This window comes from Oncorhynchus kisutch, linkage group LG3, assembly GCF_002021735.2.
Source record: "Oncorhynchus kisutch isolate 150728-3 linkage group LG3, Okis_V2, whole genome shotgun sequence".
In the NCBI taxonomy this organism is placed as follows: domain Eukaryota; kingdom Metazoa; phylum Chordata; class Actinopteri; order Salmoniformes; family Salmonidae; genus Oncorhynchus; species Oncorhynchus kisutch.
The window spans coordinates 39,902,773-39,973,891 of record NC_034176.2 but is presented as its reverse complement, the minus strand read 5'-3'; the positions used below and the strand labels follow the sequence as shown (position 1 = coordinate 39,973,891).

Genomic DNA, 71,119 nt, shown 5'->3' with positions numbered 1-71,119 from the left:
GTGGAAGACAATTTTATCTGATCTCTCTGACCCTACTGTAAACTCTTTGTATATAAAGTTCAGTTGTAGGTAGTCAATATATCTTGTTTGATTTGTTGTGGATTATAAATGAAACTGCAAGGCTTGAGAGAACTGGGATGTGATGTCAGTACTGGAAAGTAGGTGGTCCTGTGTTTCTCAATTGGTAGATCATGATGTAGGGTTTGATTATCCACAGTTCATGCACTCATCTTATGGTAGCAAGGTATGTATGCACTAGTGTAAGTTGATTTTGATCAATTGTCTGCTAAATGGCATACATATGAAATATTTCTCTGCATGACAAGGTGTAATTTATTTAATGGCTTTGTATTTTATATATACACCCAACACATGACACTACAAACCTTTTAAACAATTCTTTATTTTTATTAAATGACGGAAAGAATATCGCACAGCTCACAAGATGGTTGCAGGTCTCAGGAGTAGATGTCCCTTTGCAAGAAGTGTGTGTTATATTGTCTAGATGTTAAAAACACTGAATAAAACCCATGTATGAAAATTGCCTGGCTCACTTCTTGGTCGAGTTCCTGCCAGACGTCAAAACACTGGGATTGGTGTTTAACTATAAGCAAAACGCATGATATAGCTATCCATCTATGCCGACTGAACAGTTGACATGGCATGCAACCATTGGTTGATGCACAGGTGTTGCACTGCATCTAGTTGGGCAGGAACTCAAACTTTTCAGTTAAGCATCATTCAGGGAGGGTTATGATTTGCAATGAGAGAACAGCCATATTGTTTTATTCAGAACTTCATTAAAAACAAGAAAATAATTCAGATATTTAATTAGTAACTTCAAATGGAGAACTTTTTTGTTTTTTTTACAAGTTAATGAAATCATTGGAGTGAAGTTGTTACAAATGGAATGCAAGGTACTGCAACACCACCAAGCTCAGACGGTGGATCTCCACATTGTGATGATAGTCCCATCGAATGAGCCTCCCCGGTCTATACCGTTCCCTCAGCGCTGTAAGGCCTCCATGTAGGGCCTACATCCCTCCTACACTGGACAAGAGTAATAGGTTGGGGACCTGCGCTGGGCTGGGTTGAAGAGACGAGGGGTGGGGGTGTGGCAAGTAAAGAGAGCATAGCTGTGTACTGTAGCTACTCTTCTCTCCTGATCCCGCTCTCCGGCTCAGTCTTTCTTGGTCCTCTTGGCTTTGGCGATGTTCTCCTGGCGTTTCTGCTTTTTCTTCTGCTCGCGGTCGCGCGCCTCAATCATTTTGGCCAGTTTCCACGACAACAGGGCGCTTGCGATGAAGAGGGGTGTGAGCGCCAGGATAACCGTCGTCAGAAAGCCGTACGGGTCCTTAGCCGCCCACTCCACCACGTACTCCGCCCACGCCCGCACGTCAATCATCCTGATCGCCAAAAGCAACTCCAATCTGAAATATGGGAATAACGAAAAATGTCATTATTAACAAATTAGATGCTTGGGGCAAAACTTAACCACGATATCTACATTCGGATTATCCAATCCAAAACTAAACAATTATGGGAAGAAATAATGTCAGAGAAATTAATGTTTAGGCCTATATCTTGTAACATATACACTGAGTGGACAAAACATTAAGAACACCTGCTCTTTCCATGACAGACTGACCAGGTGAAAGCTCTGATTGCTTATTGATGGCACTTGGTAAATCCACTTCAATTCAGTGTAGATGGGGAAGACACAGGTTAAATTAAGATTTTTAAGCCTTGAGACATGGATTGTGTATGTGTGCCATTCAGAAGGTAAATTGGCAAGACAAAAGATTTAAGTGCCTTTGAATGGGATATAGTTGTACGTGACAGGCGCACCGGTTGTGTCAAGAACTGCAACACTGCTGGGTTTTTCCCTTGTTTATGAAGAATGGTCCACCACCCAAAGGACCTCCAGCTAACTTGACACAACTGTGGGACGCATTGGAGTAAACATGGGCCAGCCTCCCTGTGGAACGCTTTCAACCTTGTAGAGTCCAAGGCCTGACAAATTGAGGCTAAACTGATTGGCAAAAGGGGGGTGCAACTCAATATTAGGACGGTGTTCCTTTTTTTGTATACTGAGTATATTTTCCAAAGGCACTATGCCAAAAGGTACCACTGTCCCACAAACTGTTGTCCTGCTGAACATTTAACAGCTAACTCTGTAACATTTCTACTCAACAACAGGTGCTGCTACTCTAACATAGAAGTAGCCCAGTCTCCATTGATACAGCCACCCACAGCTTCAGATTTCAAATCTAACCAATTCACATTGGATATATTGTATGCTGGACTTTATACCTACCGGTATACAAGAGGAAAATCAAATGTGCACTACAGTCAAGCTGCCCCTGTAATTTTACAGTCTCAACCACAGACACTACATGACCAAAAGTATGTGGACATCTGGTCGTCAAACACCTCATTCCAAAATCATGGGCATTAATATGGAGTTGGTCCTCCCTTTGCTGCTATAACGACCTCCACACTTGCTGGAACATTCCTGCGGGAACTTGCTTCCATTCAACCGCAGGAGAATTAGTGAGGATGGGCACTGATGTTGGGGGATTAGGTTTAGTTTGCAGTCGGTGATCCAATTAATCCCAAAGGTGTTCGGTAGTGTTGAGGTCAGGCTTCTGTGCAGGCAAGTCAAGATCTTCCACACCGATCTAGACAAACCATTTCTGCATGGACCTCGCTTTGTGCACGGGAATTGTCATGCTGAAACAGGAAAGAGCCTTCCCCAAACTGTTGCCACCAAGTTGGAAGCACAGAATTGTCTATAATGTCATTGTAGCGTTAAGATTTCCCTTCACTGGAACTAGCCCGAACCGTGAAAAACAGCCCCAGACCATTATTCCTCCTCCACCAAACTTTACAGTTCAACGATGCAGTCGGGCAGGTAGTGTTCTCCTGGCATTCGCCAAACCCATATTTGTCGGTCAGAGCATAATTCATCACTCCAGAGAATGCATTTCCACTGCACCAGAGTCCAATGGCGGCGAGCTTTACACAACTCCAGCCGAAGCTTGGCATCGCGCGTGGTGATCTTAGGCTTGTGCTCGGCCATGGAAACCTATTTCATGAAGCTCCTAACTAACAATTATTGTGGTGACGTTGCTTTCAGAAGCAGTTTGGAACTCGGTAAACATCTTCTTTTTTTCTTTTTTTTCTCTTTTTTTTCCCTTTATTTAACTAGGCAAGTCAGTTAAGAACAAATTCTTATTTTCAATGACGGCCTAGGAACAGTGGGTTAACTGCCTGTTCAAGGGCAGAACGACAGATTTTGTACCTTGTCAGCTCGGGGATTTGAACTTGCAACCTTTCGGTTACTAGTCCAATGCTCTAACCACTAGGCTACACTGCCGCCCCGGATTTCTGGTAAGAAGAGGGGCGGGGGCGTATGCTTTATGGTTAACGGGACGTGGTGTGGCCAAAACAACATACAGGAACTCAAGTCCTTCTGTTCACCTGATTTAGAATTCCTCACAATCAAATGTAGACCGCATTATCTACCAAGGGAATTCTCTTCGACTATAATCACAGCCGTATATATTCCCCGCCAAGCAGACACATCGATGGCTCTGAACAAACTTTATTTGACTCTTTGCAAACTGGAATCCATATATCCGGAGGCTGCATTCATTGTAGCTGGGGATTTTAACAAGGCTAATCTGAAAACAAGACTCCCTAAATTGTATCAGCATATCGATTGCGCAACCAGGGCGGGAAAAACCTTGGATCATTGCTATTCCAACTTCCGCGACGCATATAAGGCGACTCCATTTTGTTGATCCCTGCCTATAGACAGAAACTAAAACAAGAAGCTCCCGCGCTGAGGTCTGTTCAACGCTGGTCTGACCAATCTGATTCCACACTCCAAGACTGCTTCCATCACGTGGACTGGGATATGTTCCGTATTGCGTCAGACGACAACATTGACGAATACGCTGATTCGGTGTGCGAGTTCATTAGAACGTGCGTTGAAGATGTCGTTCCCATAGCAACAATTAAAACATTCCCAAACCAGAAACCGTGGATTGATGGCAGCATTCGCGTGAAACTGAAAGCGCGAACCACTGCTTTTAATCAGGGCAAGGTGACTGGAAACATGACCGAATACAAACAGTGTAACTATTCCCTCCGCAAGGCAATCAAACAAGCTAAGCGTCAGTATAGAGACAAAGTAGAATCTCAATTCAACGACACCCTAGACCCACTCCAATTTGCTTACAGCCCAAATAGGTCCACAGATGATGCAATCTCAACCACACTGCACACTGCCCTAACCCATCTGGACAAGAGGAATACCTATGTGAGAATGCTGTTCATCGACTACAGCTCGGCATTTAACACCATTGTGCCCTCCAAGCTCATCATTAAGATCGAGACCCTGGGTCTCGACCCCGCCCTGTGCAACTGGGTACTGGACTTCCTGACACTCAACGTCAACAAAACTAAGGAGATGATTGTGGACTTCAGGAAACAGCAGAGCGAACACCCCCCTATCCACATCGATGGAACAGTAGTGGAGAGGGTAGTAAGTTTTAAGTTCCTCGGCGTACACATCACAGACAAACTGAATTGGTCCACCCACACAGACAGCATCATGAAGAAGGCGCAGCAGCGCCTCTTCAACCTCAGGAGGCTGAAGAAATTCGGCTTGTCACCAAAAGCACTCACAAACTTCTACAGATGCACAATCGAGAGCATCCTGTCGGGCTGTATCACCGCCTGGTACGGCAACTGCTCCGCCCACAACCGTAAGGCTCTCCAGAGGGTAGTGAGGTCTGCACAACGCATCACCGGGGGCAAACTACCTGCCCTCCAGGACACCTACACCACCCGATGTCACAGGAAGGCCATAAAGATCATCAAGGACAGCAACCACCCGAGCCACTGCCTGTTCACCCCGCTATCATCCAGAAGGCGAGGTCAGTACAGGTGCATCAAAGCTGGGACCGAGAGACTGAAAAACAGCTTCTATCTCAAGGCCATCAGACTGTTAAACAGCCACCACTAACATTGAGTGGCTGCTGCCAACACACTGACTCAACTCCAGCCACTAACATTGAGTGGCTGCTGCCAACACACTGACTCAACTCCAGCCACTTTAATAATGGGAATTGATGTAAAATATATCACTAGCCACTTTAAACAATGCTACCTAATATAATGTTTACATACCCTACATTATTCATCTCATATGTATACGTATATACTGTACTCTATATCATCTACTGCATCCTTATGTAATACATGTATCACTAGCCACTTTAACTATGCCACTTTGTTTACATACTCATCTCATATGTATATACTGCACTCAATACCATCTACTGTATCTTGCCTATGCCGCTCTGTACCATCACTCATTCATATATCTTTATGTACATATTCTTTAGCCCCTTACACTTGTGTCTATAAGGTAGTCGTTTTGGAATTGTTAGCTATATTACTTGTTGGTTATTACTGCATTGTCGGAACTAGAAGCACAAGCATTTCGCTACACTCGCACTAACATCTGCTAACCATGTGTATGTGACAAATAACATTTGATTTGATTTGATTGTTGAGATTTTTACGCACTTCAGCACTCGGCAGTCCCATTCTGTGAGCTTGTGTGGCCTACCACTTTGCGGTTGAGCCGTTATTGCTCCTAGATATTTCCACTTAACAATAACAACACTTACAGTTGACCGGGGTAACTCTAACAGGGTAGACATTTGACAAACTGACTTGTTGGAAAGGTGGCATGCTATGATGGTGCCACATTGAAAGTCACTGAGCTCTTCAGTAAGGTCATTCTACTGTCAATGTTTGTCTATATGGAGATTGCATGGCTGTGTGCTCGATGTTATACACCTGTCAGCGACGTGTGGCTGAATTGGCCGAATCCACTCATTTGAAGGGGTGTCCACATATACTTTTGTATATATAGTGCGTTACTCCACTAGCTAACTTATGTCACAGTCCAGCTAGCTAGTAGCCAATTCAGACGCTAAATAGGGGTAGGGTTCCAACACGGCCATATTTCCATGTTACTGCGCATGTTTATGGAACACAGATGGATGACAGCATTGACTAACGTTACCTGTGCAGATTAGCTATCTGCGTCTCCGTACACATGTGTGTAAACGGAAGGCACAGACGTGTTGTCACTGAAAAATACCGTCTGCAACTGTGTTAAACAATACGTGTATATCTTGCATTTGTGAACTTATTTTGATGTGATATGAAAGTAGATAGCTTTATGGTTCTAGAACCGTACCGCAATTGAGAATCCATTCCCGTTAAGATGGTGTATTTGATTGTCAGAGCCAATTCGCCTTTTAACATAAAATAAGGTCCTAACGTTAGGCAATAGGTAGCCCAATAATGGATTAAATGCGCCTATTTAGCATATCAAACAGTCAACTAGATACTCTAAAAGTTGGTGACGTGTAGTTAGCTAACGCTAGCTAGTATTCTTTACCATGACAATGATGTTTAAAGGGAGGTTTTAGTACTCGAGCAGCAAAAGACAGATTGCCTGTTTTACAACCAACATTAGCTAATTTAGCAAGCTACATAAAACTGTTAGCTTCATTACGTTAGCTTCTGTAAACAATTAAGATAGCTCCTTTATTTACATTGTAAAACCACTTCATTGCCCTAGCAACTTTGATCTAGTTTAGCAGTAAGCACAGAGATAACAGTTCACATCGTATAATTAAATTAAACATACTCAACTAAGAGAAGTTTTTATTTTTATCCCACGCTGATCTGGCACCAGGAAGTGGGTTCTCACAATTGGTTATGACGTGACACCCTAGCATATAGGGAACTGTAGTTTTATCGCGATAGAACATCTACGTTTTCAGGCACACTAGGGGTGCGTTTGTAAATTCAAGTTGAAGTGCCAGAGTGTACTTTGGGCGTTCGTAAAATCAGAGTTGTTGGAACGTTGTTGGAACGCTGTTGGAACGTTCAGAGCGCTCTAGCCGAGGAGTAGGGTTGAGCTGAGCCTTCTAGCTTCACCAGCAGTTAAAAACCCAGCTAACGTTGGCTAGCTTGCTAGCTGATTCCAGACTCACACGAGAAAAAACCTCACTCTGACCATGTTCCTCACCCTAGGCTGGTTTAATGTTATCCAGAGCGTTGGTGACTGTAACTGTTCTGATGGCAACAATTTAATTACGTTTTTTTGCCGACGTTTACTGGCACCAGTCATATTCAACGGGTGTCGCCCATTTGTAAATTACACAGTTATTCTGCTTTACTGTACACTCAAACGAGAGCTCTGAAAACGGAGTAGATAGCCAAAGTGAATTTACGAACGCACCCGTAAACACCGTAATGGGCGTTCTCTGCATTCTAGCGGTGTGTTTGAACTGCGCATGTGCTAGGACCAGCCGAGCGAGATTCTCTTTTTAGTATGAGTGAAGTTCGGGAAAATTGATTAGAACGTTATGCGTCTTTTATAAGTAGTTTTCATATACAAGATTTATGTCCTAACTCAGAATCAAATATGCTTCCCAAAAATAACATGTTCGCTGTGGTAGAACATTTATTTTGACTGGCGATTTTCTGCATTTATCAGGTAGCCTATTTTCAGATGTGTCCATGTAAACAGCATTATCAGGGAAATCGTTCTTCCTGCAAAGCATGTAAACGTTTTAATTGAACTCTTATATTAATCTGACTATCAACAATAATCGCATTATTGTGTGCATGTAGTGAGTCGAGAGCCATCCATAAAAAAACGGTAAATTCAAGAACATTCTTTGCCAGTGTGACGGGATATGATCTACCCATTTTGGACCATGTTTAACAAAGGACCCTAATCAATTGTGAACAGGTAGACATGCATAAAATCACCCCTAGACCTTTTCAGGTGAGCGCTGTGTGGCTTCATTCTGAATGTCTTGTGCTGTGTCACAAGTGTGTTTCTTCAGAGGAAATCATTTTGGGACCATGCTGTTTTGACAATTGTTATGTTCAAAGTGCTCAAAAGGGTAGGCCTATGTTACTTCATCTGCATCAATGTTTGTTTATTTGAGTTAAAACTGAAGAAGGCAGTGTTAAATGTCCTTTGATGGTCAAAATAAGCAACCAGTTTTCTGACCCTGAGTGACAAGAAAAACAAGAATAATTTGACAAAGGAGCTGCAGGCTGTTTGAACTTCCTGTGAGGAAGTATTGAAACCAAATCGGGTTTGGTCACATCTGCTCCATTCATATGGCACAGATCACTTTCAGAGCAGTTCAAAGGCCCCTGCACACAGGGGAAGGAGAGGGGTCAGACTGAAACACATGCAGGACATCCAGACAGGCAAATGCACATACCAAGCAGAGGGCTTGCAGTTGGGATTTTGTATGCTAATTTAAACTGGGCAAGGTTTTTCTTTCCTGTTCAGTGAATGAGTCCATGACTTTCCATCTGTTCTTGTTAAGGCAAATATGTTTGTTTTTTTAAATCACAGCATTCAACAGACCATATAGGCTTACAGTATACTACAGTATATCAAATTATTATTTGCCTACTTGGAAGGTGCACCTTTCTGGACCTAAACTTAATTTCCATTACAAATGATGTAATGGGCTTGTAATAGGTTTACAGAATATGCCCTATTTAAACAGTTTTGTTTATTCCATAATTTTGGTGCTTGTAATAGAGCTTTGCTGAAATGGTTGCTATGAACTGAATATACTGGATAAAAAAAGCTAGCAGATTGTAACGGGCTAATGTGATGCTCCACTAACCGTTACAAGTTAGTTATTGTTTGGCGTAGCACAGAGAATTTTCAACCAACTTTAACTTGGCGATACATCCTCAATTCCCAACTTGGAAGACAACCAATGTCTAAATATCAATGTCTAGTTGCACGGGGGTTTGTTTGAATCTAGAAAATTCTCTGCGGTTAAGTGTTTTTTTGCTCCATGAATTAATCTAATAATGTGTACGCTGCCATCTTGTCTTTCAAATCTACTCTCATTGATCGAGACAGGTGAGTGTTCATCATGACATGCTGCACTTTGGGGTGGACTCTCTCCATCAATGAGAGAAGATTTGAAATAGACAAGATGGTGGCAAACACATTGTTGGATTACTTAATGGAGATTTTTACATTTTCGTTTAATAATGGAGCATTTTTCTAAATAAAATGAACCCCCTGCAACTTGACATAGACATTTAGAACACATTGGTTGCCTTCCAAGTCGGATATTGAGAAGGTATTGACAAGTTAAAGTTGGTCAAAAATGTGCTGTGCTACGCCAAACAGTGCCTAACAACACCTATCAGCCAGCTGGAACAGATTAATGGTCTGTCTAGGTAATATTTTTAATAGCTATATATAAATATAATATTTATCATTCCATTTCTACATAGTCTAGGCATATTGGCTAGTTATAAAGTAATGTAGGGAACAGCAGGACAGGGAAGTGAACTTGGGTCTCAGGTGTGAAAGGCAAATACCTTACACATCGTGCCAATAGCATTAACTCAATTAGTAGGAATTGTAATATGGCCCATATAGGAGCTCTGGAGTGGTGCAACAGTCTAAGGCACTGCATCTCAGTGCTAGAGGTGTCACTACAGACCCTGGTTCGATTCCAGGCTGTATCAGCATTGCTTGCTCTTCGGGGTTTTAGACTGGGTTTCTGTATAGCACTTTGTGACATCGGGTGATGTAAAAAGGGCTTTATGAATACATTTGATTGATTGATATTTCAACCGGCTGTGATTGGGAGTCCCATAGGGTTTGCCGGGGTAGGTCGTGTTAGGGTTTGGCTGGGGTAGGCACGTCATTGTAAGAATTTGTTCTTAACTGAATATAAATATAGCGAGGATCGCTACATTGCCCACTCCAAACGGGAAAGCACATCCCCGTGCTTTGACTACTCAGCCCCCTTACATGTCCGGTGGCCACATCCCACTTCTGACACCAACGTAGTGAACGGTGGAGCAGAGAAGCGAACCCTGTTCACATCGCGCCAATAGGGTTAACCCACTTGGTGGGAACTGTATAGCGAGGATCGTATTCAAACCCTTTAATAAACATGGACATTCATAAAAAGTGTTGAATTTAAGGCACTTTTTCGAGCATGCAAGTGGATTGTGTGTGTGTAAGCTTGATGAGGTCAAGAGAGAGGCTATTGATAATAGAATAAGCCTTTATTTATAAAATTACTAGAGAATTCACTCATCCATATCCTCAGGTTCCTTTCAAGCCCTTTCCTTCGCCTACGGTTGAGAGCCCTCTGAATATACGCAGACGAGAGAGCCTGCGGTTGGTTGAAGTCTTCAATTCGGACCCAGTTTAAAATTCGGTTTTATTTCAACTCTTGCTTCTTTTACCCTATAAAACCACACATGGATTAGACCCCGCCTTTAAACTCAAACGCAAACAAACTTAAAAGTCTCTTCGGCTGCAAAGGCCCCGCCCTCTCGCTCCGGAATGGCTTCACAAAGGATTTGCCGACGTTCGGGAATTCCGCCTTCAGTTCCTTTTTTAGCGCCACTCGTGCGCTGGAATCTGTCCAGGATCACACCCATCTCTGTTAATTTGACAACACAAAGGACTTCACTGAACCCGAAGACACCGCCTACTATTCCAAATAAGGGTCGTCTCTCCATGTACGGAAAACAATCGGCTGGAGAGTGTCTTTTTCTCTTCCTTATCCCGTTTATATGATCCGAGAGGAACTGCGCTACAAGTTACAGCGGTGCGATCATGGCGGAGCGAGTCCAGCAGCCCCCGGCCAAGCGGCTCTGCTGCCGGCCCGGCTACAACCCGGCATGCAGGCAGGGGCAGCGGGCTGGAGGAGTACTTTGTGGCGGTCCGGGGTCCGCTCCAGGGGGATTGGGAAAAACACACAACCCCGAATCGCTGCTCGACATCGCGGCTCGGAGAGTCGCAGAGAAGTGGCCATTCCAAAGGGTGGAAGAACGGTTCGAACGGATTCCAGAACCCGTCCAGAGAAGGATCGTGTACTGGTCGTTTCCGAGGAGCGAAAAGGAGATCTGCATGTATTCTTCGTTCAACTCAGGGGGAGATGAGAGTGGAACTAGCGGGGAAAACAATGACGAGACCCAGCTGCCTTTCCTACGGGGTGTCACTCTGCTGGAGGGCGGTTGGGTGGACAACGTACTGCAAGTCGGTGAGTAGCTTTCGCTAGGCTACTGGGAAATATGATGCTGGCCGGGGAGTAGCTAACACAGTTCCAAGCTAACCCACATTGCTTGGAATTTCAAGGGAACCATGTTTAGTCAAAAGACTAGTGTTATTTAAATTCTCACAGACTAAGTCATTTGCCATTTTCTACCCACACTCATCCCATGCGATTCTATATTTTCCAGTAAGGGGGTAGGGTAACCTACAGAAAACAACCCAGCTACCCTACCCCCTTGTTTTTGCCCAGTGCGCATATAAAATTGCTCTGAGCCATTCCCAATTGAAAGCTTAGCACTTTGTTCCTATTTTCGTGATCGTTTGTGTCTTTTCAGCTTGCTGTCCCCCTCCAATGGGTAACCAGACAAAAGCCCCCTTTTTCACCACTGGCTAAATAGAAGATATTTAGAAAGGTTGGGAGGGACGGGGATTTAAAGCCACAGCGCTTCTATTTTGTTTGCTAAACACCATGTAAGCTTTTGCTCTGCTACGTTTTCAGCATTCGTGAGATAATATTTTTTTTTTCAAACACGAGAAAGGCTATGATATGGTACGCGCTAATGTATGCCAACAACGCACAATCATGCGCCCTGTTCAATAATGCATTATTATTTGTGGGATATCCAAGTATAAATAAATACAGACATTTAGACTGCTATTGGCCTAACTGCTTCCCTTTGCCAGAGCCATAAGATTTCCCTGCATTCGTCAGTGCAATAAACTCAGCTGTCACTCTTTGCCTCCCCACCCTTGGAAACACTTCAGCATTTTAATCCCATTACCCTCCCCAGTTCATCTGAATTTATAATGCAATCTGCAAACATGATTTTATGCATGATCTTTCCTCAGCCTCCTCCCCTTGTTCTTTCCCTTCAGAAGGATCTGTGTTACTATTGTAAGCAGCCCCAAAGAGCATCACTCCACCAGCTCCTATCTGTTTACCAGATTCCTCAGCATTAGGGCTTGTTTATGTTCTGCTGTTTGGCTTCTCTGGGAGACATAGATTGTCAGTTCTTGCAAATGAGTGTTAGCTCGGATTTGGTGAGGTGTGTGTGTGTGTGTGTGTGAGAGAGAGCGAGAGAGAGAGAAGAATAGAATGAAAAAAGGGAGAGTGTGTGTGTGTGTGTGTGAGAGGAATAGAAAGAGGGGGAGTGTGTGTTGCCGGTCTCATTCTGCATGCTAACAGGAAGAGTGAGGATGACCGGTGAGCCCACAGCAGGAGTTGCCTGTTGTGCTGATTGACATTTTCACCCCAGATTTTTTTTTTGCTGTGAAAAATAAAGCCAAGGCAAGAATATGATAAATAAATGATGCCATCTTCTCCAGGAGACAGGCTGTCACTGGAGGAACGGCTTAAAAGCAGGGTGACGTGGGGTGGAGCGGGCTGTCAACCGCATCACAAACCACAGCATGTAGGGACACATCAAACACAGGGGAATTTGTCCTTAAGTGTGTCTGTGTGTGTGTGTACTGTTGGGTGATGAGGATGAAAGACAGTACAGGAACAGAGAGAGAGAAGGCAGAGGTTATTGTGTGTATAGGGAAAAGCTAATATACTTGAATGAATCTGCGTCTGTACTTCTCCCCCTCTCTCCTCCCCCTCTCCGTCTCTCCCTGGTGAACAGCTATAAAACTCTCCATATTTACTACCCTAAGGCCAACTAGCAGCCCCCCTGGTCTCCTGTGATTATTTATCTGTTTCTCAAAGACATTAATCACACATTATTTTATACCCCCCCCCCCCCCCCCCCCCTACATCGATGCTGGGTTTGAGGGAATTGAACAGAGGGGGGTGCTGTAGAAGGAGGAGGGGTAGGAGAGATTGTGGAAAAAGATGCAAAGATGGGGAGAGAGAGAGAGAGAGGCAGGGAAGGATAAACAGTAGATCCAGTATGTAGCATAATGAAACGCTCCCCCTCTCCCTGACATTCCCCACTCTGGGAACACTGATGCTCCAGAGGAATATTCTGCAACATTACATACATGGGCATTATACCGAGGTAATTTCTACATCAATAACGTATGTAATTAGCGTAATAACAATGTACAGGCTAGAACATCGCCTAGTTAGGGCTATTGCTCTTTGTTAATACTGTTTCCCAAGAAAATACGAACAAGTGAGCACTAACATAATTGGTAAGGATACTAGTTTCTCAACAGCCCCAGGATTCTAGGGTAGTGATGTATTCTATCATTGTGATGTGTACCTGTGGACTTATTACCAGTCACTGTGTGGTCTGCTTGGTCAATAGCTACAGGCTTGACAATGCCAAACGAGCACGCTGAATTCACCTGAACTATTGAACTGAATTCCACACAATGTGCTCATTCTGATCAGTGCCACAGGGAACAACACATGGCACCTTGTGTGGACTATGGCTAGCTATTGTTCTGTGTCTGATTTGAGCTGAGAGTGCAGTTTAGGGATGGCCAACATAGCATGACAAAAGCATGTCGGGACGGTGCTTTTCCATTACTCTCATCCAGGTCATATTTTGCTCTGCTCTGCCTGAAGTATCACTGAGGGAAATATCACGCCTGCATGAGGGTCAATGTCATCCTTTCTTGGTCCGCTTATGATTTTGTGTGTGTGTGTGTGTGAGAGAGAGAGAAAAGGGTTAACCTCTTTACGTCCTGGTGAGTCTTGATTAGGGCTATGCACTGGCCCCTCTTCCATTACCTGCTGGCATGTTAGCCAGAAAAAGGCGTTTTGTACTGCTTTATAACTGGGTACACATTATGAGCTATGGAGATGATTGTCATCATGTTGCAATTATCTTGGCATCAAGCTGTTTACTCCATGCTTTCTCTGTGTGTGTGTGTCCCCTAGTAAACCATGTCTTAAGCACTTATATGCCAATGATGAGTGTGCAAGCAGTACTGTCATCATTACATATTTCCTCCTATCTTTTAGGCCTTCATATCGCTCATATCGTGCCCAGGTGGTAAGGGCCCAAGCCAACAACGCATCCTCAAAACAGGGCCCCACAGGGGTGTGTGCTTAGTCCCCTCCTGTACTCCCTGTTCACCCACGACTGTGTGGCCGCGCACGACTCCAACACCATTAAGTTTGCTGACAACATGACGGTGGTTGGCCTGTTCACCGACAACGATGAGACCGCCTATAGGGAAGAGGTCAGTGTGACGCCAAGACGACAACCTTTTCCTTAACGTCAGAAAGACAAAGGAGCTGATCGTGGCGTAGAGGAAACGGGGGGCCGAACACACCCCCATCCATATTGACAGGGCTGTAGTGAAGCGGATCAAGAGCTTCAAGTTCCTTGGTGTCCACATCGCTAAGGACCTATCATAGTTCAAACACAATTTTGAAGAAGGCCCTCAAAAAGCTCTACAGCTGCACCATTGAGAGAATCTTGACTGGCTGCATCACTGCTTGGTATGGCAACTGCTTGGCATCCGACCGCAAAGGGGCTTAGTACGGCCCGGTACATCACTGGGGCCGAGCTCCCTGCCATCCAGGATCTCTATACCAGGCGGTGTCAGAGGAAGCCCCTAAAGATTGTCAAAGACTCCAGCCACTCCAGCTACCGCGTGGCAAGTCTGGACCCCCACCTGCCCCCTTTGCACTAACTCTTGAATCACCTTGGGGTAAATGAGGGAGAGGACTAGCCTCCTTAGCAGGGGATCAAACAACGTGTGTGTGTGTGTGTGTGTGTGCATACTCGCTTGCACTTGAGAGGATAGGTTGGTGTACGTGTTTGTACGATATTTTAAATGTCTATGACTTAGAGACGGTGTCATTGAGCATGTGTGTATTGAACAAATGCACAACACCCACACACACACACACACACCTGTTGTTTACAAAGCATGTGACATAACATTTTATTAGATTTTCTCTGCTTCAGTGCTTCAGTAAAAGCCACTTAAAGAATTTACCAGGGCTATCCGGGGCCTTTTCAGGGGCCTGCTTTGACATTTTAAGCATTTTGTTCACAGAAGTGCAGAATTTAATATCGGGAACTTAAATATCGGGAACTTAAATCTTGCATGAGCATGTTGTCTTTGAGTCTCGCTGTGGCTCCATTTGCGCATTAAGCAACCAGAAGCCTTTTTAAAAATATATTTGTATTTATGTTGAATTTGGTTTTGTTGGGGGGGGGGGGTTAGAGGAGCCTTTATTTACTTATAGTTTGCTCCTTTATTTTTACCAGGTTAGTTATCTGAGCACACATATTTTATTTTAAAACAGTAGCGACATGGCCAAGGGGTAGTTTACATTTATCTCCTTTTCCAACTCTTAAAGCACACTCAGAAGGCTTTTAGACATTGTTTCTCTCATTTATTTTACTGTGTGAAATAGAAAAGAAACTCAAGCACATAATCTTTCAGACTTAAGGCCTACTCTGGTGTTATTTTTACCTTAACCCAGTAACCAGGTTAGCTTGTTGTTATTGAATTGGGCCCTGAGTCTCCCTTCTCCTCCTTGCCATGTGACTGACCCTGGGATCCTATCGTCATGGAAACATGGCTGGGCCTGGGGTAGTGTAAACAACTGACTTTCCAAAGGGAACAGTAGCACCATCCAAGGGTAAGGAGTGTTTGGTGGGGAAACAGTGTTCCCTCTCCTCTATTCTCTCTTTCTTCATAATTAATTCCTCTTTGCAGCAATGGGCTGCTGCAGAAATAAGCATTAATCTCTCCAAGCCACTGCTGACTGTGGGAGGAAAGTCATCCTGTGTGTGCGCCTCTATACCGTGTGTGTGTACTAACCATGTTATACACGTTATCATTATGACCATGGAACAGTGCTTCTCTGTGGTGTGTGTAGTCAACAGCTGTTTGTTCCTTCACACCTTCAGTCGCTAAAGAGCTTTGAATCAGCCCAGAGGCAAAAACTGAAAGCTGCGTGTATGTGTGTCTGAAAGAGTTCTCTGTATTTTCAGCTCCACCACAGCACCTGATGAACAGGCTCCCCGCCCCCATAGCACCTGGATCCCGGTTTGTGTGTACATGTCCTCCCCTGTCCAGGTCCTCAGTCATTTAAGCCTGGAGCAGAGAGGTGGATGGTTAGCCTACCTGCTGTCGTTACTGATTGAGAACAAACATCTCTATCTGCCCAAAACAAACATGGTGAGCGACCAGTCACCACTGGGGGGAATGGGCGGTTTGACTGTTGCTTCCTGTCCCTAACTGAACCAAGACTGGTTTGTGTTGTTTACGGCTCAACAGTTACTGTTGTGTTTGGATAGGGAAATTCTAATCTGAAATAATTTCTAAAGATAAATTGTAGATACAGTATAGCCTACTCTAGTCATTTGTGTGTGTGTGAACTTGGATATAGTTCAGGCACTGTAATGATAAGAGGGTGGATGGCATTCCCGCCAATCAGCATTCTCACCCTATCTTGTTTCCATTCTCTCATACACACACTTGTCTCATAGCCTTGGGGCGCCAGGCAAGTTATATATTTTTTTTTTTCTTTCTCTCTGGTGCCCACACAATAAGCAATACCAGACGAGGATGAGGGTTTTACCTGGCTATGAGGCAACGCACGCACTCACACTTCGGGTGAAGGTGTTCACTCAACGGCTCCGCCCTCCTCAGTGACAACGAGGTTCAGAATAGTCAGAGAGCCGCATGATTGTTTTCCAATAAACACAACTTCACTAGCAGAAAGACCTTGTATGTGGATATCGAGGAAGCTGTTTCTAACTGTTCGCGTTGGAGAGATGTCAGCGCTGTCTGTCACTCACGCTGATTGGAGAGAGAAGGTGCGTGATCGTAATTTTCCAGATACACATTACACACATCAGAAAACGTGTTTTTAAATAGTGTAGCAAAACCCTCTACAGGTATCTGGCTGAGGACACATAAACGCCCCCAGAGTAACACAAAGCACAATATGACACTGAGTAAAAAAGCACAAGTTTATATGACACCACTGAGTATGTAGGCAGGTCTACTGTATATCGCAGTAGCATATATGATATGATTTTCGTCCAAACAGTGTGGTCTACAAAACTATTATGACCACTCCGTTTTGCTCTACGACCCTCACAAGTGTCACGGGACTCATATGAAGGTCAACAATACAAACGAATGGAAGTATGGAGGTAGTTTTATGCTAACAAAAATAAGGGGTTAAATGTGTTTCCAAAAAGGGGGGAAAAAGGCACGTTAACCTTATTTCTTGTGATTTTTTTTTTTTTTTTTTACCAATTTATGAATGTTATTCAATGTGTTTTCTATGAGCTAAAGAAGTAAAGGCCAAATTCAATATTTTATCAATTTATTTTTATACCTAATGAGGTCCTAAAATTCCAAATCAAATGGCTAAATGATCCATGGTATGACCATCCTTAAAACAATTCCATATGTTATCTTAGTAACAACTGCTTTTAGAGGTTAAGCTCAACTTGTATCTGGAACCTTTGTGTATGTCCCCAAATGCCACCCTGTTCCACTAGGACTCGGGTCAAAGTGGTGTACTATATGGGAATAGAGTGCCATTTGAGACAGTCTTTGTGTCTGTGTGAGGAGCCTGTGGCTATTCAGAGGCTACTGCTGTAGTTGAGTTGGGTGGTATGTCAGGTATGCATGCACTGCTATGTGGAAGTGGAAGTGAATGGCTCTTCAGGCATGAGGGGGATGAGAGCTGTTTTTAAAGGACCAATGGAATTTAGTTTGGCCCTCAAGTTTCTTTCCATCTTAGATTCTCTTTCACTCTCACCATTTATCTCTCTCTTTGTCTGTTCTCAAGCTCTTCCCTACTATCATATCCTTCTACATTTTTTAAGGTCCAATGCAGCCATTTAAAAAAAAATCTCAATATCAAATAATTTCTGGGTAACCATTAAGTACCTTACTGTGGTCGTTTTCAATTAAATGTGTGAAATATAAACTGAAATAGCTTCTTAGCAAAGACCAATTTCTCAATATTAATGCGTTTTTAGTTTTATCATAATTTCACAGTATTATTCAAATGTAGAAATACACATAAAACACAGGATTTTTTTTTCTTTTTTTTTTACTGCACTGGGCCTCTTAAATTTGTCCCATTTTCAACTAATTGAACACCTGATTTACTTAACAAAAGGTACCTCACAATAGGTGGTCCAGGTATCCTCATGACATGACACAAGTGAGGTGGTGGCCTTTCCTCTTTTGTTCTCTAGTGCGCCTCTATTGTTTCTCAGTCAAGTAGGAGCCCAATGACATAAAGTGGCATTCAGACCAACTCCCTGAGTGCCCTACTCCTTGAAGTTTGCAGTTGTCAAAAAAAAAAAACTATTTTCTCAAAACATATTTTTTTTTTACCCTTTAGTGTGTGTGCTTTACTGTATTTATACTCAATAGGAGAAGTAGAAAAAACACTGGAGGACATCCTTTTTAAGCATGGTAATAGAAGCTCATATCTTATTTACACTTGTCCATCTAGATAGGCCCACAGTGTTTCTATACTACTTCCTGTGTCCGTAAGGCTCCCACAGGAAACTCTACTCCCTGCTCTAGTACCATGAGCCAGACATGACCTGAGGCTCTATGCTCTCTGAACCACACCACTCCTATCCGAAGCAGCATTCAGCGGTGGGGAGTGCGAACACCAGTGGCCATATTTGGTGTACGTTACCATTTGGAATGCTGGCTTAGCAGAATTGATGCAGTGTTCTAGATTTGTGCCTGTGTCTGTCTGACGTGGCCCATTCTGTCCTGCCTGTTTCCCCGGGCAGCCCAACCCACCCAGGCCCTCCCAGCCCAACCCACCGAGGCTCATAGAAATAGAATGGTCAGAAAGTCATTAAATTTCTATGCTCAGGCCCTCCTTGCAGTCTCAGCAGGGCCCTTGGAGACATGGGTATTCCAGGTAGAGATGGGTAATGGCCCACTCTCTGACATAGTCAGTCTATTGGACTGGATGGCAGACACACCTATAAAAACAAAATAAAGCAAAGAGAGAGTGGGGGAGAGAGAGAGGGGCGGTCGGATCGATAGAGCAGGGACACGTCTCCTAATAAAGATGTATTCCTTTTTTCCCTCCCTCCCTCCATCCGCCGGGAAGGGAAGGAAAGAATGTGATTAGCAGCCTGGTTTTCCCAGGGTGCCCCCCCCCCCCCCCCCCGCGTGTGTGTGTGTGTGTACTATGCAGTTCACATGTCTCTGTGTATTATGTGGACCTGTGTGTGTGTGTGTGTGTGCGTGCGCACATCTCTTTCTTTCTCTCTCAATTCACAGGGCTTTATTGGCATGGGAAACATGTTTACATTGAAATAAACACTTTTCCTGAGGCAATCAGAAATGAACAGTAAACATACTCAAAGTTTCAATAGAATAGAGACATTTCAAATGTTATATTATGGCTATGTTCAGTAATGTAGCAATGTGCAAATATAAACTCAACATGTTTCATGAACTGAAATAAAAGATCCCTGAAATGTTCCATATGCACAAAGCTTATTGCTCTAAAATGTTGTTCACAAATTTCTTTACATCCCTGTTAGTTAGCATTTCTCCTTTGCCAAGGTAATCCATCCCCCTTACAGATGTGGCATATCAAGAAGCTGATTAAACAGCATGATCATTACACAGGTGCACCTTGGGCAGGGGACAATACAAGGCCACTCTAAAATGTGCAGTTTGGTGACTCAACACAATGCCACAGATGTCTCAAGTTTTAAGGGAGCATGCAATTGGCATGCTGATTGCAGGAATGTCCATCAGAGCTGTTACCAGAGAATTGAATGTTAATTTCTCTGCCATAAGCTGCTTTAGAGAATTTGGCAGTATGTCCAACCAGCCTCACAACTGCAGACCATGTGTAACCACGCCAGTCCATGACTGTGGGTTCGCACAACCAAAGAATTTCTGCACTAACTGTCAGAAACCGTCTCCGGGCAGCTCATCTGTGTGTCCACCAGGGTCTTGACCTGACCGCAGTTTCAGCTTTGTAACCTTCTTCAGCGGTCAAGTGCTCGCCTTTGATGTTAGCTGGCATGCTGGAGAAGTGTGCTTTTCACAGATGAATCCTGGTTTCAACTGTACTGGGCAGATGGCAGACAGCGTGTATGGCGTTCTGTGAGCGGGAGGTTTACTGATGTCAACGTTGTGAACAGAGTGCCCCATGGCGACAGCGGGGTTATGGTATAGGCAGGCATAAGCTACAGACAACTGAATACAATTTGCATTTTATTGACGGCAATTTGAATGCACAGAGATACCTTGACGAGATCCTGAGGCCCATTTGTCGTGCCATTCATTTTCAGCATGATATTACACAGCCCCATTTTTCAAAGATATACCCTATTCCTGGAAGCTGACAAACTCCCAGTTCTTCCATGGCCTGCATACTCACCAGATGTCACCAATTGAGCATGTTTGGGATGCTTTGGATCTATGTGTACGACAGCGTGTTCCAGTTCCCACCAGACAGCTCTGTGCATTGAAAATGTCAATACTTTGCACAAATACAAGTAGTGATGAAGTCGATCTCTCCTCTACTTTGAGCCAGGAGAGATTGACATGCATATTATTAATGTTAGCTCTCTTTTTGCTGCCTTTTTCTGGGTCAATTGTAATTTACGTAAGTCCTTCTTTGTGGCACCAGTGACCACACGACTGGAAAGTAGTCCAGCTGTGTCAACTAGGGCATGTAGGAAGTGCCTTGTTGATAGCGTTTTTAAGAAGGCAGAGGTACTCTTTGTTATCGACAGACCTCTCCCCATCTTAGCTACTGTTGCATCAATATATTTTTACCATTAGAGTTTGCAATCCAGAGTTATCCCAAGCATTTTAGTCTCCTCAACTCTCTCAATTTCCAAATGTTTCATTACAAGATTTAGAGGTTGAGTGAATGATTTGTCCCAAATACAATGCTTTTAGTTTTAGTCCTAAATATTTCTAACTTATCTCTTCCCACCCATTCTAAAGCTGACATCAGCTTGTTAAAGTGTTGCAGTGATTTCACTTGCTGTGGTAGCACCTGGACTACTTACCAGGCGTGTTGAGCCATTAGCATACATACACAGGCTTTACTCAGAGCCAGGTCATTCGTAAAGATTTTTTTTAAAGTAATGGGCCTGGATAGTTGCCCTGGGGAATGCCTGACTCTACCAGGATTATGTTGTAGAGGCTTCAATTAAAGAACACCCTGTTCTGTTACAGGTAACTCTCGATCCACAATGTAGCAGGGGATGTAAAGCCATTACACAAGTTTGTCCAGCAGCAGATTATGATCGATAATGTCAAAAGCTGCACTGAAGTCTAACAAAGCAGCTCCCACATTCTTAAAAAAAAATCTGTTTCTCTCAGCTATTCGTCAGTCATTTGTGCCGTACATGTCGAATGCCCTTTCCTATAAGCATTCTGAAAATCAGTTTTAATTTGTTTACTGTGAAATAGTATTGTATCTAGTCAAAAAAGAAATCTCTCCAAACGTTTACTAAGGGTTGGTAACACCCTGGGCTATTTGAGCCAGTAAAGGGTGCGTTGCTATTCTTGGGTAGCGGAATGATGTTTGCTACCTTCCGTGTCTGAGGGCACACACTCATGTAGGCTTAGATTGAAGAGATGGCGATATCGTCAACGATCATCATCAGTCATTTTCCATCCACGTTGACAAGTAGACTGTAATTTTGCTGTTATCTGATAGGGGTGTCAGTGGGCTGACTGTGAACGCTCTGAGTACCTCTGGGTTGAGGTCAGTGATAAAGTAATCTGCAGCGCTACTGCCAAGAGATGAGCTGTACATATATTTTTTTTATTGTTTCGTTGTAGGGGGCATAATGGGGAGGGAATGCTGTCACCTCTAGGTAGGTGTTTTTCCCCCTTTGTACTGAGAGTGTCAAGTTCTTGTCCAGTTCTGACGTTCAGGTCGCCACAGACTAGTGCATGTCCCTGAGCCTGCAAGTGGTTGATCTCCCTGTCTATGATAGGGAAGCTGTCATCGTTAAAGTATGGGGATTCTCTCTCGCTCTCTCGCTTTCTCTCTCTCGCTCTCTCTCGCTCTCCCTCTCTCACTGTTCCTCTCAAACTCTCATTCCGTCCCGTGACATTGGTCTTCAGCAGGGATGGGTTTTCAGCGCTGTGAGTATTGGGGCGTGTGTTTTGGGTCATGACTACAGGCCATGGGTGATGAATAGCTTGACTGTTGCAGAGCCACAACTGGAAGGGAGGGAGTGAGAGAATACAGCATGGATGGGGAAGAGAGGGGAGGGTTCGATGGATAGAGAGAGAGACTCTTCAGTGACTATAGAGGATAAAAGCAGTCTCCATTGTCCTGGAGGCAGGCAGCAGCAGCAGCTGTGTCTCCCCTGTGTTTGTGTCAGCTAATATTTAGTTAATCTCTGGTCTGGGACCTGCGGGACCGACCGGAGCTCCTGGTCCTCCATCCATCTTCCACTGATCTATATTCCACAATGTATCCCTCTGCCGTTAACCCGCAGAGAGGCGACAGCTAGTCTTACTGGTGACTGACGCATCACGAAAAATACATTACAGACCAAAGTCCCGCTCTCTGTTCCCCTCAAAACACTCATTCCGTCCCGTCACATGGGTCTTCAGCAGGGATGGGTTTTCAGCTCTGTGTGAGTATTAGGGTGTGTGATTGGGGTCATGACTACAGGCCATGGGTGATGAATAGCTTGACTGTTGCAGAGCCACAACTGGTAGGGAGGGAGTGAATACAGAAGGGAGGGAGGGTTGGATGGATGGAGAGATGTAGGAGTGGTGAAAGAGGAAGGGAAGAGCTGTTGCAAACCCAGCAAACCCAGTTTAAACCTCTTTGGCATCGGTGTCCCGCTAGTGTTCCACTACGACAACATCCGGTGAAATTGCAATATTGTAATAGTAAACATTCATGAAAATGCAAGTGTCTTACATCGTTTAAAAGCTTAACTTCTTGTTAATGTAACTGTGTTGTCAGATTTCAAAAATGCTTTACGGCGAAAGCATACCATGCGATTATCTGAGAACAGCGCCCCATATCAAAAGACTTTGTCAAACCAGCACAGGCGTCACAAAATCCCAAATAGCAATAAAATAAATGACTTACCTTTTGAAGATCTTCCTCCTGTTTGCAATCCCAAGGGTCCCAGCTACACAATGAATGGTTGTTTTGTTCGATAAAGTCCCTCGTTATATCCAAAAAAGTATGTTTAGTTGGCGCCATTGATTTCATTAATCCACCCGTTCAACATGCATACAAACAAATCCAAAAAGTTATCGGTAAAGTTCGTCCAAACAAGTCAAACGATGTTTCTCATTAATCCTCAGGTACTCTAATATCTAAATAAACTATAAAATGTAAGACAGAGAATAGTATGTTCAATAGGGAAGATGAATAACGAAGACCGCGTACCTCATTCAGCGCGCAACAAGACTACCTTTCTAATGTGGGACACCTTGGAAAAACTACAACTACTTGTTCATTTTTCAAAAAACAAGCCTGAAACCCTTTCTAAAGACTGTTCACATCTAGTGGAATCCATAGGAACTGCAATCTGGGTACTATCTATTTGTTTTTCCCATAGGCTATCATTGAAATGGCCTGTGACCTCAAAATAAGAAATGTTGGGCCTCCCGGGTGGCGCAGTGGTTAAGGGCGCTGTACTGCAGTGCCAGCTGTGCCACCAGAGACTTTTGGTTCGCACCCCCCGAGCCTTAAGAGGTTCCCACCCTCTGTCTGTCTGTGCTGAGTGCTGTGTTTTTTTCTCTCTCTCTCATAGGCTTCTAATGGGTTTTCCACTGTCCTGCTTCCAAACCTCCATTTCTTCTCTCTACCCATATCCCTTCTCTCCATCTTCTCTGTTCCCTCTCCTTTCTCTCTCTATCCTGCCTCTCCCTCCAGCAGCGGCCAGGAGAACAGCTGACTATATCTGGAGCTTGTGGCCCTGGTTCAGACTCAGCCTCCTCCCCTGGCCCCTAGCCCTGGCCCCTAGCCCTGGCTCCAGCCCCAGCTCTGGTCCTGCCCCAGCTGAGCTCTGGATCTAGCGCTGGCTCTCTCTGGCCCCCACTTTTAGCCCTGGCCTTCAACCACACTCTAGCTTTCACAGACACATGCACCCTGCACGTACACATGCGCATATACATGCACACTCGTATGAACAGACACACCACCTCACCACAGCCTTTGCTCTGTCCAAGCCCTGGCTCTTTCTCTCTGGCTGGCTGCTATCTCTATCCCTGGCCCTGCCTCAGCTACAGCCTCCCTTTGTCTGGCTCCCAGCCCATGTTCCTGCTCCAGCCCTAGCCCTACCCTATGGAGGCCCCTACAGAGGCCTTTTTGGGGGGTTTTCATCTCCAGTTAGTTCTGGTCCTAGCTCCATATTTGTGTACTATATAGTTCTGAAACAACAAACCCTCTCTGGGCTGTTTAGTCTAAACCTCTGACTGAGCTCATATGGGATGGTTTGATTGGGCATTGCTGATGGATAGTTAGTTTCATCCAAACCCACTCCCCACTGGGCACAAACTTGTTGAATCAACATTGTTTCAACGTATTATGACATAGAATCTACGTGGGAAATACATTGGATTTGAAAAGAGTCATCAACGTGAACTGTTGTTTTGAAGGTGAAAATGTATCTGCAGGTTTATGTCATCATGGTAAACAATGTTCAATGCAGACAAAACTTTTTATCTAAAATATGTTGAATTTGTCGTTTGAAACAAAGTCAGATCTTCAATGTTTATTTCCACTATCAGAAAAAATAAAACTATAGGCTGGGCAGCACCTCCTACTGGAGAGTTTGATCTACAGCTACCCATTAGGTCTCCCATCCAGGGTTTTAACCAAGCCCAGCCCTACTTAGCTTTGATATAACCGAGCAAATGAAATGTAACCATGCTTAAGTCATATCATTCATGATACTATTTAGTTGAGCTAGGACAATAAACCTAAAATTACTGATCTCACATTGCCTTCCTCTTACCAAAGCATTTTACATATGTTTTGCATTTTTGCAGGTTTTGCTACACTTTGTTCTAAAACCAATTATTTGGTCAACAGTAATGGCTAATGCATTGTGGATTCCTTCTATAAAACTATCTCCCTGTCTGTTTCGCTGTTGGCTGCTGTTTGAGTGAGCCACTCTCACTCCCTATCCCCACTGTACACACGTAGGAGGGAGAGATGCATTCTGAGAAGCACAAGCATGACCGTTGCTCAAATGTAATTGTGGTTCAAAAAAATGTTTTCAAAGCAACTACTGTTGTTCTAGATACAGAGGAAGAGTCGCAGCTTTCTGTAAGTATATACTTGATTTCAAACCTCTTTAATATTGAGTTCATGGCCCACTTTAAAACCGGAGTAGGCTATAGTATAGTTTTAATGCGCCCGCGGGGTGTAGCGCGAACAAGTCTACATCAAGTAGCCTAGGCCTAGTGCTGGAAACTTTTTGTAGGACATTATCCTACATTTACTGTTCGATTAGGCAATTAACCTACATTGCTATAGAGCAACAATATCACATTTAGAGGTAGCAATCTCTCTTACTGTTTAGGTCAATATGCACAAAGATGTCGGCAAATTCTCTAAAGTGCCAAATAGAAATCTGATCATTCTGGATCCCATTTTGACAGGTTGCACATCAAAATATAAATTCTGCATTCCCTGGATATGTTAGATGAAATAGGCTACCGTCTCCGTTGTCTAATTTGGCACTTATTTGGCACGTCACGTGCGCGATCGTTGCAAAATAAATTTAGAAATCTATATTATTAAATTATTGCACCCACACTGCTTCCGTGCGCCAATGACTGTCTGCGTTGCCAAGGGCTAAAATAGAATTCAGTTTTATTTCTGATGCAGATTGTCCTACCTCTACCATCTCCTCATTGGTTTATAGAAGCTGGTACCCACGTGCCATCTCCTCATTGGTTATACCCATGTGGGTAACTGACGACGAACGAGGTCAGTGGTGGTAATGCACCTAATTTATGGAAGTTGCCAATCGCAATATAAAGTCAAGAGAAGAAAAGGCCTGGAAGGATGAGAGATGATGACTAGAAATGATTCGGTTGACCGTTTTATGTGTGGATTAATTGGTGGAGTAGAGGACCTTGTGCATTTCAGGTAAAATAACAACTCAATGTTTATATCCCAGGACAATTTAGCTAGCAAGTGCTAGCTAGCTAAATTGCCATAAATGTTTATTGCTTTTCAACCTGTCCCCAAATTAATATAATTGTTTCAGAGTTTGTTTTGATGTTTGAATCTGTGTGTCGTGATCGTGTTTGGTGTGGGGGGACACAATACATTTATGCATGATGGCGCACGTGCGCAGCCGGTTTGGGTTCCGTGTAACTGTCCATTAAACATTTTTCTATCATTATATTTATTTTTATTGAGAAAAATGGTTACATTTATCACAATATGACTTTTTGGCCATATCGCTTAGCTCTAGCACCTCCCCAAAAATGTATTCATGGAGACATGAATACAACATATTCATTATAGGAATTAGCCAGGTAAATTCGGTCAACTCTTGAGTTTGACTCTGGATAACCAGTACCACAAAAGTGGCTCACCTTTTTAGCCAGGTACAATTCTACGCTACATCACTGGGGCCGAACTCTCTGCCATCCAGGATGTCTATACCAGGCGGTGTCAGAGGAAGGCCCTTTATGCGCTAACTCTATTTGACTCTGTGCATACACACTGGACTCTACTCACACATACTTACACTCCAACGCACACACTCACTCTCACACAACACGTACACCCACATAACATGTAGACACGGGCACATTCGCCACACACACACACACACACTTACACACTGTATCACATGCGCTGCTGCTACTGTCTTATCTATTCTGTTGCATAGTCACTTTACACCTAACTATACTGTATGTACATTATCTACCTCAATTTCCTCTTACCCCTGCACATCGACTGAGTACCGATACCCCATGTGTATATCCAAGCTATCATTGCTCATTGTGTATTTATTCCTTGTGCTACTACACCTGTTGTTTATGAAGCAGGTGACAATTCAAATTTGATTTGATTTCGTCCTTCACAACTAACCTGCACCGGTGCAGGCCAACTCGGGGCTAACTAGATTTATTCAGAATGAAGTGTCTGAGCCACGAGTTGAGGACCAATGAAATCAGATACCCCTCTTCTCGCAAATGTTGTCGTCATCCCCTTCATTTGAGGAAGAGGAATGATTTTAAATATTTTATTAACCAAATGTTTTTTTTGGTGTGTGAATTTCTTTTTGTTAATACCTATCACATTACAAATTTTTCTGATGTTGAAATTTACGAGAGGCAAACTGACAGCTGCAAACAACCATAGACATATAATCCATAGATGGCAGTTACCATTCAAGTCAAGACTTGCAGGCATTGCTTGCGTACCCATGATTTTAACAGTCAAATTGCCAGGTTTAGAAGTTTAAAAACCCTTCTATGGGTTATTTGTCTATGGCCACAACGCAACAAGAGGTTCCACATATAGAAGGATCGATAGAATGCGAAAAAGGTGGTCGTGCATTGATAAGCAAACCAAAGACGGCATTGATAATGAGTAATAAAATAAAGATGGAAATTCTAAAAGCCTATTTCACATCATAGCTTGCTGAATTTACAATAACTTTTCTTTCATTTTGATTTCGGCATAAATTAAAATGTGGCGCTAACTCGCCATGGATTGATGTTTCGGGAATTGTCTCTATGAGTTCAGCTTTCAACTAGCCATGTGAGACATGCATGCTCAGTTACAAGCCTGCTAGAGTTAGCGACAGGCGGACGACGTGCAATATCCACCGTCATAGTACAGATTTAAGCCTGGCCTGGAATGTGAAGCTAACTGAAGCAGGCTAGCTTTATAAAAGCCTGAGTAGATATAGCTTGCTTCGTAGGATGTGTACATCACGCTAGCCTACATAAACAGGAAATAGGCTCTTGCCTTATGAGCCGTTCTGGCTGGTACAAGACTTGTTTCCAGAGAAGCAGGGTTGAAACCAGATTTGTTGCTTTCTGTAATTGTCACTCAGCTGTATGGTAAATCATGCTTTATGGGCTCAGCTCTGCCTGTCTCTTCACCATAACCAATATAGACAGCAGTCCCCCAAACCCCCGCCCGACCCTACACACAGCCTGGGCACACACTAACACAGAGAGAGAATAAAACATGTGACATATGATTGATTGGGGGGGGGGACGCACACGCACACGCTCTCTGAAAAATAAAACGTGACATATGATTGGCGTTGGGGGAGGTAGGGAAACACAATGGGCAGGAGAAGTGGGCCTTCTCGCGTCCCGAGGCAAGCCAGACCAGTTTGATGGTTGCCCAGGGGGGAGTGCCTTTTGTCCCCCATCCCTGTCTGTCAGACTGGAGGAGCTGGAGGATGCTGTGATGAGGCCGAGCCAGGCCTCTGGTGCGTCACATAACAGTGGGAGACGTGAACCACGTCAGACACCTGTCAGTGTTTCTCTGTGTGTTTGACAGACGACTGTAAGTCTAGTCTAGGGCAGGGGGACACATCAGACAGTACTGACACGAGAAAGTTGAGAGGGACACATAGCTGTAGCATGCTGTGGGGCACTCGCACACATGCAATCACATGACTGTGACACTCGCACACAACTACTACTACCCTTTGTGTAAAATAGGCCGAGACAACCCATTGAGAATCAGCAGTGAGGTGACAGAGGATGGTTCCAGTACAGCAACATTGATAATTAGGCCAACCCCGGCTTGGTTCTCAATACAATCTTTGCTGTCGTGGTCGTTTTTGGAGAACTTTCAAAGTTTCCTTTGGAGCCCCACTTTTCTTTGAGCTGTTTAAACCAGGCGCTGACAGCGCTGTTGATGAAAGTGAATCAAACCTGTTGGGGACTTCAAAGTCTTCTCTGCTTTGCCATTTATTAACTAGAACAGAACAACCTCACATACCATATATGGATTCTTCAAAATGCCTGCCTCTGGGGGAAACAGAAGGATGATGAAGAAGACAACAGCCAAACAGCAAGGGGGGGGGGGGGGGGGGGTTATACCTAAAAGCGTTGTAACTGAAACTGACTGCTTTTCAAGAGCGTTTCAAATCAAAACAAATCTGTGATGCATGCAGAGTGTTTGATCAGATATATTTGTGGAGAAGAAATTGTTTTGGCTGAAGATTGATGTGAAGAAGATGCCTTTCGTGTGTTTGTGTGTGTGTTTGTGTGTGTGTGTGCGCACGCTAGTGTGTTTCTGCATTGTATTGGCCTGTAGCAGTAATTAGCTATCTAACCAATATGATGAACTCCGCTCAAGTCAGCTGTTTGGTTCTGCTCCCATAACCACATTAGTCCAGAGACTCCTCTCACCTGTCCCCTCTTCCCACTCTGGCTGTCTGTCCAGAACAGCACGGCATTTAGACAAAATATCATTGACCTAATTCAAGGATGGATGCCGTCTTGATCAGCAGAGGGGTCTCTGAACCCCCATTATCATTGCGACGGTCATTGGTTGTACCCCCCCCCCCCCCCCCCCCCCATTCACCACCCAACCCCCGCCCTGCTTAACCAGTGTACCATCTCAAATTGAGCTAATGACGATCTCCGACCACAGGCACGTAACAAAAGATTAAACATTGCATTAATATGATTAGTCAGAGTTAGCATTTTTACAGATGTTGTAATGGGCCTGATTCAAGCAGTTAATAACAGCCGTTTGAATTAATGTTTACGCGCCTGCTTCTGCCTACCACCGCTCAGTCAGATACTTAGATACTTGTATGCTTGTATGCTCAGTCAGATGATATGTAACGCAGGACACGCTAGATAATATCTAGTAATATCATCCACCATGGGTAGTTAACTAGTGATTATGATTGATTGTTTTTTATAAGATAATTTTAATGCTAGCTAGCAACTTACCTTGGCTTACTGCATTTGCGTAACAGGCAGTCTCCTTGTGGAGTGCAATGAGAGAGAGGCAGGTCTTTATTGCGTTGGACTAGTTAACCGTAAGGTTGCAAGATTGAATCCCCCGAGCTGACACCATAATTTGCAAATAAATTCATTAAAAGTCCTACAATGTGATTTTCTGGATTTTTTTTCTAATTTTGTCTGTCATAGTTGAAGTGTACCTATGATGAAAATTAAGTGGGAGAACTTGCACAATTGGTGGCTGACTAAACACTTTTTTGCCCCACTGTATAATACATCAATAAAATCAATTTAGTGTTGGAGAAAGTACAAGTGTAATATTTGCCATGTAAAAAAGCTAACGTTTAAGTTCCTTGCTCAGAACATGAGAACATATGAAAGCTGGTTCCTTTTAACATGAGTCTTCAATATTCCCAGGTAAGAAGTTTTAGATTGTAGTTATTATAGGACTATTTCTCTCTACATCATTTGTATTTCATATACCTCTGACTATTGGAAGTTCTTATAGCCACTATTGTATTGCCAGCCTAATCTTGGGAGTTGATAGGCTTGAAGTCATAAACAGTGCAATACTTGAAGCACAGCGAAGAGCTGCTGGCAAATGCAGGAAAGTGCTGTTCGAATGAATGCTTACGAGCCTGCTGCTGCCTACCATGCTCAGTCAGACTGCTCTATAAAATATCCAATCATAGACTTAATTATAATATAATAACACACAGAAATATGAGCCTTATGTCATTAATATGGTCAAATCCGGAAACTATCATTTCGAAAACAAAATGTTTATTCTTTCAGTGAAATACGGAACCGTTCGTATTTTATCTAACGGGTGGCATCCCTAAGTCTAAATATTCCTGTTACATTGCACAACCGTCAATGTTATGTCATAATTATGTACAATTCTGGCAAATTAATTATGGTATGTGTTAGGAAGAAATGGTCTTCACACAGTTCGCAACGAGCCAGGCGGCCCAAACTGCTGCATATACCCTGCTCTGCTTGCACAGAACGCAAGAGAAGTGACACAATTTCCATAGTTAAAATAAATTCATAGCAGACAATATAACTAAATATGCAGGTTAAAAAATATATACTTGTGTATTGATTTTAAAGAAAGGCATTGATATTTATGGTTAGGTACACATTGGTGCAACGACAGTGCTTTTTTTCGCGAATGCGCTTGTTAAATCATCACCCGTTTGGTGAAGTAGGCTGTGATTTGATGATAAATTAACAGGCACTGCATCGATTATATGCAACACAGGACAAGCTAGATAAACTAGTAATATCATCAACCATGTGTAGTTAACTAGTGATTATGTTAAGATTTATTGTTTTTTTTCTAAGTTTAATGCTAGCTAGCAACTTACCTTGGCTCCTTGCTGCACTTGTGTAACAGGTAGTCAGCCTGCCACACAGTCTCCTCGTGGAGTGCAATGTAATCGGCCATAATCGACGTCCAAAAATGCCGATTACGGATTGTTACGGAAACTTGAAATCGGCCCTAATTAATCGGCCATTCCGATTAATCGGTCGACCTTTGGTGTACACACACACTACCATTCAAAAGTTTTGAGTCACTTAGAAATGTCCTTGTTTTTGAAAGAAAGGCACATTTTATGTCAATTTTAAAATAACATCAGATTGATCAGAAATACAGTGTAGACATTGTTGTAAATTACTATTGTAGCTGGAAACACGCAACTTTCTTCTGAAACTCGTCAGTCTATTCTTGTTCTGAGAAATGAAGGCTATTCCAACTCTGTGTTGAAGCTATACCATGAAGTCCAAGGAACTGTCTGTAGATCTCTGAGATATAACTGTGATGAGTCATATATCTGGGGAAGGGTAAAACAGTGGTCTCCATAAATAAAATATGGAACTACCCAGACTTTGCCTAGAGCTGGCCATCAGATCCAACTGAGCAACTGGGTAAGAAGGACTTTGGTCAGGGAGGTGACCATGAACTCAATGACCAATTTGACAAAACGACAAGAGTTCCATGGCTGAGATGGAAGAACCGTCCAGGAGGACAACAGTCTCGACAGCGCTTCACCAATCTGAGCTTTATGGTAGAGTGGCCAGACGGAAGCAACTCCTGAGAAAAAGGCACATGACAGCACGCCTGGAGTTTCCAAAAGGCATGTGAAAGACTCTTGAGAGCATAAGGCAAAAGATTTTGTGGTCTGATGAGACACAAATGGAACTCTTTTGGCCGGAATGCAAAGCGCTTATGTTTGGAGAAAACCAGGCACAGCTCATCACCCGTCTAACACCATCCATACCGTGAAGCATGTGTTGTGTCTGCCTACCTGGTGATGTCAGATACCACTCACTGTGTGTGGGGGTCACTTACACACAGTTACATAGGTCTGCTCGCCATGCTGAACACACACACACACAACAGACAGCGTTGTCATGGCACCTCGCATGTCAACAAAGAGCTGTGGGGGGATATTCCTTTCTGTCTAGTAGCGGGCAATTCTTCTCAATCATCCGTCAGTAAAGGGTAGCTATTTACAAGTAATGAGAGCCATTTCAGGGAAATAGGATTCTGAAAGGGTTTTGATAATATCAGCTGTCTGCGTTTTTTAGCTGGAGAGACCGAAACCAAAAGTGGCTGCAGGCCCATTCAGAGTGCTCGGTTCCCTATTCTAGTAACCGCTCTTAGGCAAGTTGTTGACGCGTTCAGTAGGCCCACTCTTTGCCTTCTCCATGTGTGTGTGTGTGTGTTTGTTTGAGGAAAGAAAAGTGCCCCTGCATATAATGTCAGATGCTTACAGCGTTGAAAGACAATGTTAGCTATGCATTTTATAGCCTATCCATTTAGGGAATATCCTTAACCTCAACGTCAATATTTACAGGAATTGCCTACAGGCAGGAGAATCGACCACCTCTTAAGATCAGTATTATCTCCTCTCTCGCTCTCTCATCCTCTTCATCTCTCTATTCCCTCTCTCCTCCTCAGTATCTGTCGATAGCAGCACTGGGCTGGTGAGATGTTTGACTTTTTCCCCTTTCTTTGTTTTGATATTTGTGTGTGACGGCTGAGGCTTTGACACAGACTCAGCGGAGGGCTGAGAGATGCTAGATGACGTGTGTCAAGTGATATTAAACGTGAGAGCCCTCCATTCCTCCCCTCTCGTTCCTGGCTTTGTCCACTGTGGTTAGTGTGAAGAATGACACGTCTCGTCTCTGTTTTGGGGTAAAAAAAATGGCATGTCTAATGTATTACCCCTCCAATCGTGCTGGGCAGCATGACCCGGGCTCACTCTGTCCTACATAGACAAAGGCAGCTTCAGGAAGGACAAAGTCAAGCTCAAATAACACCCTATCCCCAACATATTCCCTATATAGTGGTGTTGGTCGAAAGTAGTGCACTTTATATGGAATTTGGTGCCAATTGATAGACAAGGCCCAGTGTATGTCTATGTGAAGTAGCCTAAGTGCAAAGGTAAGACGGCGTAGTGATATGTGTCTAGTACCATATGTGCAGTAACATGCTTTTGCGATTTCATATGGGAGCTAATCAGGGCCTGCGGCAGTGAGGAACTATTAGGACACGTTAGCTAATCTAATTGCTAATGAATTCGTCTGTAAGCTGTTGTGGTTCCGTTCACTCTCTGCAGCCTTTGTCCATTCAATGAGGAATTTAATAATAATAATATAATAGTTTGGTGGGTGTAAATATGTTGTCCTGATTCACACATGTACAAGTGTGTATTATACACGTGTGAAACAGCCATTATCAATTAGGGTTAAAGGGATAGTTCACCCAAATTACAAAATGACACATTGGTTTCCCTGTAATCAGTTTATGGACAAGCTATGACCGCAATCCTTGCTTTGGTTTAGTTTCCCTGGCACTGTTTCCACATGGTAATGTTTTAACATTTGTGGCACAAATCTCATTCAAGTCATTTGACCGATTTATTAGCATTTCATATCTGAAATCTGAAAGTATCTAAAATGGATTGTAAAGCTGAACAAAAGTCACTTATAGATGTTTTGAACAAATCTAATATATATGACTTGATGGGATTTGTGCCATGAATGCTAAAACGTTATCATGTGGAAACCGTGCTAGGGAAACTACACCAAGGCATGGATTGCTGTCATACTTTGGCCATATACTGCTTCTAGGGTAACGAAACAATGTCATTTTGTAATTTGAGTGAACTATCCCTTTAAGTGCCTTGCTCAAAGGCACATCGACAGATTTTTCACCTTGTCGGCTCAAGGATTCGAGCTAGCGACCTTTCAGTTACTGGCCCAACGCTCTAACCGCTAGGCTACCTGCCTACGGGCTACATGCCCCTCAACGGCTACCTGCCTATGGGCTACCTGTCTATGGGCTACTACTTGAAACCAGGCCATTCACGAATGGATAGTAAATGTGGACTATATCCTAAATGACACTGTTGCAAAAAAGATTTGAGTAGTGTAGAAGTGCGAGAGCTATGCTTATTGATCTGGGCTCTCAGGATAGTAGGCAGTACACTGTGAATGCAAAATGCCAAACAATGAAATATTGGTGTATGGGGGTTAGCTCTTCCAAGCTGTCGTTTTCCTAGGTGTTTAATTTTTCTCTCTGTGTGATGGGACCAGGGAGGTGTGTGTGTGTTTGTTCCACAGCATCCCCACTACTTCTCTCACCCATACATTCAGGATTGCTAGTTGTTAAATTGGCATGTATGGGTGTGTAGGCTTTTAGTCATCGTTATCTTGGACTGTGGGCAGCGTGTGTGTGTTCATTTGGGCTGTGTATGTGTGTGGTTAGGGTGGGGGCTGAGGTTTTAGTAAATCTGGATGTCAATAGTTGATGGTAAACGACCCAAGTGACTCCAGGAAGGAAGGGGTTAAGTCCGAGCCGGTAGGGCTGCGTTACGCTAACGGCAGCTGGCTGAAGCAGAAAGGCGAAGTGCTGCGCTCAGAGGAACCCAGACGGCGAAACCTTTCTCTCCCTCGCTACAGCTGAGCGCTCCCAATTCTTCCCACCCATGTGTGTGTTTTTGTTCTGCGTTTGTGTGTGTGCGTGCGCAGTGCTGGAATGCAGCTTCCCCTCTGGGTGTGTGTGTCTGGTGTGTGACGTCAGCACACACACAGCAGGTCAGTTTAAGGTCACTTACAATCGTCACTCCGTTGATCTACATCCGTGGGCTGTGGGATTTTTAGTGTGTGTCGTGAACACCATTCGGTAACACGATATCCTCGCCAGTCCCACTCCCATAGCAACGTTTACATTTAATTTTAATTTTGTGAAAGCAAAGAGTTGCCTTCCCTTGCTAGCTGGCAGCCTGGCTAGCTGGCTTTAGCCTGGCAAAAAAATATATTAAGCTAGCTAGCCTTTCCAGCTTCCTATGTGAAATATTCCGTTTTATAATGAAAAAAAATACTTGTATTACAACAAATCTTGCGTCTGTGTAGAGCTTGTAGTACGCTTTAGGGCTAGGCATCACTGAGGGAGGGAGGAGTCACATTCGAGAGAGGAAGAAGGAAAGAGGACGGGTGTGTTTGTGGGAGTAGGAGATATACTTTAGGAGTCAGGAGTGTCTTGGGTGACTTTCCAAGTGGAATGTTTTTAAAGTGTGCTTTTTTTCAGCGTGGATTTGTACCATTCTCATGACTTTATGGCCATCGTGGCTTTTTTAATGTAGGTCTAGCCTCATTTGCCCTCTGCCACTGTCTGTAATCCCCTTCCTAATGTAGAGGGTTGTCCTTACAAACACACTCTGCCTTAAAGAGCTGACATTGGCTTTTCAATGGATCCCTAGTACATTAATCTTCACACACACTCACACCAACCCGTTACATTCATCTTCAGCCAAGAGACCGTTGAGGGACTTCTCTTGGTAATTACGCATGCTCATTTCCATGCATATATAATTTCTCTCCCATTTAATGAACTCCACACATGGTTGGGGGATGTATAGACCAAAGCCTAGTTTGAGGCATGTGGTTTCATACATAGGCTAGCCAAAGCCCTGCTGTCCAGATAGTTCAGTTGAATGTCCCACGGATAGTCAAGACAGCCATCCTCTTGCCAAGCTACAGAATCACTCAACAGACCAGTAAACTGTCTGGGCCTGAAAGTCCAATTCAATCAAATTAGACTCCATTTTGTAAGGGATAGTTTGGAAATGATTCCTGACGGATCGTGTGACAACTAAGTGGCGGCTTCACCCGACGAGACCAGAGTAGACTGTCATTTCAGCAGCCGTAGGATGACACCTCCAATCATACACAGACGTGAACACACACACACACTCCATCCCGATGATTAATATGCAGATTTGCAGTAACATTTGCATGTCCAAGTAATGGAATTGAAATTCACAGAATGTTTGAAGGTTTATATATATATATATATATATATATATAATTTTATACACTTAGCTGTGTGTGTCTGTGTGTTTGTCAGCACCTGTGGAGTACAAGTCCTTTGCTTTGTTAGAGGGGTCATGGCACAAACAGGGCCGCCCTTGGTGCTCAGCTGTGTTATTCCAGCCTATCCCTAACCTAGAGCGCACACAGTTTAACACCCCTAAAGCAGCGTCCCTTGCTTAATGCATTGATCTGTGTTTATGATCTCTGTACAGGGTCTTCCTTATAGGACCACACACACTCTCCTCTCTCTAACACACACATGGGAATACACATAAGCCCCTCTTATGCCCCCCCCCCCCCCCCCCTCTCCCAGTAAGACTGCACACATGTGAGGTGTACACCCTGAAACCTCTGATTCTTTATTTTCTTCTTGTATAAACTAAGCCATTTGAGGTCATTTCAGATGGATGACATCACTCACTTTTCGAAGGGTTCCTAGTTCCACCCAGAACTCCAAGTGTCCATCCCAAATGCCACCTTGTTCCCTATATAGTGCACTACCTTTGACCAGGACCCATACGGATATGCATCCCAACTCTGGTTCTACAGTAGATCTTCTTTTCAGGCCGATGAAATTCCAGACTAGCAACATGCTCTTTAGGTACCATAGGATCCCTCTGGCTACCATAGGATCCCTCTGGCTACCATAGGATCCCCTTCTGTTGCGTTGTTCTGCTTTGGGGTAATTTGATTACATCTCAAAGCTAAAGTGGCGAATGAGCCTTACTTCTCTTCTCCCCCCCCCACACACACAGGACTGTGTCATATTATATCTAAGTGACAGTTACTCATAAACCAATTCAGCAAATACATTTCATGAACCACCCGCCGCTGTGGCTGAATTGTCTGCATTGACTTGGAAATATATGTATGATGCTCAGTCTAATTTACCCCAGTGGTTGCAAACTGAGAGCTTTTGTGCTTAGGCAAGCAGCCTCTCAGCCTCAACTAGGTCTTTTAATGTGGGAATGCTCAAATCCTATATAAAGCCTACATTCTTCCTCCTGTGGGTCGGAGTGGGTTAATTCTGGAGGGGCTTTGGCCTCTCCTTCTCCCTGAAATAAGATCAGGGTTTTGGTATTTTGGGGGCCCCATGTCGTTGAATGAGAGGAAGGAGGGCTTGTAGCTGGTCGAGAGAGCTTGCTGGCTTATCACCACTCATATGGTTTCAAAATCCAGAGAGAGAGAGAGAGAGAGAGAGAGAGAGAGAGTGAGAGTATCTAGGCTAGTGCTTTGATGTGGGGCCCCAAGTGTATGGGTGGTCCGGAGGCCCTGTGGGTTTACACATACACTCACTCTCTACTGCTTGCATACACTCCTCCCGCTTTCACTCTTCACTCACTCGCTCTCTCACACTCACACACACTCAGGGTGTGCTTGAAGCCAAGTGTGATTTCACCAGACCGGTCATGAGGGGTTTCTAGGGCAACCTCACAGAGGCCTTGTTCTAAAAATGTCCGCCACGGTTCCTTTGAAAGTCCGCCCTGGCCTTTCCAACACACAGCAACAGCCCTAAGCTGCACTCTGCAGCTGCAGGTGACGGGAACACACAGTCTAATAGCTAGCACATGAGATACTGAAGGCCTCATACCAACCAGCAGTCGGGGGAAGAAGAGGGAGAGAAAGGTGTGTGTGTGTGTGTGTGTGTGTGTGTGTGTGTGTGTGTTTTGTGCGTTTTCATGTTTTGTATGTGTGTAAGAGAGGGAGGGAGCACCCAATAAAGAGCCATGGCAGCAGTCTTAAAATGTGATCGGCTTTGGTGTTTATTGTGTTATGGAATCTATCTGGACTCTGCTTTTAAGAGTTTGCCATAGGTTTTTATCAAAATGACGTTTCCATTTGATTCCTTTTATCACTATTCGTCATTGTATGGTGTATGTTTCTGTTCTGCTAAAACAATAAGTGATAGGTTGGTGTTAGTTTTTCTACAGGCGTGTATCAGAGCTGCCCGAGTTCTCTTTATGAACCGCACATGTTTCTGATGTCCTTGTTATTCCGCTCTTTGGACTGGGACTTGCTTGTGAAAGGTTGGAGAGCACACGCTGAACCGGTCTCTGAGACGCGCGCACGCACACACACTGTTTTTAAGAGTAGCATTATTGCTCTGAGACGCGGCTTAGGCCCGAATCCTTCCATCCAAAGGCCGTGGGGATCAAACAAACAGCATGGAGTCTCACCGGTTCAAATCAAATCCAAATTTATTTGTCACATACACATGGTTAGCAGATGTTAATGTGAGTGTAGCGAAATGCTTGTGCTTCTAGTTCCGACAATGCAGTAATAACCAACGAGTAATCTAACCTAACAATTTCACAACACCTTATACACACAAGTGTAAAGGAATTAAGAATATGTACATAAATATATATGAATGAATGATGGTACAGAACGGCATAGGCAAGATGCAGTAGATGGTATCGAGTACAGTATATACATATGAAATGTGTAATGTAGGGTATGTAAACATTATATGAAGTGTCATTGTTTAAAGTGGCTAGTGAATCATTTTTCATACATTTTTACATTATTAAAGTGGCTGGAGTTGAGTCAGTATGTTGGCAACAGCCACTCAATGTTAGTGGTGGCTGTTTAACAGTCTGATGGCCTTGAGATAGAAGCTGTTTTTCAGTCTCTCGGTCCCAGCTTTGATGCGCCTGTACTGACCTCGCCTTCTGGATGATAGTGGGGTGAACGGGCAGTGGCTCGGGTGGTTGTTGTCCTTGATGATCTTTATGGCCTTCCTGTGACATCGGGTGGTGTAGGTGTCCTGGGGGCAGGTAGTTTACCCCCCGGTGATGCGTTGTGCAGACCTCACTACCCTCTGGAGAGCCTTACGGTTGTGGGCGGAGCAGTTGCCGTACCAGGCGGTGATACAGCCGACAGGATGCTCTCGATTGTGCATCTGTAGAAGTTTGAGTGCTTTTGGTGACAAGCTTAATTTCTTCCGCCTCCTGAGGTTGAAGAGGCGCTGCCGCGCCTTCTTCACCACGCTGACCAATTCAGTTTGTCTGTGATGTGTACGCCGAGGAACATAAAACTTACTACCCTCTCCACTACTGTCCCATCGATGTGGATAGGGAGGTGCTCCCTCTGCTGTTTCCTGAAGTCCACGATCATCTTCTTTGTTTTGTTGACGTTGAGTGTGAGGTTATTTTCCTGACCCTACACTCCGAGGGCCCTCACCTCCTCCCTGTAGGCCGTCTCGTCGTTGTTGGTAATCAAGCCTACCACTGTAGTGTCGTCTGCAAACTTGATGATTGAGTTGGAGGCGTGCATGGCCACGCAGTCATGGGTGAACAGAGAGTACAGGAGAGGGCTCAGAACACACCCTTGTGGGGCCCCAGTGTTGAGGATCAGCAGGGTTGTTAGATGTCTACCTCTACCTGCTCCCCCATTTTTGCCGTTCATTCTTCATAAAGGGTTTATTTTAGCATGGGTGTAGGCTTCGGGTTGCGACCACTTTCGTTGCGGTCTCATCTTGTATGGGATGCCGTATTCAAGCCTCCCTCTGGTAATGCACGGCCCCATGTCGAGTATCGGCAGCAGCTTTGATATCCCTGTTATTACACTGCTGATATCACAGCAAGCCACATCCCTTTTGATAAGCGTATTTATGCATGTATGTCTCCACTTGGCCCCAATATGTTTTTATCTCACTCGCGCTCTCTATGAAGCACATAAATTAAATCATACCACTCTTGTCCCCCTGGCCCCTCCCCAATATTAATAAATGCATGATCTCACGCTGGCCGCGTCTCTTTCATATGCTCATCAGTGTGTGTTTTAATACCAGCGCTAGCAGCCCTGCCCTCCTCATGCATATTCATAGCGGAATAATGACCCCCCCCCCCACACTCCTCCGCCTCTGGAAACGCAGCGCTCAGGAGGAGATCAAACACTATTCAAATGAGCGGGCTCCATTATTGATACACACACATACTTTGCATCTCTCACTCTCTCTATCTGTGCTGCTATCGTTGTTGACCCAACCTTCCACAGGACGTCTATCTGTACTCAATGTGGCCATGCTTTTATGTTCGGAGAATATTGAATATCTTTGCACCCCTTTTCATAAGGTTTAGGAAGGTTTACGTGATCCTTACCCATGACATGCCTTTTATTGAGAGGACATGGCTTTGTCATTTTTAATTCAATAAAATGTCAATTGCTTGATTTAGTTAACATCTCCCTGATGTTTTTGTGTTGTTTTAGACAGGTTTGGGCTTGTGTGTCCTAAGTCCTGCATGACGTCCCAATCATAATGGGCTTGAATCCTCCTCTTTTATATCCTATCGCTCACCCCCCTTTCTTTCACCTCTCCTCTTTTTTTTTTTTTATAGTGGATGCACAATAAAGGCTTGTTGAAACACATTGTTTTTTCTTCTTCTCTCTTCCTCCTTCCCAGGGTTCCATCTGAGTGGTACGGTAACAGACACGGCCACGTCCTCTCAGCCTGAGATGGTCTGCAGCGTGAGCGTCAGCTTCGACCGCTGTAAGATCACCGCGGTGACCTGTAGCTGCGGCAACAAGGACATATTCTACTGCGCCCACGTGGTAGCGCTGGCCCTGTACCGCGTACGGAAGCCCGAGCAGGTCAAACTGCACCTGCCCATCTCAGAGACGCTGTTCCAGATGAGCAGAGATCAGCTGCAGAAGTTTGTCCAGTACCTGATATCAGTGCATCATACAGAGGTGTTGCCCACCGCACAGAAACTGGCAGATGAGATCCTGTCAACCAACTCTGAGATCAACCAGGTCCACGGTGAGTGTGTAGGCCCCACTGAGGACATTGACTCGGGGCTAAAGGTAAAGGCTGGGCAGATCAATGCTGCTCATTAGTCTGATCCTGCCTGTAAACTAAAGCTCTGTCCACCTCTAGACAACACTAAAGACCTGGCCTTTATTTACCTTAGAGATATGGTTAGGTTAAAGGGTGAAAGGTTTCTACAGCTCCACAAGTTACCTTAAATTAGGTTAGAGTTCTTTATTAAACAAATCAAATGTAGGATTTCTCATTGTGTGTTTGTGTGCCTGCATGTGTAGGGGCCTCGGATCCCAGGGGCCCGTGTGGATAATGAGAAATGTGTGGGTAGCTAAACCTCTCTCTCTGTCTCTGTGTGTGTAGGGGCCCCGGACCCCACTGCAGGGGCCAGTGTGGATGATGAGAACTGTTGGCACTTGGATGAGGAGCAGGTCCAGGAGCAGGTGAAACTCTTCCTGTCACAGGGAGGATACCATGGCTCTGGGAAACAACTAAACCTCCTGTTTAGCAAGGTAACACACCACACACACATGCCCATCAGACACACACCTGAGCATCAGACACACACACACTCCCCTCCTCTAGACACTCACCGCTTCTCTGTGTAAAACTTTGCAATGACTATTATTACCAGTGGAAGAGGCTGAAACGTTGCATTATATCTCCTTTCATATAATAAACGCATTAACATCAACATTGCATTTCACCCAGTGTATTTCCACAGCCAAGTTGTTTCTGTTCAGTTCAAAGCCACTGTTAGTGGCTCTGTTAGTCTAAAGAGCCATTAGCATGGCAGTTGGCACATACATTAAACAGTACAATTGTTGAGGTTTGATGTTGCTTTTAGCCCTTGATGTATACCTGTCTCTACACCAGATGAGTGTTAGTCTGGCTGGTGTGCCAACCTCAGCAATATCATATGCTCTTCTAGTGTAGATTTAGCCTAATTTAAAATATATACTTTGTGTCCCAAATGACACCCTGTCACCTATGTTGTGCACTATTTGATAATGGCCCACCTGGAGACTGGTCAAAAGTAGTTCTTATAGAATAGGGTATGGACTTTCGTCAGAAGTAGTGCACTACATAGGGAAAAGTGTGCCGTTAGGGACACAACCTAAAGCCTAGCGCTAATGTGAAATATTTAGCCTTTAGCCTAGCGCTAAAGTGAAATATTTAGCCTAGCACTAAAGTGAAATATGTAGCCTAGCGCTAATGTGAAATATGTAGCCTAGCGCTAATGTGAAATATTTAGCCTAGCGCTAATGTGAAATATTTAGCCTAGCGCTAATGTGAAATATGTAGCCTAGTGCTAATGTGAAATATGTAGCCTAGTGCTAATGTGAAATATGTAGCCTAGCGCTAATGTGAAATATGTAGCCTAGCGCTAATGTGAAATATGTAGCCTAGCGCTAATGTGAAATATGTAGCCTAGCGCTAATGTGAAATATGTAGCCTAGCGCTAATGTGAAATATGTAGCCTAGCGCTATAGTGAAATATGTAGCCTAGCGCTAATGTGAAATATGTAGCCTAGCCCTAATGTGAAGTATTTAGCCTAGAACCTCCGCCCCAAGTTTTAACATCTGCCTGCATTAAGCTCTACACACACACACACACACACACACACTGATGCTTTCCTCCCTGTCCCATAGGTGAGGGAGATGCTGCGTATGCGTGACTCCAACGGAGCACGGATGTTAACACTGATCACAGAACAGTTTATGGCCGACCCTCGCCTGGCACTGTGGAGACAGCAGGGCACCACCATGAACGACAAGTACAGACAGCTCTGGGACGAACTAGGTGAGCATATATATATATATATATACAAAAATGCATGCTCACACACATACAGTAGGCTTCTTTATGTACTGTACATATTTACTGATACAGACAACACAAATGGCAACCTTACATACTGTTGTATTTATCATTCAACTCTGCTGCCATCTTCTACACATGCAATCACCATACCATACTCCCTTTATCTCTGCTTAATTATTTATTTATCGACTTTAAGATAGGAAGCACTCACATGTCCACTGTGGCCTTCAGTACAGATTACTTGTATACACACACACACACACACACACACTGATTGAGGTTTTTGGGTTATGCAGCCTTTAGCAGGAGAGAACAACTAACATAATGTGCAAATGGGGACAAAAACGTCTCTGGATGTCAACCTCCTATTTTCATTTCTGTATTCTCACATTTATTATTTCCCAGACAGACAGTTGTCTGCTTTTATTTGTATTTTTAGAAGTGTAACAATGCGTTGACGTCCAGACTCTCGGAATCCTTTTCTGACTGCTTGATATGTGGCAAATGCTGCTTCTCGCCTCGGCTGCTTTCCACTTTTGTCTTTTAGTCCTCCTCAGGGCCGCTACTTCTCTCCTCTCATCCAGACACAGCCATCCTTCCTTCATTTCTCCTCTACTTCATCTCTGTTGGCGAACCACCCCTTTTTCTTTTTTTCTGACCATCTGTCCTTGTTGCTCTCTCTCTCTCTGCCTTTCTGAACATTTTCACCCCCCTTTATGGCCACATCATAGTTGTAATAGCTGTGTGTGTGTGTGTGTGCGCGCGTTAGCTGATGTGTTTTTGGATTGTCTTTGTGACACTCGTCCTACATCTTCCTGAATTTGTTATGATATCCATGGAGACTTCTTCACTTTTAGTCTTTTAGTTTGTTTCTGTTTACCTGGTATTGATGCATGCAGTGTGTGTCTGTGACAGTGCGTGAAGGACAAATACAGTTCCAGCTTTTCAAAGAGTTTGTCGACAAGGAAAGTTTGTGCGTCAGCGCAAGACTATATCTACAACTGCAAAGTATGCAACTCCCTTACGTTTTTGCGGGGGGGGGGGGGGGGGGGGGGGTTACGGAATATCTAAACTTTGGATTTCTTTGAAAAGTTGGATAAACTTTAAATCCCATCTCTAAATAACAACACGACAATAGACCAAAGAATGTGGGTCCAAAACAAAATATTGACGAGATCTGTTTTACCTGCAGTTTAGTTTGGTTCTGTGGGTTTACCACCTTCAGACTACTCTCCTGATTTTAGCCTGAAGTCAAACATGACCTTGGGTAGGATAAGACCTAACCTGTGTGTGTGTGCGTGTGCACGTGTGGTTTGTGTGTGCAGGTGCCCTGTGGATGTGTATCGTGTTGAACCCCCACTGTAAGACGGAGCAGAAGTGCTCGTGGCTCAGAGAGCTGAGGAGGTGGAACAGCGTGGACGTGTGCCCCTGGGAGGATGGTAACCATGGCAACGATCTGCCCAACCTCACCCACTCCCTGCCTCAGGGTGCCCATGGCAACCAAGGTGAGAGACGGGACTCTTTCTTTCTCCACATCAACCCTCCATCTTTCTTTCTCTCTGTGTATATCTGTCTTTCTTGTCTTCTCGTTCTCCCACGCTCCATCGCTCTCTTTTGTTAGCCTGCAGCTAACGTTTGAACTCTCCCTCCCTCCAGTACCCTCTCCCACTTCATCCCCCTACCCTCCTCCCTTCTCTCTTCTCTGTCTAATGCGAGTCTCTCTCCCTCTCCATCCTGTCAGAGTCGCGTCCCCACAGGACGGTGTTCACACGGGCAATCGAGGCGTGTGACCTCCACTGGCAGGATCGTCACCTGCAGCACATCATTGCCAGCGACCTCTATGCCAACTACTGTTACCACGACAACCAGGACGGCTCGCTCTTCGACACACGTGGATGGCCCATGTGGCACGGTGAGTGTGTGTGTGTTTGAGAGTGTGTTTATCTTTAGTGTGTATCGTGGTGATTGGGGTGTGTGTGTGTGTGTGTGTGTGTGTGTGTGTATAGGGGAAACCGAGAACTGTGAGTGTGTTTATTTTTTGTGTGTATCGTGATGCTTGGTGTATGTAAAGGGGAAACGGAGGACTGTGTGTCGTCTTATGTCAAGTGGTCACATTTTGCCAAAAGCCTTATAGAAAGGGATAAAGACAACATTAGTTCATCTCTCTGTGTCTCTCAGAACACGTCCCGACGGCTTGTGCTCGGGTGGACGCCCTGCGTTCCCATGGTTACCCCCGCGAAGCACTTCGATTGGCCATTGCCGTGGTAAACACACTACGACGGCAGCAGCAGAGACAACTGGAGCACTTCCGCCGACATAAGAAAGGTCAGCCTGCACTTACTAGATGACATAGGACTGCTGTAAAGCCTCAATGGACTCTTATAAAGCCTCATAGTGCAGATATAGAGCTCTGTTACATACTAAAATAGTAGTGTCAATAGGGTTGACACTATGTTACTACAGTGAGGGGGAAAAAGTATTTGATCCCCTGCTGATTTTGTACGTTTGCCCACTGACAAAGAAATGTTCAGTCTATAATTTTAATGGTAGGTTTATTTGAACAGTGAGAGACAGAATCACAAAAAGAAAATCCAGAAAAACGCATGTAAAAAAAATTATACATTTATTTGCATTTTAATGAGGGAAATAAGTATTTGACCCCTCTTCAAAACATGACTTAGTACTTGGTGGCAATCAGAGGTCAGACGTTTCATGTAGTTGGCCACCAGGTTTGCACGCATCTCAGGAGGGATTTTGTCCCACTCCTCTTTGCAGAACTTCTCCAAGTCATTAAGGTTTCGAGGCTGACGTTTGGCAACTCAAACCTTCAGCTCCCTCCACAGATTTTCTATGGGATTAAGGTCTGGAGACTGGCTAGGCCACTCCAGGACCTTAATGTGCTTCTTCTTGAGCCACTCCTTTGTTGCCTTGGCCGTATGTTTTGGGTCATTGTCATGCTGGAATACCCATCCACGACCCATTTTCAATACCCTGGCTGAGAGAAGCAGGTTCTCACCCAGGATTTGACGGTACATGGCCCCGTCCATCGTCCCTTTGATGCGGTGAAGTTGTCCTGTCCCCTTAGCAGAAAAACACCCCCAAAGCATAATGTTTACACCTCCATGTTTGACGGTGGGGATGGTGTTCTTGGGGTCATAGGCAGCAAATCAATTTATAAAATTTTTGACATGCGTTTTTCTGGATTTTGTTGTTGTTATTCTGTCTCTCACTGTTCAAATAAACCTACCATTAAAATTATAGACTGATCATTTCTTTGTCAGTGGGCAAATGTACAAAATCAGCAGGGGATCAAATACTTTTTTCCCCTCACTGTATGTGCCCTGTAGTTGACATGTGTTGCATCCTGTCTGTGACAGAGCTGCTCCATAAAGCCATCACCTCCATAACCAACATGGAAGGCTGGGTGGGTCACCCCCTGGATCCCATCGGAACCCTGTTCAGCACCCTCACTGAGACGGGACGGGGGGCAGAGGAGGGGGCCAACACCTGCCTTGACCTCTCAGGTACTAAAAATAATAATCAATCTAGTCTTCTTTGTCTCCATCTTTGATTCTACTCTTCTTTTTTTTCCTCACTCAGATGGTCCCTCTCTCAACCCTTCCCTCACATTCCCCTTTTCTTATCCCTCTGTCTTTCCTCTCCTAGTAAAAAAATTGTCACGGCACACGCTACGCTGGCCCGGTGATATGGAAAAGTACTAGCTGGAGGTCTTGGGCCCATCCCAAATACTTTGACCTGGGACGTGGTCAAATGTGCAGTCTGTAGGGTGCTGTTTGGGACAGACTGACCCTCGGTGTTGTGGACTAGGAGGGAGGCTCCAAACCTCAGAACACTGAAAAACTGACTACTAGGTACTGACCCTTTGTGTCTCTCTCTCTCTCTCTCTCTCTCGCTTAGATTGTTCCAGTGTGGTGAGTCGTGCGGAGCTGCAGCGGTTGCCAGTGCAGAGGTTGCTAGGCGAGGGCGAATCATACGGGGCGCTGGCTGTAGAGACTGCTCTGATTGGCTTAGGCCAGCAGAGGGTCATGCCTGATGGGCTGTATGCCCAGGAGAAGGTGTGTCGCAACGAAGAGCAGCTATTGGCCAAGCTGCAGGAAGTGGAGCTGGATGACACGCTGGTCAAGATCTTCCGCAAACAAGCCGTCTTCCTGTTAGAGAGTGAGGACACACACACACACACTCAGTGTCCTTTATTTTGGTTATCGGATAAAGTGTCAAATAATCTTCCATACGGTTGTTATGAATGTGTGGAGTGTGTGTTTCCATGGCTGAGCTGTAGCTGTGTGAGGTAAAACGAGAGCGAGCTTTTGGTCTCTCCTTCCCGCTCTCCTTCTCTCTCTCCAAGCATTGAGGCTCTATACTGAAGCACATTTCACTCCTCCATCTCAATATTTATTATCTTATTATCTTTCATTCAGTGGGGTAAATATAACTAGAACCGCCTTAAGCCAGACCAAAATAAGCCTCACAGTAAAACTAGCGATGTGTCGGCAGCCACACACACAAACACACACACACACACTGTACTGACATCTTGTACTGGGACAGAATGTGACTGCTGTGGTTTGGTTATGGGAGTGGGAGAGATGGTAGACCCAGCCCTCAAACTTCCAGTCCCACCCTAACCCCTGCCTCTGCCCAGGATGACCACCCACCTCTGGGCTGGTTGGTAATTGAGTCCCAGGCTCTAAGGCCTAAGACTGCTGGAGACTGTAATGGGGCTCGTGGTCTGTGGTTGGGGGGGTGTAATGGGGCTTGTGGTCGGGGGGTGGGGAGGGGCCGTTCAGTCTAGAATAACCCAGTGGAGATGAGGGGAGGGAAGCATAGTCTGCACATCTGGCCATATGGCATTCACCACGTCATGGTGACCGCTTTGTGCTGCGTGGCCTTTTCTCCTCTGGACTGAGACTGGGAGGAGGAAACTATGATAGCCACTGTCTAGCCACGCAATAGTACATATACACACACACTTATAAGTATGCTGTACTCACACATTCTCCTTTTATACGGCACCACAGACCAAAATATAATTAAATGTATCTGATATTTCAATGTTCTTTTAATTAGTTCCAAACTGTTTTACCCCCTCTCTTCGCACTGGTCTGTGGGTTTAACATGTTCTTCCTCCCTCTGTGTGTCTCCAGGTGGGCCATACAGTGGCCTGGGAGAGATTGTCCACAGAGAGAGTGTTCCCATGCATACCTTCACCCGCTATCTCTTCACCTCTCTCCTACCTCATGACGCTGAACTGGCGTACAAGATTGCACTGAGAGCCATGCGGTGAGTCTCTCACCTTATCATTATTTGTGTTGCGTTTGTGTTTTGCGTGCGCGTGTGTTATGCAGATGGGGCGGCTCTGTTTTGATGTTCGCAGGGGGACCTGGATCAGTGAATATTAATGATGTTAATGAGAGTTTAATTAGTGTGTGTAATGAGCAGGCTCGCACACGCCTGGCCTACAGGGACAGGACAACTACGTGGCTAACGCTAACATCTCTCTACCATTTCACAATGCTAACAATGTGGTGATGCTAAATGACTGTGAACGAGTAGGAGCTACGTCGTGTACGGAAAGATGCAAGCCGGAGTGTAATGAAAATGCACCACAGCATTTCCACAGGGCTCCAGGCCTCCCCAGTCCACTTCTCTCCCCACCCAGCCCTGTGGAAGGGGGTGAGGTAGAATAATGTGGCCACTACTTCTAGCTGCTCCGGGGTCCTGGTTGTCTGTCTGCTCAGCACGTAATGAATGTGTGCAATGTACCGTGGTGCCGGCGTAATATGATAGCAGTGTATGCTTTCCCACCCTCATGGGAAAGGTGCTGCTGGTTAAATATAGTGCTAGGTAAAAGGACAGGCTTTTAATGGCCCATTACAACACTATCATAGACTCAAGACAGCCTCTCCTTATTCACACCTCTGCTTAACGCTAAGGAGGAATTGATCTTCAGCTCAAGGATTGTACAAAAGGCACACCCAGCTGATTTCACTAGTGCAGGGCGGATGGAATATTATCTAGAAAGACATGATAATACCCTCGGTATTGTTAATGCTTCCGGAGTTTAAGATTGAAGACGCATGTCCATCAAAATCTTCTAATGTCTCTACCGTGGAGCCCCGACTCGTCTTCGCGGGGCCCTCGGGAGCGTTTTGTATGAAGAAGAGATCTTGAGTCGAAGTCTTCCAGTGGAAGCCGGGATGTGATCGGTTGGGGAAGTGAATAGACGTTTGTGAAGTGTTTACTTTGTCTGAGGGTGAAGACCAGGAGGTAGAGAGTTCAGTAGTCTCACTGATGTTCACCAGAAACCAGGACCAGACTGTGAAGGAACTGGATAGTTGCTCTCTTTCACATCCATCTATGGGTCGTTCCACCAATTTATAGGTGCCTTTTTTGAGTAGTGTGAGTAAGTAGGGTAACTTGTTTAGCAAATGTTAACATTCTGTCATAAAGAACACCCATTCAACTTAATAAAAAACACGTTTTCCCATTTCAAGAGGTTAAATAAAAACAAATGACAATAGGAAGTGCCTGCAACTTATCCGGAACGTAGCAGCCCGCCCGGTTTTCAACCTTCCCGAGTTCTGTCATTTCTCTTAACCAATACTTGCACTTGACCCCACCACCACAAAACACTAGAAAAGTGTCATAAATAGTAGAACCAGCTCACCTACTTTTTAAACTATTATTTGACTATTTAGATACTCAATATTTCTTTTTTTATATATATTTCAAAAGTTATGGTTTCACCATAATTAAAATGAGAATCCAGTTCACGTAACAGGGTCATTTTAAAAGCTGCAGCTACTCTTCCTGGGGTCCATGGAATCACATTAAATAAATAATAATCTTCAGAAATGACATTGTCAAAGCAACAAAAGTAACTAGGACTTTACAATGATGGTGAAAACTTGGATCAATGTTGGAGTAAAGTGGGTTAAACTTCCTAGAGGTCACAGAGGACGCACAGAGGGACATGTCAAAATGCAGTTTGGCAGTTTAGCAAGTCTTTATTCATTATAAAAATGAAAAATAAAGATTTGAAATTTTTCATGTGGTCCATATTAAAGGACACTTCATGTAATATAACAGGCGTTTAAAATGCAACATTCGTGCACAATTTCAGAGCCCCTAACCCTGAGGTCCCTGGCACCCTCGCTCTTGAACACCCCTGGTGTGAAAAGTATTAAAAGCATCCCGTTCTGCCTTTTTACACGGCACTATAGTGCCACAGGACCAATCGGACACCGTAGCTGTCCTCATCAGTGGCTTGGGACTGAAGGGTTTGTTACGGCTTACTGTTAAATGGATACACGTGTCATTGTAAAAATGGGACTTTTACACTGCTGTTTTGAGTATTGGCTGTAAACACGGCATTGAGTGTTTTACAGTGTCATTGATATGGTAAGATCATAATGTTTATGGTTGATGTATAGCCTAGCTTGTGCAGCGCACATATATACAGTGGGGTAAAAAAGTATTTAGTCAGCCACCAATTGTGCAAGTTCTCCCACTTAAAAAGATGAGAGAGGCCTGTAATTTTCATCATGGGTACACTTCAACTATGACAGACAAAATGAGAAAAAAAATCCAGAAAATCACATTGTAGGATTTTTTATGAATTTATTTGCAAATTATGGTGGAAAATAAGTATTTGGTCAATAACAAAAGTTTATCTCAATACTGTTGTCAATGACAGAGGTCAAATGTTTTCTGTAAGTCTTCACAAGGTTTTCACACACTGTTGCTGGTATTTTGGCCCATTCCTCCATGCAAATCTCCTCTAGAGCAGTGATGTTTTGGGGCTGTTGCTGGGCAACACGGACTTTCAACTCCCTCCAAAGATTTTCTATGGGGTTGAGATGTGGAGACTGGCTAGGCCACTCCAGGACCTTGAAATGCTTCTTACGAAGCCACTCCTTCGTTGCCCGGGCAGTGTGTTTGGGATCATTGTCATGCTGAAAGACCCAGCCACGTTTCATCTTCAATGGGGCGGCAGGGTAGCCTGGTGGTTAGAGCGTTGGACTAGTAACCGGAAGGTTGCAAGTTCAAACCCCTGAGCTGACAAGGTACAAATCTGTCGTTCTGCCCCTGAACAGGCAGTTAACCCACTGTTCCTAGGCCATCATTGAAAATAAGAATTTGTTCTTAACTGATCTTGTCTAGTTAAATAAAGATAATAAAATTTTAAAAAATTAAATGCCCTTGCTGATGGTAGGCTTTGTTACTTTGGTCCCAGCTCTCTGCAGGTCATTCACTAGGTCCCCCCGTGTGGTTCTGGGATTTTTGCTCACCGTTCTTGTGATCATTTTGACCCCACTGGGTGAGATCTTGCATGGAGCCCCAGATCGAGGGAGATTATCAGTGGACATTGTATGTCTTCCATTTCCTAATAATTGCTCCCACAGTTGATTTCTTCAAACCAAGCTGCTTACCTATTGCAGATTCAGTCTTCCCAGCCTGGTACAGGTCTACAATTTTGTTTCTGGTGTCCTTTGACAGCTCTTTGGTCTTGGCCATTGTGGAGTTTGGAGTGTGGCTGTTTGAGGTTGTGGACAGGTGTCTTTTATACTGATAACAAGTTCAAACATGTGCCATTAATACAGGTAACGAGTGGAGGACAGAGGAGCCTCTTAAAGAAGAAGTTACAGGTCTGTGAGAGCCAGAAATCTTGCTTGTTTGTAGGTGACCAAATACTTATTTTCCACCATCATTTGCAAATAAATTCATAAAAAATCCTCAATGTGATTTTATGGATTTTTTTTTTCTCATTTTGTCTGTCATAGTTGAAGTGTACCTATGATGAAAATTACAGGCCTCTCTCATCTTTTTAAGTGGGAGAACTTGCACAATTTGTGGCTGACTAAATACTTTTTTGCCCCACTGTATATATATATACCTGTAGTAGGCAGTTTGAGTAGGAGAGAAAGAGAACGAGCAGGAGAATACTAGCCCTAGCAATGGTTTTGTTTTTGAGGTGGAATAGAAGATGCAGCGTTAGAATAAAATGTACGATTTTCACTAAAACATGGAGTATTTTCCAAGCTTTGGCTTATAGAAGCTCCGCAACCAACCCCGACCAGTGGTTTTCGGGTAAGTCACACAAAGACAGGAATGTTGACGAAGGCCCCATATTTAGGGAATACTTTTTTGTTGTTGTTGCTTTCGTTCCACCCCATGAATGGTCCAGAAGCCCCCCCCCGGTGTGGTGGAGCTTTTAGCAGCTCTTTAGATGTGTTTGGAATGAACCCCTTGTTGCTATGGCATCAGCACGTCTTCCGTTTCACACCGAGTCTGTGTTCACACTCACACGGCTCTCACCTTGCTTTTTTCCCACCTTTTATCTAGCAAGACTGTTGGCCAGACCGGCCCCTATTACCTTGTCTAGGCCCGACAGGCTTCAGATCAAGATGTTTAAATACAGATTTTGTTGGTGCTCACGTGGCAATGGTATCTCTGGCCCTTTTCTCTGAAGTGCGTGCGTGTGTGAGTGGCCGTGCACCCGCGTGCGTGTGTACATGCGCTGATGTGTGTAAGGATGTGTTTGATGTGTGTCCAGCCGTAGAGGCCTGGAAGGTGAATCCCCTAATTTCCCCACGGACTCAATTAGCTTTGTGATTGGTTGATCTGCCCAGGTTCTCTTCTCTTTCAAAGGCAGCGAGACCTTTGAAACTGGGCTGGAAGAATAGGGTTGAATTAGAGATGAGCTGCCCACAGTAGCAGACATGAAGACTACCGTGTGTTTCTGTGTGCTGTCATTCTGTCCTATAGGGCCTGTTTATACATTTAGCAGGTGTTCCAAGCCCATGTTTTCATTAACAGCAAGAAAATAGTCATTATGCTGCAGTTGATTCAGTTCTGTAATTAAGGACTAGGTTGGAAGTACATTTCAGTAATAAGCCAACAACCATAATGCACTCCAGAACACTGTCAAAACCTTGCTGGAGGTGCGTCGCTGATTGCACTTTGTGCACGCGGCTGTGTGTGTTCGTGTGCGTCTGCGGGTGATCCTAATCTGTGTGGGATCCTATGGTTTTTCTGTGCTCCTCAGGTTGCCTGTGTTGGAGTCCACAGCCTCGTCAGGTGACCTGTCGCGACCCCATCACATGGTGTCTGTGGTCCCCAACCGCTACCCTCGCTGGTTCACACTCTCCCACATAGAGTCCCAGCAGTGTGAACTGGCTTCCACCATGCTGACCGCAGCCAAAGGTAAACACACACACACGTATGTAAACACACTTACGTAACCACACACACGTGCGTAAACACACACACACATTTGGGTTCCTTTGTCATTGTACTGTATGTGTGTTGTCCCTGTTGTCCCAGGTGATAGTTGTAAGCTGGAGACGGTGCTAGAGTCCATCCAGAAGAACATCCACTCTTCGTCTCACATCTTTAAACTGGCCCAGGATGCCTTCAAGATCGCAACATTGATGGACAGCCTGCCAGACATTACACTGCTCAAAGTTTCACTGGAGCTTGGGCTACAGGTACACAAACACAGGCATACAGTTACACACACACACACACACCTCTTTGCCATCCCTAACCGTCTCTCGTTCATCAGGTGATGAGGATAACCCTGTCTACGCTGAACTGGAGGAGGAGGGAAATGGTACGGTGGTTAGTTACCTGTGCAACAGAAGTAGGTACGTGTACAACGTTTTCCCTTTTGACTTTCTATAATATAGTACATATTTAGTTAGTGGACAGGATGAGGCTTGAAAATGGATTGTCTTGTTATTCAAATTACTCTGCTAATCCCCTGACTTCTCCCTCTTTTGTTTCTGTGTGTGTGTGTGTCTCCCAGGTGTGTATGCGTTGGACAGCATCATGCAGAGTTGGTTCACCCTCTTCACCCCGACTGAGGCCACCAGCATCGTGGCCACCACCGTCATGTCCAACACCACCATTGTCCGCCTGCGCCTGGACTGTCACCAGCAGGAGAACCTGGCCTCCTCCGCCCGGACCCTGGCCCTGCAGTGTGCCATGAAGGATCCCCAGAACTGTGCCCTCTCCGCTCTCACCCTCTGCGAGAAGGACCACATCGCCTTCGAGACGGCCTACCAGATCGTCCTGGACGCGGCCGTCGCGGGGATGAGCTACACGCAGCTGTTTACGATAGCTAGGTACATGGAGCACAGAGGGTACCCTATGAGGGCGTACAAGCTAGCCACGTTAGCCATGGCTCATCTTAACCTCAGCTACAACCAGGATACCCACCCGGCTATCAACGACGTGCTGTGGGCCTGCGCTCTGAGTCACTCGCTGGGCAAGAACGAGCTAGCTGCCGTCATCCCCCTGGTGGTGAAGAGCGTGAAGTGCGCCACGGTGCTTTCCGACATTTTGCGGCGGTGCACCTTGACCACGCCGGGGATGGTGTCGGCGCTGCACAGCCGCAGGAACTCTGGGAAGCTGATGTCGCTGGACAAGGCTCCGCTCAGGCAGCTGCTGGACGCCACAATCGGGGCCTATATCAACACCACGCACTCTCGCCTCACGCACATCAGCCCGCGGCACTACAGCGAGTTCATCGAGTTCCTGGGGAAGTCCCGGGAGACGTTCCTCATGGCCCACGACGGACACATCCAGTTCACCCAGTTCATAGACAACCTCAAACAGATCTATAAGGGCAAGAAGAAACTCATGATGCTGGTGAGGGAGCGGTTTGGCTGACCAGGGTCGGTCCCTAGTACTTTTCTATTAACTCGAGTCTGCCTTTTTGAACTTCTTTTGGGCTTGAACATGGACAAGTAAAGCGGGAGACGAAGCGAAGGAAGGAGAGAAAAAATACTCAACAGAGCCACACGGTATTATCGTGATTTGCTGTTATTGTTATGAACGTTGTTACTGTCATTGCTATGTGTACAGACGTGTTCTATTTTCAGAAGAAGAAATGTGTCAGGTTGTGAATGTTGTGAGTGTTTCTCTGTGTGTGCGAGAGGAAAAACAGGATAACGAAAATGGCTTTTTCTGTTCGTTTATTTTTTATTATTAGCATTTTTTTTATTGTGTTTTTCATTTTGGTTTTATACTGAGTATATGTGGTCAAGTGGCTAAAGGCCCTTGTGCAAAAGCGCTTGTGTAAAAACGCATTGGCAGCCTCAAAGAGACACTATGGCTTTAAAACCACACAGCACCTCTTGGCTATTGGCTACCGAACGTAGGATGCACTGCACAGCTTGGCTCCTTGAGAAAACCACCATTAGCATTTCTGTTGACTCGGCACTTGCGTTTTCTCTCGGTCATTAGGCATGCGAGAGGTTGTAGAATAATGCTCTTAACAGACTCGTTGTTTCAGATGTGGTAATAATGAATATCTGTTAGATTGAGGATGGCAGTACAGGACTACGGTAATGCCACATGCACCGTGAGATGAGGATATATAGTATTATCAAAGTGATTTACTAACATTTGCTGTATTATGGCAGATATATCTCAAAATGTACTTAGAACCATCAAACTTGTAATTGTGGCTTTGTTTTTTTGGGTTGAAGTCTTAAGAGAAACTGTTGCTGGAGACATTGTCTCACACCTTCTTCCTTTTAACCCAGTCTTTGCTAAATATACTGTATTGGTGTTTCAGAAAGTGAAGAAATCCATTAGAGATCAGGTGGATCAGAATACTAGCCTGGTTACCTGACTGTTTCTGTACTCGGAAGACTAGCCTGGTTACCTGAATTTTCTGTATTCAATGCTACAGTACATCGCTGCCGTGGCAAGACAACCAGACACAGGTTAGCTAAAAAAGAAAGACTGGCTCCGACTAGAGACCCAGGCTTCTGGAAGATGTGTCGGACTGGGTAACTAACTACAGATCATGGTTATAGTTGTGTGTAGCTCCAGAACGGGCCAGGGTCAATGCTTTCTGTGCATGTGGAACCATAGAATAATTAGAATACCATTTAGAATTCGGGTTCTAATAGGCCTCTTCTATGTGTAGAACCTTCAGCAACTGTCAACAGACGTTCTCAGGGATTTCTCTAAAACGAAAAGGAAAAAGGAAGAGCGAACGAGTACAGGAAAACAAAAACGTGACACGACACGAGCGAGCATTTATTGTACTGTGTGTGTGTATATATACAATAGTATAAGTCTGAATATGGAGGATTCAAAAGTATATGTTAACTAAATTATACAGAGTATTCTATGTAATGTGAAATACTTGAAGCCGCTGTAGCTCGCTCTTTTTCTGTTCGTCTTTCTGTACTTTTATTTACCACAGAACATGTCAGAAAGACTGAATTGGCTAATGGAGGGTTGCTGTAGGCTCACAAGAGTAGTGTCAGTACTAAAACATTGGTTGAGATTATTGTGCCGGTATCGACGGTTCGATTGGTATCTATTCAATTTATTAGAGTACCGTGAAACTATGTTATTGTTTCACAATTAACAAATGTATGAATTTGACTGATGTGCAATATTCCAATGACACTGTACATGGCATATGGCAACCCGAGCATAGATTTTTCATAACATTGATCAGCTGTTGAGAAATGACTTTAGAGTTCTAACTTTGGCTAACCAGTAGTGTGACATCTCTGGTCAATCAATGACACTGATTGATCCATTAAAACCAGAAGGACTGTGACCCTCGAGGACAGGGATTGTGCTCCACGGCAATGTACTACAGTTCTCCTCCTGTCTGCTTGCATGTGAACACGGCACAGACCAAGTGCGTTTCTCTCTCTCTCTCTCTCTCTCTCTCTCTCTGTATAAGGTCGGCAATTGTACTCATAACTTGCCTTGTTTCTTTGTATTTTTTTATTTTTTATTTTTTTTAAGCGCTTTCTCTTGTTCTTTTGAAAGAAGAAACAGACTTTTCTCTTGCCTTGTCTTAACACTTTTTAAAGTAACCAAACAGGAGTTCTAACAACCAAACAAATGTGTTCCAAGAAGTGAAAGCCAAGCCGCCTTGGTCCCAGCTTTAGTGTCCTTAATTAGTAACTGAACGGGCTCTGTAAACTCTGTGCTTTTAACAAGGCATTTCCTCGTGTGTTTGGTGGAAAAACGTCGTCCTGTGTCTCATCCTCTAATGAAAGGATTTTATCTTTCTTTCTAGCAGTTTTATTCTTTTTGTTCTGTTCGTGTAGGAAATAGTCTTCTGTTTTTCCATTTTATTTATTACAATGATCCATGTATACATGCTTATGAAATTAAGATTTGATACACCAATATCAATTTATTTATGTAACTAAAATCACTGTTTTATAATCTTGTTAATTAATGAGTCAATTGATTTTGTGTTTTGTTTTAATTAAAGTTTTTTTTTTTTTAAGGTACATTTTGGCCTCCTTGGTTTTGTGAATGGTTACAGTACATCTCTTTCTGAGACCCAAGACTGTTCGACAAGATGTGTTGGTCGACATAGAAACAGACCAGCGAGTTGAGCTCAATCAGGAGAGTTTGGATCAGCAGCAACATCAACCACACCAGAAGAAGAACAACAAATATGCAGAGTTAAACTATCATCTCTGGGTGAATTAATACAGCAGTATTAATTCACATCCATAGTTTGTGAATCAAGATTTAGGGGAGCCTAGGCCAATCCCACAAACCTTTACAGTGTGTTCAGAGAGTATTCATACCCTTTGACATTTTGTTGTGTTACCGCCTGAATTCAAAATTGATTAAATATATTATTTTTCTCACCCATCTACACACAATGCCCCATAATAACAAACTGAATCAATACATATTAGAATCACCTTTTGGCAGCGATTACAGCTGTGAGTCATTCTGGGTAAGTTTCTAAGATCTTTCCACAACATTTGCCCATTTTACTTTTTACTTTTTTTCAACCTCTGTCAACAATGTCATTGCTAGACAGCCATTTTCAAGTCTTGCCACAGTTTTTCAAGCTGATTTAAGTCAAAACTGTAACTAGGCCATTCAAGAACATTCAATGTCATCTTGGTAAGCAACTCCAGTGTATAATTCGCCTTGTGTTTTAGGTTGTCTGGCTGAATGGTGAATTTTTTTCATCCAGTGTCTGTTGGAAAGCTGACTGAACCAGGTTTTCCTCTAAGATTTTGCTTGTGCTTTGCTCTATTCTGTTTCTTTTTATCCTTAACTCCCTAGTCCTTGCTGATGACAAGCATACCCATAACATGATGCAGCCACCACCATGCTTGAAAATATGAAGAGTGGTACTGTTGTTGGATTTGCTCCAAACATAACACATTGTTCAGGACCTGTTTGCCTTATTGCAAACAGGATGCATGTTTTGGAATACTTCCTTCTTTTCACTCTGTCATTTAGGTTAGTATTGTGGAGTAACTACAATGTTGTCGATCCATCCTTAGGAGAAAACTATCACAGCAATTAAACTCTGTGACTGTTTCAAAGTCATCAGTGGCCTCATGGTTAGCGGTTTCCTTCCTCTCTGGCAACTGAGTTAGGAAGGACGCCTGTATCTTTGTAGTGACTGTATGTATTGATATACCATCCAAAGTATAATTAATAACTTCACCATGCTCGAAGGGATATGCAATGTCTGCTTTTTTTATTGGTACCCATCTTACCAATAGGTGCTCTTCTTTGCGAGGCATTGGAAAACCTCCCTCGTCTTTGTGATTGAATCTGTTTGAAATGCACTGCTCGACTGAGGGACCTTACAGAGAGGAGGCAGTCATTCAAAAATCATGTTAACCACTATTATTGAGTCCATGCAATTTATTGGGACTTGTTAATTAATTAAGCACATTTTTAATCCCAAATGTATTTAAGGTCGCCATAACAAAGGGGTTAAATACTTACTGACTCAAGACATTTTCAGCTTTAAATTTTTTATTCATTTGTATAAAAAAAAACTTTGACATTATGTGGTATTGTGTGTAGACCGGTGACACATTAACCAAATTGATACCTTTTTTAAATTCAGGCTGTAACACAACAAAATGTGGAAAAAGTCAAAGAGTGTGAATAGTTTCTGAATCCACTGTATGTAACAAACATGTATGTTACATTCCCCACAGGTTTGAGAGAACATGGTTTATCAGTTATCGTGTGTGTGTGTGTGTGTGTGTGTGTGAGACGTTAGGGGAGGGAGTGGGAACAGGTGGTACCTCAAGACTACAGGCAGTCCTGACAGCCGTAGGGTCCCTAGACTCCCATCCCTCATTAAATATTGACACAGAAACACTGGAACTGTCTGTGTGTGAACAGTAATGAAGCACAGACACACAGAGGTGGGCACAGCAACGCAGCAGCACAAGCTGTGTGTACGTGTTGGTACAGTAATAAGGTACGTTTGTCCACAGAGATATACACACAGATACTTCACAATTAATCACAATTACAACAGTCAGAGGAAAGTTAGAGCTGTCCATTTGTTGTGATGTGATGGATACCTTCTTGTGACAAACAGTTGGTGCTTGTGAGTCTGTAATCCTGTTGACAATGTTGCCACACCATCTCAATTCCCCAAAGTGTTGAGAGAACAAGGTGTGTGTGTGTGTGTGTGTGGTAGGGAATGGCCATAGCATAGAAAACCGGTGCAGTGCTGGTGTTAATGACGTCCCTTGGGTCCCTACTGTACAGCAGCTTGTACAGACCTGTCTCACTGTATACCGCTAATGAAATCATGATCACACACGGTCCCCTTGTGCCAAAAGTCCTTTTCCTCCCCATCAACATCAATCTCTCACACATACACACACACGCATCTTCCTATATGTCTCTAACACACATACACACAAACTCTCTAAAACATCTGTCAAATCACTTTCAAATATCACCCTAATACTTGATGTCTATACAGCAAATTGGCCAGTGTTACCTAGTGTTGATTTTTGAGTGTAGCATTTCTAGTGTTGATTCAAGTGTTAAATTAAAACTCATTGGTGCAAAAGAACCCCAGTGTTGGTGTTAATAACCAGTTAAACCAAAACCATGCAGATCATATTTCCCAGCATGCTCTATTGCAGGTAGCTTTTTAGAATTGTTTGTTTTCAATATCTATGTTTTTGCGTGTACATTGATTCATTAACGTTATGCTACTCAAAAATAAATAGGATACATTTTTCTAAACTAATCCAATCTGTTACTTGGATTTATTGCACCCATTACTGAAATGGTTGTTCCAGTTTAGATGGTTTAGGCAGTTTCATATCTTAGTCTTCCCAATTTGACATTCATTATGAATGCAAATGTTGGATTTCCCCACTATGGCTAGATTACAATAGGAATTACACATCACTTTGCAAGCCATCATAATGTGATTTGCAGGCCTGAAAACCACGAGTTTCAGGCCACTGTATTATGGTAAAACTAGGCCCTCAAAATAAGCTCTAATTTAAAGCCCCTCGAGTCAATGTCCATGTCCCACAGATCTGTAATTTCCATCATAAAGAAATTCCCATAAAAATCCTGTCAGTTCAGGGCTGAAAAGTAATGAATGCAACAAACATGTCTCTGTCACTAACAAATACAGTCATGGGTGGTAACTACAATTCACTCGACGGGCAAGGCACTCTGGGAAATATGCAAATAAGGCTTTACACTAAACGGTGTGTTGATTTAACACTGAAAATGTATAGCCACTGGACCAGTGTTAAATGTAACACAGTCAGTGTTGAATTAATACTGGAGAATTTGCTGTGTAGTTGAGAGAACCATTAGTACTATATTGTAAACATTTTGCAGATACGTACAGTACCTAATGCATGTTTAATTGCATCTTATCACAAGTGTCAGTGGAAAATCAGTGATACTACGGAAAGAGGTTGTATATGTAGTATGGAGAGTCTTGATGCATGTCTTTTGTTTCTCATTTCTCAAATTTCTCATAAGAAACTAGCTCCCTGGTACACAAAAAATACCCGAGCTCTGAAGCAAGCTTCCAGAAAATTGGAACGGAAATGGCGCCACACCAAACTGGAAGTCTTCCGACTAGCTTGGAAGGACGGTACCGCGCAGTACCGTAGAGCCCTTACTGCTGCTCGATCATCCTATTTTTCTAACTTAATTGAGGAAAATAATAACAATCCGAAATTCCTTTTTGATACTGTCGCAAAGCTAACTAAAAAGCAGCATTCCCCAAGAGAGGATGACTTTCACTTTAGCAGTGATAAATTCATGAACTTCTTTGAGGAAAAGATTATGATTATTAGAAAGCAAATTACGGACTCCTCTTTAAACCTGCGTATTCCTCCAAACCTCAGTTGTCCTGAGTCTGCACAACTCTGCCAGGACCTAGGATCAAGAGAGACGCTCAAGTGTTTTAGTACTATATCTCTTGACACAATGATGAAAATAATCATGGCCTCTAAACCTTCAAGCTGCATACTGGACCCTATTCCAACTAAACTACTGAAAGAGCTGCTTCCTGTGCTTGGCCCTCCTATGTTGAACATAATAAACGGCTCTCTATCCACTGGATGTGTACCAAACTCACTAAAAGTGGCAGTAATAAAGCCTCTCTTGAAAAAGCCAAACCTTGACCCAGAAAATATAAAAAACTATCGGCCTATATCGAATCTTCCATTCCTCTCAAAACTTTTGGAAAAGGCTGTTGCGCAGCAACTCACTGCCTTCCTGAAGACAAACAATGTATACGAAATGCTTCAGTCTGGTTTTAGACCCCATCATAGCACTGAGACGGCAGTGATACCATCGATCACCACATTCTTTTGGAGAGATTGGAAACCCAAATTGGTCTACACGGACATGTTCTGGCCTGGTTTAGATCTTATCTGTCGGAAAGATATCAGTTTGTTTCTGTGAATGGTTTGTCCTCTGACAAATCAACTGTAAATTTCGGTGTTCCTCAAGGTTCCGTTTTAGGACCACTATTGTTTTCACTATATATTTTACCTCTTGGGGATGTTTTTCGAAAACATAATGTAAACTTTCACTGCTATGCGGATGACACACAGCTGTACATTTCAATGAAACATGGTGAAGCCCCAAAATTGCCCTCGCTAGAAGCATGTGTTTCAGACATAAGGAAGTGGATGGCTGCAAACGTTCTACTATTAAACTCGGACAAAACAGAGATGCTTGTTCTAGGTCCCAAGAAACAAAGAGATCTTCTGTTGAATCTGACAATTAATCTTAATGGTTGTACAGTCGTCTCAAATAAAACTGTGAAGGACCTCGGCGTTACTCTGGACCCTGATCTCTCTTTTGAAGAACATATCAAGACCATTTCGAGGACAGCTTTTTTCCATCTACGTAACATTGCAAAAATCTGAAACTTTCTGTCCAAAAATGATGCAGAAAAATTAATCCATGCTTTTGTCACTTCTAGGTTAGACTACTGCAATGCTCTATTTTCCGGCTACCCGGATAAAGCACTAAATAAACTTCAGTTAGTGCTAAATACGGCTGCTAGAATCCTGACTAGAACCAAAAAATTTGGGCTGATTTCAAGGTTTTACTGCTAACCTACAAAGCATTACATGGGCTTGCTCCTACCTATCGCTCTGATTTGGTCCTGCCGTACATACCTACACGTACGCTACGGTCACAAGACGCAGGCCTCCTAATTGTCCCTAGAATTTCTAAGCAAACAGCTGGAGGCAGGGCTTTCTCCTATAGAGCTCCATTTTTATGGAACGGTCTGCCTACCCATGTCAGAGACGCAAACTCGGTCTCAACCTTTAAGTCTTTACTGAAGACTCATCTCTTCAGTGGGTCATATGATTGAGTGTAGTCTGGCCCAGGAGTGGGAAGGTGAACGGAAAGGCTCTGGAGCAACGAACCGCCCTTGCTGTCTCTGCCTGGCCTGTTCCACTCTTTCCACTGGGATTCTCTGCCTCTAACCCTATTACAGGGGCTGAGTCACTGGCTTGCTGGGGCTCTCTCATGCCGTCCCTGGAGGGGGTGCGTCACCTGAGTGGGTTGATTCACTGTTGTGGTCATCCTGTCTGGGTTGGTGGGGTTATATCCTTCCTGTTTGGCCCTGTCCGAGGGTGTCCTCGGATGGGGCCACAGTGTCTCCTGACCCCTCCTGTCTCAGCCTCCAGTATTTATGCTGCAGTAGTTTATGTGTCGGGGGGCTGGGGTCAGTTTGTTATATCTGGAGTACTTCTCCTGTCCTATTCGGTGTCCTGTGTGAATCTAAGTGTGCGTTCTCTAATTCTCTCCTTCTCTCTTTCTTTCTCTCTCTCGGAGGACCTGAGCCCTAGGACCATGCCCCAGGACTACCTGACATGATGACTCCTTGCTGTCCCCAGTCCACCTGGCCATGCTGCTGTTCCAGTTTCAACTGACCTGAGCCCTAGGACCATGCCCCAGGACTACCTGACATGATGACTCCTTGCTGTCCCCAGTCCACCTGGCCATGCTGCTGCTCCAGTTTCAACTTCCACCTGACTGTGCTGCTGCTCCAGTTTCAACTGTTCTGCCTTATTATTATTCGACCATGCTGGTCATTTATGAACATTTGAACATCTTGGCCATGTTCTGTTATAATCTCCACCCGGCACAGCCAGAAGAGGACTGGCCACCCCACATAGCCTGGTTCCTCTCTAGGTTTCTTCCTAGGTATTGGCCTTTCTAGGGAGTTTTTCCTAGCCACCGTGCTTCTACACCTGCATTGCTTGCTGTTTGGGGTTTTAGGCTGGGTTTCTGTACAGCACTTTGAGATATCAGCTGATGTACGAAGGGCTATATAAATAAATTTGATTTGATTTTGTCAGTGTATCCTCCCTGGAAACGAGTGGCACCTTGCAATCAATGGACTCCGAAAGAATTGCCAGCGTTTGCAAGGTGACCCTTTTTTTTTTTTTACATGGTCCTTCGAGACCAGATTTGAACCAACAACCTACCGAAGGATACCGTACAACACCCTCTGAAAAGATAGTGTGCATGCTCACTAAACCACCATCAAAAGGTTTTGGATAGTGTTTTGGTCATCAGTGGGACCTCCTCCTGTTCTCTGGCTGTTTTAATTTGATTCCCCTGAAAAAAGGTCCAGACCTTTTATGGCACAAGAGAGTTTTTCTAGCCTTTGTGCCATAAACCACCGTACCAGAGGAGAGATCATAGGCCTACTCGTGATACGCTAGCTCCCAGTGCTCCCAGTGGTTTGGTCACCCGTGGGACTGTACTTCTTTCTCTTCTGAGAGAGCTGTTACAGTTTGATCTTCTTCTCTCCCCTCCACCAGCCCCGGGGCGTCTGATTAAATGCTAATTAAAGCCGTTAGCCATGCTATCGCTGGCGCTAACTCCTCTCTCTGTCACCGAGATTAATGCCCCTCGTTTATCATTCCACCTCACCGGCCCGGGATACCTGCCCACAGAACCTGATCAAGACATCCGTTCCCCACTCCCCTCCCGCTACCTGCCTCATGGAGATCGAGGAGGTTTTTAACATTTTAATTTGAAAATTGCCCTCAATTACATCGACAGTGAGCGACCACTTGCTGGAGCGCTCTCTCTGGTTGAGTGGGAAGGGGACGGCGAAGCGGGTCAGTGAGCGCGATGAGCGATACGGGGACATTAATAAAAAGAGAGAAGTTCATTTCAAGCCGAGGGGACTTCAGTGCGGGAGCAGCTCTCATTATTTAACTCCAGTTTTATTTAAAGGACTTTATTTAAGGGTACCAAGTTAATATGTCCTCCAGGACAGAGAGTTAAAGCGCCTGACACAGTGAGAAAGTTAGGGGCCATAAGTTATACCCTGTGGAAACACCGAAGACTTGTCTTTTTATTCCTTTTGACAAGTAGACCTTTTCAAGCATAAAAACCAGGATAACTTTTAGAGGCATATAAACTTGATAGAACCGTGTTAGACGGTACATTGACTTTTATACTTTCACAATCATTGGCTCACAAAGGTAGAATATGTTCCAATAGAACTCATCAGAAGGGGTAGATGTTATGCATGGTAACAGGGCAGCCAAGTGCGGCTTAAACAGTCCCAGGGTGAGAACCTTGTCCTTCAGAGTCCTGGTGAATCTCCATTTTGTGTTTCTCATGTTCGTTCTGAAATGGCAGAGGGGACGAGACTTTGAACCGAATACCATGCGGTGATTGACAGGGATTGGCTGGAGCCGTGCTTGCTCCAACGACCCTGCGCTGAAAGCTGTGAGCAATCATTCGCCTTTTCAATCTCTACGTAAAACTATTAAAGAATACAATTAAAAAATAAGCTCAGAGTTCATGAACAGAACAATCAACTGCTAATATAATATGTATAATCAGGATAAGTGCCGTGAAGGTCATCAGTTCCAATGCAAGTAGCCATTCTTTCTACTTGCTCTTCATATCCGTGCTCCAGTATAGTACAGCTTTAAAAAATCCTATGCCATAGTGCACACCAGGAGTCAACTGTGGCAGTAAGACACTCCCATCTCTCTGCTCCACAAATGGCCTACCCTTCTGGCTCAGAAATGAGCTGGGCCCAAGAGTGTTGCTATGAAATGGTTTCCAAGGACAATTAACAAATATAAGGACATTTTATGTGGCAGTGACCAGTTGGCAAAAACACTTTCTCACTTCATCTCACACTGTCAGTGCCAGGACATTGCCGGATCTGCGTCCAAGCCTCCTAAATCTCTCTCCCGGTGTTTAGAATCCTGTTATATGAACAGGGAGAAATGAAGGAAAAACCCACTGCGCTGCCCAGTCATCCTCTTAATGCCTTTTAATATAACTCTCCTATTGTTCACTGTAATGCTTTCTACATTTTATTGTCTCACAGTAAAGGACCCCAATAAAGAATATTTCTGATTATTCAATAGAAGCTACGGTATGGGAGTCGGTCAAAGGCATGATCAATAGCATGACAATGGTTAATGTACTGAGCTGGAGATATACCCCACATGAAAAAATACGATAGTATACTATGGTATAATACTTTGCTGTAGTATTCAATTTAGTGTATACTGTAGTATTTACAGTTAACCATAGTATAAATACTGTAGTTAAATAAAACTGTACTATACTGTATACTATAGCAATGAATGTATTGTTTTTCTGGATTGTAGTATACTGTAGTGTTTTTGTCAGATGATGTACTATTTCCTGTAGTGTTTTTGTGGACTGTAATATACTGTAGTATTTACTATAGATGTTTTCGTTTTATCTTTGACATAGAAGTGGAGGCTTTCTCCTTCAGGAAACCTACCAGAGAAATAGTCAAATAGAAATGTTTCACAACTTGTAGGACTGGGGTCTGAATGGAGAGTTCAGAGCTTCTGCTCTTTTCTATAACCTGTAGGGAAAACAATATATGGTCTATACATGGCATGTACTGTAGTTTTCTCACTTACAAGTGGCACAAATTGCGATACGGGGGAGGGGAATGGACAGGGTATATGCAAATTAAATACTGTAGTTTTTTTTACTATAGTTAGTGTAGTGTTTTTGCAGATAATACTTTAGTATTTACTCGTGAAAAGCGTCGTGTTTTTGCAGACTAGAGTTTTTGCTGACTTTACTGTGGTATTTACTACAGTTTTTTTGTGTGGATAATACTATAGTATTTTACAGTACTACAACATTCTATAGTAAGTACTACACATGATTGTGTGTAGTGTCGTATTCAACAGTATACTACAGTTTACTATATAATTCTAGTAAGTACTGTGGTATTCTATAGCAAATAAGAAACTGAGATTAGCTCTACTTCTCTCCTCTGCAGCAGGCATCATGTGCCCAATGAGCAGAGACAAAGGAAGGAAAGAGAGAGAGAGGGTGAGAAATAAACAAGGGCATTCATGTTCAGTCAGTGAGACTCACCAACAACGCATGGAGAGCAGACCTGAAGGCAACCGAACATCTAACCATGATCATTTACATTATCTCCCAGTGCTATATCACCTGGGGACAGAACATTTTTCAATTTCTGGGTGAAGCCCACACTACCTGTGTGAGGTGGTAGTGACACTACCACTACCAGTACCAGTACAACATAACTGTTGCCGGTAGCTGGCTCTTTTGAGGGTGCTGGCCTAGGCTGCTAAGTAAAAAATGAAGTTGTGAAAAGTATTAGCTATGTAAATAAAATAGGATTTGTTGATTGAATACTGGTTGTTTTTGTATGAAATGCACGAGTCGGTTGCTGTTCTATAGACATGACACATAGTGTGAAAAGGTTCTACATTCGTTACTATCGTACCAGCCGAGTTTGATTATCCTATCCTGTGTTCTCGACCTCTGCAGTCACCAGTCTCCTTTTGCTCTGCTGTGAAGAGATAGGGAGTCAAAGGGATGCACATTTCATCACTACCCCATTCCCCTCCCCCGCATGCAAATGCAGATGGCCCCAGGCTAGTCCCATGCTTCTCTATATGCAGAACCAGTGACAGGCGTTACACACCCTTCTCCCGACTGTTACAAACGGTTCCCCTTAACAACCTGCCACTGTGTCCCTCTCTGGAAGTCCATCACTCAGTATGGATGGCTGTGATTGGACCAGGCACTCCGATGAAGGCTTTAATGATGAAACATGTTGTTTTGTAATGGTGGCTGAATATCTCTGTCATTCAATTAACAGACATTTATTGGACTGCGAGGTAACAATAGTATAATTTGTCATTATACCTTAAAATTCACTGTATCACAATTCCAGTGGGTCAGAAGTTTACATAAACTAAGTTGACTGTGCCTTTTAAACCACTTGGAGAATTCCAGAAAATGGTTTCATGGCTTTAGAAGCTTCTGATCGGCTAATTGACATTATTTGAGTCAATTGGAGGTGTACCTGTGGAGGTATTTCAAGGTCTACCTTCAAACTCAGTGCCTCTTTGCTTGACATCATGGGAAAATCTAAAGAAATCAGCCAAGACCCCAGAAAAACAATTGTAGACCTCCACAAGTCTGGTTCATCCTTGAGAGCAATTTCCAAAAGCTTGAAGGTACCATGTTCATCTGTACAAACAATGGTACGCAAGTATAAACACCATGAGACCACGGAGCCGTCATACCGCTCAGGAAGGAGACTCATTCTGTTTCCTAGAGATGAACGTACTTTGGTGCGAAAAGTGTAAATCAATCCCAGAACAACAGCAAAGGACCTTGTGAAGATGTTGGTGGAAACAGGTACAAAAGTATCTATATCCACCGTAAAACGAGTCCTATATTGACATAACCTGAAAGGTCACTCAGCAAGGAAGAAGCCACTGCTCCAAAACCGCCATAAAAAAGACAGTCTATGGTTTGCAACTGCACATGGGGAGAAAGATCATACTTTTTGGACAAATTTCCTCTGGTCTGATGAAACAAAAATAGAACTGTTTGGCCATAATGACCATTGTTATGTTCGGAGGAAAAAGGGGGAGGCTTGCAGGCCAAAGAACACCATCCCAACCTTGAAGCATTTGCAGCTTTGCTGCAGGAGGGACTGGTGCTCTTCACAAAATAGATGGCATCATGAGGGAGGAAAATTATGTGGATATATTGAAGCAACATCTCATGCTTCAACATGCTTGGTCGCAAATGGGTGTTCCAAATGGACAACGAACCCAAGTATACTTCCAAAGTTGTGGCAAAATGGCTGAAGGACAACAAAGTCAAGGTATTGGAGTGGCCATCACAAAGCCCTGACCTCAATGCTATAGAAAATGTGTGGGCAGAACTGAAAAAGCGTGTGTGAGCAAGGAGGCCTACACACCTGACTCAGTTACACCAGCTCTGTCAGGAGGAATGGGCCAAAATTCACCCAACTTATTGTGGGAAGCTTGTGGAAGGCTACCCGGAACATTTGACCCAAGTTAAACAATTTAAAGGCAATGATACCAAATGCTAATTGAGTGTATGTAAACTTCTGACCCACTGGGAATGTGATGAAAGAAATAAAAGCTGAAATAAATTATTCTCTCTACTATTATTCTGACATTTCACATTCTTAAAATAAAGTGGTGATCCTAACTGACCTAAAACAGGGAATTTCTACTTGGATTAAATGTCAGGATTTGTGAAAAACTGGCTAAGGTGTATGTAAACTTCCGACTTCAACTGTATGTACTCCTCCTTTTTCTCTACCTCAATTTCCTCTTTTCTACTCCTTTCATTTTCACTGAGAGACGTGACAGTGTTAATGAGTTTTGTGCAAGTATGTGTGTGTGTGTGTGTGCTGCCAGTTCCACATTTTTACTTTAAATTGTCGCTGAACCGGGTGATAATCCATGTCTTCTACAGGGAGGGAAAACAATAACAAAAGGATATAGGTACTAATGAAATCCTAGGGGGAGAGAGATGGAAAGGAAGAAAAAAAGAGGAGAGCGAGAGAAGGAAGATAGAGGTGGAGGGAGAGAAAGAAGGTGGATGAAGTGGGGGATTGAATAAAGGGAAAGAAAAGGAAAGAGAGAACTACAGAGAAAGAGAAAATAAAGTGGGACACTGAATAGACGAGAGAGAGAGAGGGAGAGTAAACAGAGCAAGGCTGCTGAGAGTTCAATATCAGTTGAGACAGCGTCACTCTCTCCAGTGTCTGTGCATCCACTTGCTCTCTGACACATTAGTCTTGACTTGAATAGGACTCAGGCCCAGAGCCATTCTCCATCAGGCCCCCACTCTCCACTGGGATTGGATTAGGGCAGCCCATTATACTGTTGCCATGGTGACCTGGACACCTCCGCTGATGAAGTGAGAGTTTGAGAGCAATAGCCAGACTGAGATGCAGAGGTGTGTGTTTGTTCATTTATTTCAATTATTCAAACTTAAAGAGATACTTTGGGATTTTGTCAATGAGGCCCTTTATCAACCTCCCAAGTCAGATGAACTTGTGGATACCATTTTAAGTCTGCGTGCAGTTTGAAAGAAGTTAGAGGTAGTTTCGAGAGCCAATGCTAATTAGCGTTAGCACAAATCAAAATCAAATAAACTCAAACGTTTTGTCACATGCGCCAAATACAACAAGTGTAGACTTTACCTTAAAATGCTTACTTACAAGCCCTTAACCAACAGTGCATTTCAAATGACTGGAAGTCTAGTTACCCATAGACTTCCAGTCATTGTGCTAGCACTAGTTAGCAACTTCCTTCAAACCGCACGCAGAGACATAAAAATGGTATCCACGAGTTCATCTGACTCTGAGGAAGTAGATAAATGGTCTCATCCTGAGGTATCCCTTTAAACATTTGAATTGATGGTATTACATTTCATATGATTTTGCTTTCATTCCCCTCAATAACCTTTCTTTGATTATTGAAATGTCAGTGCTGGCTGCCCTGCATGTTTTAAATACACCTAACAGGCATAATTCACATACAGAAATAACATTTATTTCAATAAAAGACTGAGCAAACTTTTATTAAAATTAAATTGCAAAACAAAAAGAAATACACAGGAGGTCTATTCAGGAATCAAATGACAGAGATCATTATAAAGCTCAAGCTTGTTCAGATTTAACCAATTTCAACTAATGTTTATATAACTTGATCTGGTTTACCTGCATGTTGATGTATATGGGTTCTATTGTGCCCGCTTCAGATGCAAAATCCAAAGGAAACGTAGTAAAACCATTAACAGCAGAACCATCCCACTGGGCACAGACGTCAGTACAACGTCTAGTTTTGATTTACATTTGGTTGAGTTGTCAACAAACGTGAATTTAAAAAAATACTTTAAAAAATCACCATGTCACCATCCACCTTTAGGTTAAATGTTGGGTAAAAAATACACAATTCCCTAACATTCGAATCCAACTAGTTTTCCACGTTGATTCAACGTCATCACATAGAATTTCTATTGTTGAAATGATGTGGAAACAACGTTGAATTAACACGTTTTTGTCCAGTGGAATGTTATTCAATTATGCCCAGTCCTTGGGAATTCAGCCCGTCAAGGGCTTGACGATTCGTTGCCTAGTTGAATCTGGTTTGTTATAGCTGGGCTAGAACAAAAGCCTGCACAGCCCAGTCTCCATGACCAGGATTAAAGTGGGGTGGCTGGTTGCACAAGACTAGAGTATGTCACAAACACTGTCTTAATGGATGGCCGGAAAAGAGATGCCATCCAACGCACCATCTGGCTAATGCCCTGTCCTCCGGTTATGAATGACACTAAATTGTGCCCAGGAGAGAACAGCCACATGTTCCTGATGAAGGCTGCTAGGGTATTAGGGATCCCCAGATCCCCGCCAAGCGGGCCGTTTGTCATACGACGGCGTGACACACAACAGGATGTGGCTAATGAATAAAAAGATACGGTTTTAATGGAT

General features: G+C 43.8%; 2 protein-coding genes across 3 annotated transcripts; one reads left to right on the top strand and one right to left on the bottom strand.

Moving 5' to 3' along the window:
• Positions 1–383: 383 nt before the first annotated feature.
• On the bottom strand, positions 384–6,830 carry LOC109882725 (small integral membrane protein 15). Of its 2 annotated transcripts, none has more exons than XM_020474816.2 (2): positions 6,740–6,830; positions 384–1,430 (listed from the first exon to the last, which is right to left on the bottom strand). In XM_020474816.2, exon 2 carries the CDS (start codon positions 1,403–1,405, stop codon positions 1,181–1,183), a length of 225 nt encoding a protein of 74 aa, XP_020330405.1. In that variant the 5' UTR covers positions 1,406–1,430; positions 6,740–6,830; the 3' UTR covers positions 384–1,180. The 2 variants fall into 2 exon arrangements, with proteins under 2 accessions (XP_020330405.1, XP_031661810.1); XM_031805950.1 differs by having other exon boundaries at positions 6,745–6,830.
• Positions 6,831–10,540: 3,710 nt separating this feature from the next.
• On the top strand, positions 10,541–57,287 carry LOC109882706 (zinc finger SWIM domain-containing protein 6). The gene is made up of 14 exons (XM_020474798.2): positions 10,541–11,156; positions 40,803–41,159; positions 41,523–41,671; positions 42,813–42,963; positions 44,310–44,489; positions 44,726–44,896; positions 45,163–45,309; positions 46,362–46,508; positions 46,903–47,163; positions 48,150–48,285; positions 53,054–53,211; positions 53,332–53,495; positions 53,573–53,654; positions 53,816–57,287. Exons 1-14 carry the CDS (start codon positions 10,730–10,732, stop codon positions 54,679–54,681), a joined length of 3,396 nt encoding a protein of 1,131 aa, XP_020330387.1. The 5' UTR covers positions 10,541–10,729; the 3' UTR covers positions 54,682–57,287.
• Positions 57,288–71,119: the final 13,832 nt, after the last annotated feature.

What these genes read in the sequence shown, in the direction of transcription:
- LOC109882706 (XM_020474798.2), top strand. Translation starts at nt 10,730, where the DNA reads ATGGCGGAGCGAGTCCAGCAGCCCCCGGCCAAGCGGCTCTGCTGCCGG. An exon ending in GGACAACGTACTGCAAGTCG is followed by an intron (nt 11,157 to 40,802) that starts GTGAGTAGCTTT and finishes CCTCCTTCCCAG; the next exon opens with GGTTCCATCTGAGTGGTACG. An exon ending in TAAACCTCCTGTTTAGCAAG is followed by an intron (nt 41,672 to 42,812) that starts GTAACACACCAC and finishes CCTGTCCCATAG; the next exon opens with GTGAGGGAGATGCTGCGTAT.
- LOC109882725 (XM_020474816.2), bottom strand. Translation starts at nt 1,405, where the DNA reads ATGATTGACGTGCGGGCGTGGGCGGAGTACGTGGTGGAGTGGGCGGCT.